The sequence below is a fragment of the Gracilinanus agilis genome, chromosome 2 (genome assembly GCF_016433145.1).
Source record: "Gracilinanus agilis isolate LMUSP501 chromosome 2, AgileGrace, whole genome shotgun sequence".
NCBI lineage: Eukaryota > Metazoa > Chordata > Mammalia > Didelphimorphia > Didelphidae > Gracilinanus > Gracilinanus agilis.
This window is the reverse complement of record NC_058131.1, coordinates 338,512,257-338,584,345: the sequence shown is the minus strand read 5'-3', so window position 1 is coordinate 338,584,345 and position 72,089 is coordinate 338,512,257. Positions and strand designations below refer to the sequence as shown.

The 72,089-nt window shown below is 37.7% G+C and overlaps 2 protein-coding genes across 5 annotated transcripts in view; one reads left to right on the top strand and one right to left on the bottom strand.

The window, feature by feature from the left end:
- The window catches only part of MROH8 (maestro heat like repeat family member 8), a 72,202-nt gene extending 64,973 nt beyond the window's left edge, over nt 1-7,229 (bottom strand). Inside the window, exon 1 of the mRNA XM_044659799.1 lies at nt 7,094-7,229. Coding sequence (XP_044515734.1) covers nt 7,094-7,229 — 136 coding nt within the window. The remainder of the gene's footprint in view (nt 1-7,093) is intronic.
- Nucleotides 7,230-12,281: 5,052 nt separating this feature from the next.
- RPN2 (ribophorin II) lies at nt 12,282-64,714 on the top strand. Of its 4 annotated transcripts, XM_044664310.1 has the most exons (19): nt 12,282-12,352; nt 17,007-17,197; nt 25,269-25,364; nt 25,958-26,133; nt 29,962-30,037; nt 31,801-31,935; nt 34,925-35,101; nt 36,486-36,604; nt 39,168-39,273; nt 43,906-43,997; nt 45,761-45,875; nt 51,915-52,109; nt 53,893-53,979; nt 55,518-55,613; nt 57,903-57,978; nt 59,017-59,146; nt 61,043-61,090; nt 62,588-62,799; nt 64,359-64,714. In XM_044664310.1, exons 1-19 carry the CDS (start codon nt 12,340-12,342, stop codon nt 64,406-64,408), a joined length of 2,190 nt encoding a protein of 729 aa, XP_044520245.1. In that variant the 5' UTR covers nt 12,282-12,339; the 3' UTR covers nt 64,409-64,714. The 4 variants fall into 4 exon arrangements, with proteins under 4 accessions (XP_044520245.1, XP_044520246.1, XP_044520247.1 ...); XM_044664311.1 differs by lacking the exon at nt 62,588-62,799; XM_044664312.1 differs by lacking the exon at nt 62,588-62,799 and having other exon boundaries at nt 61,043-61,137.
- Nucleotides 64,715-72,089: the final 7,375 nt, after the last annotated feature.

Sequence of the window (72,089 nt, the reverse complement as noted above, 5' to 3'; positions counted from 1 at the left end):
GATCCTGTGTAATCCTGATTGGTGTTCCTTGATATCTGAATTGTCTCTTTCTGGCTTCTTGCAATATTTCCTCCTCAGTTTGGAAGCTCTTGAATTTGGCAATTACATTCCTAGGGGTTGTCTTTTGAGGATTTAGTGTAGAGGGTGATCTATGGGCTCTTTCAATGTCTATTTTGCCCTCTTGTTCAAGAACATCAGGGCACTTTTCTTGGATAATTTCATGTAGTATGATGTCAAAATTTCTGTTGATTTCTGGGTTTTCAGGAAGACCAATGATTCTCAAATGGTCTCTTCTAGATTGATTTTCATGGTCAGTCATTTTTTCATTGAGATATTTAATGTTTCTTTCGACTTTGCTTTATTCATTCTTGCTGGCTTGTGAGATCATTAGCTTCTAATTGCCCAATTCTTTAAAGATTGGTTTTCTGCTATGATCTTTTGATTTTCCTTTTTGGTTTGGTCTATCCTACTTTTTATGGCTTCTAGCAGGTCATTTCTGGTCTTTAATTTGCTTATCATTTCATTTGATTTCTGGACATCTTTTTCCAAGGTTGAGAGTCTGTCTTTTAAACTGTTATTTTCTTTTTTAACTATTTCCCAGTTTTCTTGCCATGTTTCTCCTATCTTTGTAACTTGGTTCTCAAATTCTGGCCTGATTTCTTGGAGAGGTTGTGACAAATTTCTGGGGTTTTTTTGGAAAGTCTGGATGTGTTTGCTTGTTTGTCATCTTGTACTGTCTCCTCTGTAGTCTGGATTTTTTCTCCATAAAAATTATCCAGGGTCAATGTCTTTCTCTTGTTCTTTGTGGTGGTTGAAGATTGCATTTCTTGAACATTGCTGGCCATTACTATGCTGGTTTTTCCTTCCCTTCCTAGCCAGAAGTGTGAGGATGGCAGTATCTCTGTGTATGGAGCTTGGGAGTGGTTTTTGCCTGAGACTACTTTTCGAGTCTCCACAACTTCTACTGTGTGCTGCCCCTCTCCACTCTATCTAGCACCCAAGATCTGCGCAACGTACTGGTGAAAAGAGGGTTTTTGTTTTGAATATATTAAAGATTGGTCACCAGGGGAAAATTCCCCAATTAAGGAATAACCTCAAGTCAAAGTTGACTTTTATGGAAATTTATTTACAATTGAGAAGAGGTAAAAGAAATAAGGAAATAAGAATCTAATGCAGTAGGTAAATTACTACGATCCTCTAATTAATCCAGGTAGATCTAATTAACCCAAGCCAAGAGTCAGAGGGCCAGGGGGCCCAGAGGCGAATGAAGCAAAAGCTTCAGGCACAGAGTCTCTATTAAAGGGAATTTCCTTAAGAGCAGTTCAGGAAGATTCAGTCTTTAAACTTACCATGTGGAATTCCAAAGAAGATATTAAGAACAATCTCACCAAGATCTCAGGGTCCCAGCCAGCACTCCTCCATGAACCAGAAGAGCTCCTTCACCAGAAGACCTCCTTCTCCAGAAGCCTTTTTCTCCAGAAGACCCTTTTTCTCCAGAAGACCTCTTGATTCACTCAACCCTCTTTTTAAAGATATCACTTATGCGTCACTTCCTGTGCCTTCTTCCTAGTTTGTGTGTCCAATCACAACAGACGCTTCTCTTAGGACTGCCTAGGGGACACTCAGCCAATTCTGATTCGTCACCTACTCTAGCACATATGGGTTACAGACCTCCCAAAATTGGAGATGTTCTTACCTTTGGTGATTAAATCTAAAGATGGATAGTGTAGACTTAATCTAATTATCACAGCTCTTCAGCCTCCTGGGTCCCAAGTCTAGCTGTTATCAGGGGTAAGTCCCTGGTAGTCTTAGTCAGCTCCCAAGGACCTAGAGATTGCCCCTTTCTAGCTCTGATTCTGGTGTGCTGGCTCTGACTCTGACACACTTAGGTGGGTGGAGGAGGGTTGATCCACTCGCATTTTATTGGGAGCAATTTCACCCCCTTATGGCATGGAAATGCCCAAATCCCACATACCTTTAATGCTGTGCCCTACTGTGGAACCCCTTTGTTCATCTGAACTTGTTTTTTTTTTTTTTTTTGGCCTTTTGAGTCACCATGCATTTGTTGATAATGAGGAGAGGAAGGGCCCTACTTCTACACTGCAGCCATGTTAACCTGGAAGTCTGGGGACCAGGTCTTATTTATCTCAGTATTTCTTCCAGCACTTAATGCAATGTATTACACATGCTTAATAAATGTTTGTAGAATGTTGAATGACTTTAGGTAAATAATTTGACCTCTTTCCATACCTGCATTATGAAGAGGTTGAATTGGATGATATTTAAGATGCTTTCTATCCATACTAATTATTCTCAATTTCTGTAATTATAATGGCTAAATTTATGGCATATATATATATGTATATATATGCCATAAATTTAGCCATTTCTGTAATTATAATGGCTAAATTTATGGCAAATTTATATATATATATATGCCATAAATTTAGCCATATATATATATATATATATATATATATATATATATGGTCAGAAGACCAATTATAATGGCTAAATTTATGGCATGTATATATATGGTCAGAAGACCAAGGTTCAAGTCCCACCTTGGATACATCCTGAATGTGTGATTCTGGACAAATCATCATATGTTGGTGTCCACAGATGACTTTCTAAGAGTATAAGTTGCAGGGTAGATAGATGGCTCAGCTGATAGAGAGCCAGCTTAGAAGTGGGAGGTGCTAGGTTCAAATCTGGCCTCAGACACTTCCCAGCTGTGAGACTCTGGGCAAGTCACTTAACCCCCATTGCCTAGCCCTTACTGCTCTTCTGCCTTAGAACCAATACTTAGAATTGATTCTGAGTCAGGTAATAAGGAGGAGGAGGGGGGACAAGAGTATAAGTTGCATAGTAGTTATGGATGTGCATTGATGGATCTTACAGGAATTCCTTATCTCAAAGAAATCATAAGGCTGAACCACATATTCAAAAAACCACATAGTCAGAAAAAATCATAATGCTACATAGCATTTTCTTTTGGGGGTGGTTTCCTATGATTTCATACATGCAGGAAACTCCCAACATTGAAATTCCTTCTACTGATGCTGACCAGCATCTGCCCATATTTTATCTTAGAGAGTTGCCTGGAGTGCTGGGTCAGTGACTAGTCCTAAGATCACAGTGTCTGGTGATCGGAGGCATGATTTGATCATGGGTCTTTCTGATCCCAAAGTTGGGACTCTAACCATTACTCTATACTGTCTTTCCATGTTCCATGTGGTTCAGTATTACTGGACTATAATAAGGGCTATATTTCCCCTTCATTATCTTTTCCTTAGGTAAGTGATGCTGCTCATAGCCCCATTAACTGTTTCTTTTCTTATATCTATTCAACCTTGCTTTCTACATCTCCCAAGTATAAATTCTCTGCTTCATTCATGTTAGCTTCCTCATTATTTCCTCCCCAGGTCCCAAACACATTTGCAGATTTGTTCCTATTTTCATATCTTTGCAGATACTTTCCCCTGAAATTCTTCTATTTTTCACTAATAATTTTTCCATCTTGCAAAATTCTATAGTTCCTTTTAGGGTTCATTTGGAGTTCTATTTTTTTCACAAAATCTTCCTTTTCTATTTGGATCTGTCCCTTCTCTGAATTCCTACAGCACTTGAAATAGGCAGAAATTTTGATTTTTGGATGTCTCTAATTGTTCATTTAAACTAAGATACATTATTATGTGTAAGAAAAGTACTGTGCTAAGTGCAAGGATACAAAAGTAAAGAAGGTGTACAAAGAAGGGGTAAGGAAATGGTCATACTTCTTTACTCTTTTAGGCAATGGAAAGATGTACTTCAATCAAAATTGGTAGCATTTGGGGGCAGTAAGCCATTGGCTGGCTGATGAATTAGTTGCATCCCTGGCATTCTTGAAAAAAGCAATACTTTCTAAGTCAAGAGGCAAGGAGAGCTCTCTCCTTAGGGAGGGAGTCACTTCTGACACCCAAGAAGACAGCCAGCTCTGGAAGAAGTACCTAATTCTTGAGTAGAAAGTGCTCTTTGCCTTTTCCTTCATGCCTTACCTAGAGTGCTGAGGGGGAGGGAGGATGTTTCACTATCCTTTCTACCCCAATTCCAATAGTGTCTGGAAGCAGAACAATTCACCTAATAGTTGACTAGTGGACAATAGGCCTGCAGAATCTAGACTGAGTCAGGCTGAGCTATAGAGAGGAGCAGACCCAGAGAGCCTAGCAGACTGATAAACCCAGCAAAGATGGCAGACCTAATGAGGTCTAATAAGACCTCATGGGTGTGCTATGAGAAGAAAAAACACAACAGGTCCCTGCAGTGCAAAAGGGATTTGTCCTGGCCATGCCATGCATGTTCTCTACATGCTTGATTCTCTCCTGGTATTCGTTGTGTGTGTACACTCTTCCAACGAACAATGTGTCCTTAGGGGAAAGCACATCCCAGGTTTATAGGAAGTTTTGTTATTACTGTTCGTTCTGTGCCATGTCAGTAAATGACTTTGCTCTAAAGTAACTGTGCCAACTGCTTGACCACTAAAAATAAGTGTAATCAGCTAGGAGCTCATGAATTATGATTCTAGGGGGGAAGAAGAATTGGGAAGAGAATAAGCATTTATTAAGGGCCTACCATGTGCATGATCCCATGCTAAGCACTTTATCAATATTATTTCATTTGATCCTCACAATAACCCTGGGAGGAAAGTGCTTTGAATAGCCTCATTTATATATCCTCAGGTAAACGGAGGTTAAGTGACTTGCCCTGGGACCCACAGCTAGTAAGTTTCTGAGGCGGGATTTGAACTCAAGGCTTCCGGACTCCAGACCCAGGGCTCAGAGATTCACTAGGCCACCTAGCTGCCTTATTTTAGCAGTGTGAAAGCACCCAAACTTAAAACTTTGGAATCATCCTTTAATTTTCTCTCTTCCTCATACTCTACATCCAGTTAATGGCCATTGCTTATTGACTCTACCTCCACAGTATATTTTGAATCTGTTCCCTCATTACTATTTTTCTTATTATTCCTCAAGTTCAGGCCTCTATAAGTGTTAGTAGCTTCCTAACTATTTCTGCCTCTAGTCTCTTCCTTCTTCAACTCACACAACTTCATACAACTAACACTTGTAATTTTAATTCATTATTCAAATTAAATCAAGACTGGGGCAGCTGGGTAGCTCAGTGGATTGAGAGTCAGGCCTAGAAAGGAGAGGTCCTAGGTTCAAATCTGGGCTCAGACACTTCCCAGATGTGTGACCCTGGGCAAGTCACTTGATCCCCATTGCCTACCCTTACCACTCTTCTGCCTTGGAGCCAATACACAGTATTGATTCCAAGATGGAAGGTAAGGGTTTAAAAAAAAAAAAATACCAGGCTGGAGTCTAGTCGTGAATAGCTCTGGATGCCAGACACAAAAGCTTATATTTCAGTGGCCATTAAAGGTCTTGATTTAATTTGTTGTTTTTTTTTAAATTTTTTTTTAAACCCTTAACTTCTGTGTATTGGCTTCTAGGTGGAAGAGTGGTAAGGGTGGGCAATGGGGGTCAAGTGACTTGTGAGTTGAAGAAGGAAGAGACTAGAGGCAGAAATAGTTAGGAAGCTACTAACACTTATAGAGGCCTGAACTTGAGGAATAATAAGAAAAATAGTAATGAGGGAACAGATTCAAAATATACTGTGGAGGTAGAGTCAATAAGCAATGGCCATTAACTGGATGTAGAGTATGAGGAAGAGAGAAAATTAAAGGATGATTCCAAAGTTTTAAGTTTGGGTGACTCTAAGAATGTTGGGGGGGGGGGCAGAGGCAGCTAGGTGGCTCAGTGGATTGAAAGTCAGTCCTTGAAATGGGATGTCCTGGGTTCAAATTTGGCCTCGGACATTTCATTTCCTAGCTGTGTGACCCTGGGCAAGTCACTTAACCCCCATTGCCTAGCTCATACTGCTCTTCTTCCTTGGAACCAACACAGAGTACTGATTCTAAGAAGGAAGGTAAGTGTCTAAAAAAATTTGATGGTATTATCAATGGAAACAGAATTTAGTGGTAAGAAAATGAGCTCAGCTCTAAACATATTGGGTTTGAGGAGATGGTAGGACATCCAGATGGCGGATGGAAATATGAGACAGCTATAGTGCTCTTAAAAAATTCTGCTTTATATTGAACTGTACTTCCGCTACCCATTAATACTTATTCTCCAATTGCCTTCCATGTATCTCAAGTCAGTGATCATATCTCCTATGAAACTTTCTTTTTTATGTAGACTAAACATTCTTAGTTCCTTTAACAAATTCTCATATGCCAGGATTTTGAGTCCATTTACCCCTTGGACTCCCCCTCTTCCAGATTTGCTTCAGCATGACAATGTTGATCCTAAAACATAGTGCCTAGAACTCAAGATATTTCAGATAAGATTTGACTGTGAATAATCTACTACATTTTCTTTCATTTTTCCCACTGGTGACTATCCTAGGAAGTAGTAGTCATTCAAATAGTGTTTGGGGAATTTAATGAAAATCTTCAAATAAATTGCTACCAACCTATGTCCTGTATCTGGCTTTGTGTTTCTGCAAATGACTTTTTAAATCTAAGAACAGAAAACTATATCGCTAAGAACTTTCACGGGTTAGATTCAGCTCTTTTCTAGCCTAAAGAATGATCAACAAACATACTGGATATTATATTTCATTCTTACTTTCTTTTATTTATATCTAGCAACAGGACCCCAAGAACACTGAATTGAAATCCAGAAGGCCTGAGTTTTAATCCTGCTTCTGCCACTTACTATCTACGTGACATCATGGAAGACACTTAACTTTTCTGGACCTTTGTTTCCTTATCTGGAAAATGATGAGACTGGACAAGATGGTCACTAAGTTCCCTTCTGGTTCTAAATTTTATGATCCTGAATGTCATAGGCTTAAGGAACTCTAAATTTTAATTTTCTATTCCTGAATATCATTCTTGTATACCTAACTTGGTTACAAGATCCCAAAAGACAGGGACCAGATTTGCAGTCCCTAAAGCGTTTAACACAGTGTTCATGCCCAGTTAGGCAATTTTTCGATTGGCTTTGAAGAGGTTCTTTCCCCCTGGGGGGGGGGGCATCCCCCACCTTACCTGTGAAATCAATTGAACTTGCATCTTTCTTAATCCCCTCCAATCTGCTTAGCTGAAAGTCCACACTTCCGGAATCATTGTCTGGAACAAAAGGAAATACCATCTCTTCAAGAGTGTTGAATCTAGAAATTAACATAGTATTAAATACTAATAGTGAGAAGTGATCAGTTAGGCTGAGTATGGAAAATGAGGAGTATAATTCTGATGGTCAAAAAACCCTCTCTGTTTTGGGGGGTCTGTGATATCCATAAGGTTTGCTTGTAATAAACTTCTATTTTAATGAAAAGAAAGCAAGATATACATATGGCACAAAGCAGCTGAAATGCTTTGGGACAATGATGTTGTATTTTGGTTCTTTTAACAATTAATTGACATGGCAAAGTCTTAGAATGATTGACTTTATAGTGAGTAAAGGATATATTAATCATTCTCCCTTTGACAAAAAAATTTCTATATTGTTGTTTGAATTCACATGCTAAAAATTTATTTTAAGTTACCCGTTGCTTTATAAAGGCTAAACAAATTAACAGCTATCCAGCTGTGCTAAGATCACTTTTCTGAAGAGTTTGTAATATAAAATCAGAGATTTAGACCTAGAAAAGAGCTTATCTATCATGTAGTTTCCTTCATCTCAAATTTTAGAGATGAAGAAAGGTGAAGCCATCAGAGATAAAGTGGCTACCCAAGAATACACAGGTTAGCAATAGCAAATAAGGCCTCCAACATCAGTCCTATGATACCACATTCAATACCTATGACACTTTTAATTCCATTACCTGCCTCATTAAAAAAATCAACAAACACACTGATATATAACCTATATCATACTATTTACCAACTGGGGGAGAAGGATGGTAAGAGGGGAGAGAGAATCTGAATTGGAAAATGTCAGAAAGCAATTGTTAAAAATTATTTTTATATGTAATTGAAAAAAAAATTTAAACTATTCAATTTTTTAAAATTATTTAGTGTCTGTGCTCTTGCAATAATGCCCAACATAGAAACATCTATAATTCCTGACGAATTACTGACAACTGAGAGTAGGTAATATGAAAAAAGCAGAAAACCCTCAAATTATCATAATTATTTTTGTTATGGTCTTACATTTTTAGCACTAGATCTACTTTCTTAACCTTTAAAAATCATTTGGTTAATGCAGTAGTGAATTTTCTCATTTTAAGTAACATTGTGCTGGTGGAAAGATATAAGCAAACTGGATGAAGAGAGAGAAATAGTGCTCAAGGGGGGAAAAAAGGTGTTGGCTTTCTTTTTAGAATTTTTAATTCCCTTTCCTGACCTATGAGACTGCTTAAGCTGCTCCAGGGCACCCTGATTCCTTTTTTGTCTTGGATATAGAGTCAGAAAAACATATCCTGCTTTTTAATAGCAATATTAATCATTTATCTGGGATCAATAAAATATGAGTTTATCTAGAATCTCTAGATTATCTCATGTCCATTCAGCTCTAAATCTATGTCTGATTCATCCTTAAATCACATCCTGGGAATAGATAGAGTGAACAGGCAAAATCTTTGCACGATATAATGGAAAAGGCCCCTAGATGGCTTTATGACTGTGGGCAAATCTTGTTCCAGGCCAAAGGATCTTGCTTCAAATTCTAGCTCTGGTACTTTCAAGCCTCTGTGACCTTGGACAAGCCCCTTAACATCTCTTAGTCTCAGTTTCTTTATCTATAAAAATGAGGGTGTTAGATTAAATGATCTTTTGGATCCTTCTAGGTAGGCAATTGGATATGGATTCTATTATAATTCTTTTTTTTTCCCTTAGGGCCTTAGCTTAATGAGTGCTTAATAAATGTTTATTATAAGTATGGGTGACTTCTTGATCACATGAATATCAAGATGGGGGACTAGATAGTTTCTCTGATCCTCATGATCTCTCAAACCTCTTCAAAACATAATTTATGTGCCAAAGATGAAACAATTTCAGCTGTCTCCATAATCTATGTCACCTGGAACCCAAAAGAAGGTTAAAAAAACAAAACAAACTCTATGAACTGATCACTGCCTTGAACTCACTTATCACCCTTTCCCTACCATCTACTATACTACCAGCTGTGAGGCTGTAGGAACCAACCCAAAGACCTATGTATGACCATGTACAAAACCCAAACCCATTCCCCAATCCCCCTCCCTTTTTCCAGTGCAGTGGCAATTCATTTGCTGGGACCTCAGTGACCAGCACCATGGCAGCATTCTGTACAGAAAATAATTTTTGAAGGAGAGTGGAGGAACACAGGGAAAGCATCAAGACACTTATCTGGACTTTAAAAGAACTCCCAGAGCCTAAGAGACACAAATTCTGAAATAAGAGAAATCTCCCTTGCTGTAACAATAGCACCAGGGTGGCAGCACTCTGACCTGCTGGGCCAGAGAACTGAGGAAGGGAAGAAATGGGACAGCATGACATATGGCACTCCCCAAAGCCTGCAGGAAACAGCTCAGCATCCAGCTGGGGCCTCTATCTTAAAAGTCACTTGAGGCAAAGAACTAGACTGGTGAATTGAGAATTGTCCAGCATGGGAAGAGTCAGAAAAGCTTTGAGACCCCACCCTCAAGAAAATTACCCTTAGAGGGGAAAGAATCAGAAAGTGAGCAATAGGGGAAAATAAAGGTGGGGGCGAGATCTCAGGAAGAGAACTCAAGAGATTTTAAGAATAAACAGATAAAGCAATAGGGAGAACATTAAAAGTAGATGGAAATATTGCCTCTAGATCAATATTCCCTCTATTTTTTTTTACAGATATGTAGACCTGCTATTATTCTGATTAGAAAATTATTACACAACTTGATGACTATGTGCCACTTTTAAAAGTTTTGTTTTGTAATATACATCAGATGAATATTTCTACTGAAAATGGAAAATCTGTGTACTTTTGATTTTATTTATCAATTGAATGGCAGAATTTTTTTTTCTTTCTTGATGATCACATCTGATTGTTTTGATTATATCTTGCATAACTTCAGGTTTCTGCTACTAGCTCTTGATAGCAAAGTAACCGTTCAGTCAATCATCACTTTCCCATCTCTTTGAAAAAAAAGAAGTCTGCCCATTTTATTGTTAATAGTCTAGATCACACTAAACCAATCCAATGGCAGTTGATAAGCCAATTAGAAAACACAGGGTGTCACGGAAAGGAAAACAAAAAAACATGTAAACAGTGACACAAATGTTGTGAAAATAAAATTTTAGTGTGTGCAAGAGCAAATCAGTCACTGGGTGGCAGTGTACCCTTGTAAACTAATTGGGAACTTTGCTCTAGATCTAATAAAACAGTTCAGACATATATGAATAATATTGCAAAACAAGGAATTATCCAACACTTAATGAGGCAGAAGGCCCTGTGGAATTTGAGGAGAATATGCAACCACAAAATGCTGTTCTTGGGAAGTTTAAAAGAGAAATAGAATTGTGAGAGCAGAATTTATGGCCTGCATAGCAAAAATAATTGACAGAATAGAAATATTTAAATCTGGGATAGCAAAACTCATGAGAGATAACAATTCAATAGAGAATACAAATACACAGAAGTTAAGGACAATCTAGAAGGAAAAAAGACATTAAAAGAAAATATGCTCTCTATTCAAGCCAAATATGCTGATCCTGAAGACAGGATTCAGAGACAACCTAAGTATTATAGGATTCCCAAAAGAACATATGACAAGAAATAATGAAAATTGCTCAGAACTTCTGAACAGAGAAAATGAAATACCAATTCAAAGAAATTTATAGATCACGTCCAGAAGAAAAACCCCAATAATTCAAACTCCCAAGACATAGTATAGTGGTTAAATTGTACAATACAGTTCAGAAACGAGAAGTTCTACAATAGATCAGGAGAAAGAACTTCAAAAATACAGTGAAAAGGAAATTTGAATATTATATATACATTCCTAAATGTATACAAATGTTAATATGTATGAAACTGATGTTTATTGTAGCACTTATTTTTTTGCGAAGTGTTTTTTATATACATAATTTTATTTAAGCTTCAAAGTAACCCTGAGTAATCAATTATCCCCATTTTAGAAATGGGAAAACTGAGCCTCACCGAGGTTAAATGATATGCTCAGGGTCATACAGCCAATAAATGTTAGAGGAAGGGATTTGTTTGGAGATCTTTCTAAATCTAAGTTCAATGTTCAATAAACATCCAGAGATTAGCTTAAACCCTGGATAAAGAAATACAATTCCTATATTTCCTGACCTTAAGGGGCACGTTGTCTGAAAACAAAGTATTCCACAAGGAAAGCCTTTTAAAAGCACATTTTCCTTATTTTAAATTGGGACTGATTTGTAAACATCTTAAGGAATTGGAGGTAGAAAGCAGGTTAGGAGCCTTCTAAGTGACAAAGTAATGTACTCATTCTGCAATTAACATTTCCCCTCAAATATCCCACAAAGCACCAAACGTATGTCAAATAATCAAGTATTTATTTATCCCGTCTTCCAAAGAACCCTCTTTTCCGTAGGACTGCTCTCATAGAGCAGTGCGATGCAATAGGAAAAATCTTGCAGGCTGGAAGCAGCAGTTGCTAAGGCTTTAACTAGCTGCGTGGCCTGAAAGACTTAGTTTTCTCACTTATAAAATGGAAAGAATAGTTTTTGTACTGGCTACCTCCCAGTAGGTGAAGTCCTAGAGGAAGAGCTTATATAATGGTTTCCATGGCTGTACAGCTTTAAGGTTTGCAAGGATTGAGGAACAAAGGAGTTGAGGTTTAGCTCCTATCCCAAATTAATGTATGCAAATAAGTATGCCATAACCTATACTTCCTTCTTCCCTCATTTCCCCTCACCCAAAGCCTACTGTCCCTTTAAAATCATCTGGGCGGGGGTGGGGGAGGCGAATGAATGACAAGGCCATTGGCCAATCAGCAGAAGCCCCGTTTCTGGGCCGGGTCCCCTCCTCCTTTAGCCGTTTTCCAGAACCACCCGGAGCTTAACGGTTGCTACGCGGATTGTTCCATGCAGGTTCTGCTCATAGGGGTGGACGGGCCTCAACGCACAGACGGTGCAGAGATTTCAGGACTCTATTCGAAATATTCACACAACAGCTTTGCGGAGTTGGATAAGAGATTTTGATTTAGAATAAACAACCTGTTATTGGTGTCCATTCTCGGGAGAAGATACTTTTGCATATCCTGTCCGCCACCGCCGTTTAGTTGGAACCAATTTCTTGGGCGGAAGTCTGTGGCGCGCCAGGAGCTGGGCAGGAGCTAGGAGAAATGGCGGTCCCGGGTGAGGCGTTGGGCATGGGCCTGCCTTGATCTTGGGGAGGTGATCCGCAAGGTTCTTGGGTCCCAAGAGGGAGACAGTGGAAGCCGAATGCGCCCTGCTCTTGAGCTGGAGAGGCGTGTTCTCCTTCCTCTGCAGAACAGGCTCGTCTGCACGTTCGGGTTTCGCGGGGGAGGGGAGGGAGATTCGCGAGGAATTTACGGGTCCCCAAGCGGCCCATCCCCAGCGGGACGTCTACCTAGGGGCGCGCGTGGGCGTGGGGGCGGGGAGGACCCCGCTGCGAGGCTGGGCTGGTTGGGGGTGGTTGAGAGGGGGACAGGTTGGCATTGGCTTGGGGAAATTGGAGGAAGGGTAATATGGTAAACGTGTTTAGGGCCTCAGGTAGTGGAAGGTATGGGAATTCAAGTTTCTAAGGTTAACAAAAGGCCTTCCACGCATTAGCCAGGTGTGGGGTGCAGGGAGATCCTGAGTGTTACCCTGGTTTGAGGATACTAAGGCCCAGAGAGGTGAGGTGATTTGCCCAGCTGGAAGTGTAGGAGGCTCAGGTGTCCAGGAGGTGACTGTCTTAAACAGAATGAGTTCATTCATTCCATCAGGAAGCCGCCTTTCCATTCATTCATTTGTTCGACATATATAATGTGCCTGGCACTGTGCTAAGCGGTTGAGGATACAAAAAAAGATTCAAATAACATTCTGCTCTCAAGGAGGTTACAGTCTAATGGGAAGAATTCAGGGCCTGCTGTACTGCCAGGCTTCAATCTTAGGCCCCAGCAGAGAGAGGACCTAGGGATCTCACCGGTAGTAAGAAGGAGCCTTTGACACTGTCTATCACTCTTTTCTCCTTGATACTCCCTTTAGATTTTCAGACCACTTGCTTCTGGTTCTTCTACCCATCTGACTCTTGTTGGATCTTCATATAAATCATTTATGCTAGGAAAAGAAGTGTTGTGTCCCACAGGGCTTTGACTTTGGACCCCCTTTTCTGTTCCCATTCTTTTATTTCTTTTGGTAATTTCATATATTTTTTTTAATTTGGAAAATTTTAATTAATTAATTAGTTTAGAATATTTTTACATGGTTACAAGATTCATATTCTCTCCCTACCCTCCCCCTGCCCCCTCCTGTAGCCCATGTGCAATTCCATTGGGTTTTACATATGCCATTGATAAAGACCTATAGTTTCCATATTATTTCCATATTTCCATATTATTGATATTTGCACTAGGGTGCTCATTTAGAGTCAATATTCCCAATCATATCCCCATCAACCTATGTGATCAAGCAGTTGTTTTTCTTCTGTGTTTCTACTCCCAGAATTCTTTCTCTGAATGTGGATAGTGCTTTCTCATAAATCCCTCAGATTGTCCAGAATTATTATATTGCTGCTAGTAGAAAAGTCCATTACATTTGATTGTGCCACAGTGTATCCATCTCTGTGTATAATGTTCTCCTGGTTCTGCTCCTTTCACTCTGCATCAATTCCTGGAGGTCATTCCAGTTCACATCTCATATCTATTTTTGAGCCTACCCTCCCTGCCAGTCTCCAGACATATCTCCAGCTGCTTATCGCACATCTTGGAACTTGATGCCCTGAAGACAAACTGAACTCTTTATCTTTCTCTCCAAATCCAACCCCCTTTCCAAATTCTCCATTTCTGTCAAGGGTATAGGTGTCTTTACAAATCATCTAGGCTCACAACCAAACCATCATTTTCAATGCAAGTCTCTTACTTCCCATATCCAATCTATTACCTAATCCTATCATTTCTACCTTCATAACATCTCCTATACATACATGATCCCTTGTTTCCTGATACTTGTGCACCTTTATCATCTCACACTTGGAGCTTTCTGGTTAATCTGCTTGCCACATCTCCCCATTATGGTCTATCCTCCACTGAACTTCCTAATGTGCAGATCTAATTGAGGCAGACAACTCAATAAATTCTAATGACTTGCTATTACCTTCAGGACCAAATAAATAATTTGTCTTTATATAGCTCCTGTTGTGTGCCAGACATTGTGCTAAGCAAAAAGAACCCTGGAAGATAAGATGCTATTATTAATCCCCATTTTATTGTTGAGGAAACCCAAAGCAAGCAGGTTAAGTGACTTGCCCAAGTTCATACATTTAGTACCTGAGTTCACTCAGGGACTTTCTGCCTTCTGGCCCAGTACCCTTTTTTCTGAGGGCCAAATGAGGTAATGTGTATAAAGTATCCTACAAGCCTTAAAGCCCTTTGTAAAGATTGGATTCATACATTCACTCTGACCATCTCATTTCACAGAGGAGAAAATCAAAAGTCCAAGAGAAATGAGGTGACAAAATAACACTTGAAGAATAACACTTGTTAATTGATTCACAACAACCAGATGAGGTTGTCATTTGTGGTTATATCAATTTTACAGCTGAGGAAATAGAGGTACAGAGAAGTAGAATCTTTTGCCCAAGGTTACACAGTAAAGCTACTGATTCCAGTGTTCTTTCCACTCCAGTGGATCATAGGTTTGGAGCTAGAATTAATCTTAAAAGGTTACTCAAAGCACCTTCATTTTATAGGTAGGGAAACTGAAGCACAGAGATGTTATATGTTTGAAGTCATTTATGTAATAAATAGCAGATCTAGAGTTGTGAGCAGAGATGAGTAAGGCCTTGATGCTTGCTCTTTGGGAGCTTATGATCTAGTAATGGGGAGAAGACAAGTATACCAATGAGAGAGAGAGAGAAGAGGGAAAGGGGAGAGGGGAGACAGGGGAGACAGGGGAGAGAGAGGAGAGAGAGCTACTGCCCCCTGGGGGGGGGTGGTGGTGGTGGTTCTGCAGCGATCCAGGGCAGCAGTGATGGCTACAGGTACATTTATCTTTCCTATTAATTGCTATTAAAATTTTTAAAAAATTAATTTCCAGGGGGCTAAGTAATATTTTTTCTGGAAAGGGAGCGGTAGGCCAAAAAAGTTTGGGAACTACTGCTATAGGTGATAACAATTACTTGGGGAAAGAGGGAGATGGTACTTTCTGGTAGAGAAATTATGGAGGTAGGGTAACATTTAAGCTAATTCCTGAAGGATCTGTAGAATTTCAAAAGTAATAATAGTTTATAGCTATAAACACTTTACATTTCTGATTTTATTTGGCTTTTTCAACAATTCCATGTAGTAGATATTGATGTAAGTTTTATCCCTGCTTTACAGATAAGGAAACGGGCTCAGAGAGTTTGAGTAACTTCCCTAACATCACAAAGCTAGTAAATGATGGGGCCAGGACTCCAGCCTGCAAGGAGGAGGTGGGGAAGAGGCTGTGGAAAAGGGTATTCCAAACAAGAATCAGCATAAGCAAAGGAACAGAGGCATGATCAAAGAATGATTCTTAGTGCATCTTGGGTGAACTAGGAATTTTAATAACCAAGGCAAATTGTTTTGGGAGTAGTTGAAGTAGTCTAGAAATAGGTCGTGGGAGTTGAGGTTGAAGAACTGAGAGGCCAAGGTGAAGAGTAGGAGTTGGGGATTGGGAGAAAGAAGGGACCCTGAATTAAATATTCCATTCATTGGGGAGAAGAACCTCCTTCCCTTCTGTTCATGGATAACAGGAATCTGGACAGTATGAAGGGAACTTTAAAGAAGAGATATTTACTGAGTTAGAGTAACAGAAGAAGAGTTTGAATGTGGCAGTGGGGAATGAGGAGTATGCCAAGTCTCTTCTGGCTATATATGATATGTTCAAGTAAGAATGGAGCAGCCAGCCTTGGATCGGGTGCCAAGGGATGTGCTATCTTTAGAAGAAAACCAGCTTTAATTGAGATGGGAAGATAAGAAAGGAAGAGATCTAGCATGAAAAAAGTTTAACAATGGAGGAGACTTCCATGGGACACTGGAAGGGAATGGTAACTATACATGACAGATAATTAGTAGGTGCTTTAATATATTTGTTGTTTGAGAGGTATTAGGAGAAAGGAGAATTTTACCCAGACAAAAGGTATTTTCAAATCAGAGATTTGAAAGAAACAGGAGGCAAGAATTGACTAGCTGTGGTGCACAGTGAGTACCAAGTATAGATTGGTCTCAATGCTGTAATTTAAATGTTCTTATGCCACTTCAGATCTTGACTGAGACTATGCTCTCTTAGTTGATTCTAATAATTCTCTAGGTGTCTTATATGGATAAATTCTCCTGTTAAGATAGGGGCAGGTTTGCCTTTTTTCTCCCTCATTGGGAAGACAGCCTAAGAATCGGGTAAGATGGCTATGGGACCCTAGTTGTTAGCAGCCCCAGTCCAGGAGGGAGGCAAGAGACCCCTCAGATAAACTTCATGGTGCCATGCTAGATCCAACTCCAGGGTATGTGGAAAGGGAGTTTGTGAGAGATGATGCTGGAAATCTAAGATGTAAACACACTGGAGGACTTTGAGTACCAGTCTGGCATTTAAAAGCCCTAAAGATTTTTGACCAGAGACTGACGTGATCAGAGGGCATTAGGAAAATCTGTGTCATTTGGGAAAAGTTGCTTACCTACAAAAATAGATACTCTCTACAAAAATTTTCCCATTCTTGTCTTCTATAATCATAGTAGTCTTTTCTGGGTTACTAGTAACTTTAAATGGCATTGGGATGGGATAAAACTTATTTAATAGTCATTATTAAAATAAACACATTTTCCCCCAGGTTCCAACACCATCTTACTCTTGGCCCTAACAATCACAGTCATCCAGGCCCTAACACCCAGCCATTACCTCACCCAGCGTGATGTTGAACGACTAAAATCTTCTCTGAACCAGCCTTTCTCAAATTTGGAAACTGCTTTCTACTCTATCGTGGGACTCAGCAAACTTGGTGCACAAGTGCCTGATGTAAAGGTGAGGTTAAGACTTTGGTTTTCCTACTAAGTATCAGTTGCAAGGCAAAAGAGTAATAAGAACTAGGTCCATGTTGGTGACACATGTGCTGCTATAGTGTGCCAGAGGGGGCTGCTCCCTTCCTCTTCTCAACACAGGTCTGAAGACATTTCTCTCATCACCTATCCCTCTATCCAGCAGCCCAGTGGGAGCGCTTCCTCCCTCTGTCTGGGGTAAGGTGTGGGGCTCATATGCAGCATGAGAGTTGTGGTTTGGGCATTCGGTTTCTAAAAGGTTCACCATCACTGGGCTAGGCAATTGGGGTTCAGTAACTTGCTCAGGGTCAAACAACTAGGAAGTATCCGAGGCTAGATTTGAACCCAGAACCTCCTATCTGCGGACCCGGCACTCTATCTACTGAGTTACCTAGCTGCCCTATTGCCTATCAGCTTTTAAAAGTGCCTTCATTGCCATCTCCATTTCTTTCACTGGAGGTTTTTTTCCCCCTTACATAGGACAGCAAGAGCCAATTCAGTTCAAATATTTTTCTTTCAATACAATTTTGTTTTTTCTGTACAGTTAAATATTAAATGCCTATTACCTATTTGGTATTATGCATTGTGAGACATGAAAAATATTAGATGTTATACCTCCAGACCTCTAGAAGCTTATAGTCTAGTTGGAGAATCAAGACCCAAAATCTTAAGACAATTACTATAATAGAAGGCAACATGTGATAATTACCAAATGAGCAGGTAGTAAGTAAATGCTTTTGATTTAGTGTTCTGAGAGGAAGAAGAGAGATCATAGCAGAATTAGTGTGATGTAGGAAAGCTTCACAGAAGAGGTGGGATTTGAACTGGCCTTGGAAGGATACATAAGATTCAGAGGGTTTAGTGGGAGAGCATTTCAGTCAAGTGAGATGACATAAGCAAAGGAAACTTCCATAAACATGTCCGAGATACAGTATAGTAAATGAATTTGAACGGAATAAAAAGTTTGTTCCTGGAGGCCATAGAGAGTCAGTGAAGGTTTTTAGGAACTCTCGAGGAAACAGTTCACCAATATTCTGATAATTACAGGTTTAAGAAATGTTTCCCTTTTAAACTTTGTAGGAGAGAATCATCAGATGGTTTCCAGTCTTGTCTGGATAATAAACATCTCTTAATAGATAGAGTAAAACAAAACTTTTTGAAATCTTACAGCAACAGAATCAAAGGATAAGAGTCACAGAACTTAAAATTTTAGATTAAAGAGTCTAAAGAACTGCTCATAAATTTTCTTAGGTTCATTCAAAGATAAACTAGTGAGGCTTAGCAAATTCTAGAACTCTAGAGTATTACAAGAAAGGCAAAATACTAACAGGTAATAGATTATCAGAAATTACACAAGCAAGTAATATAGCCTTTTATTCTACAAAGAGGCAACAAGGTTCCCCTTAGTTTTTTCAGGTTAGTCTTCATAGTAACATCAAGCACAACAGATAAGATAGGCAAATCTTGAGGCCTGTTCCCACATTCCCCACTTTTTGTGCACAAGGGAAGCAAATCATCCTAGATATCATCTAATATGTATCATCCCAGATAGGATATCTTTGCTCATAGTTTATGAGCATGACATAGCAAACATTAGGGACAAGTGACCCTCATAGAAGTCAAGGAGAGACAGAACTTGTGTCCTAGGAAGGGATTAAAAATGGTAGTTGCTTTGTGCAAAGCAAAGGAGAGGTAGCAGAGGCCAAGGGCTGAGATACACAGGCAAAGGATATGAAATTACCTCATACTCTCCAAGCTTCCCGGAGTCTAGTTAAGTACTGAGCCATCCAAATAGATCCTAGGACCTTTTTATTTTGGGATCATCATGATTTTCCCTAAGGTTCTCAGGAGGGAGGGAGAAATGTAGCAATAGCTTTGCTGTCCCCTTTTTTTGCCAATTAGGATATCTAGTCTGTCTTGTTTGTGTATTATTCAGGGATATGGAACAGAACAGGATTTTCCCCTGAAACTGTGAAAAGGCCCATGCCTACCAGAATGGACATTTTAAGTTTTTCACAAGTGGGAGAGTGAAATTGACAAAGGAATAATCAATCCCAAGATCCCAAAGTTCATTTGTGACTAGAAAGCATCTTTATGCATTCCCTTTGTCACACAAATCTTCAGTTAGTCTTTCTATAATTGTCTTTCTACTTGTCAAAAGATCTATTTAAAGGTAATAGATAGATGGTAGAACTGGTTGGTGGCCTTGGGAATAGGGACAGAGTTGAAAGGGAAAATCCATAGCAATTTAAAGCACTGTTCCAAGGAAGTATCTAGCAAGGTTCTTTTTGTTTTTTGGGCAAGATATCTTATATTTGGGTATGGAAATCTTCTTTCTGTTCATTTCTTTAGTGTTTTAATAATTCAGGATAGGGTTAGAAGCTGTAACTCAGAATTGTCTTGCTATTAAATAAGAACAGTTTTCCTGTTAGTGGTAGATCTTATACTCATGAGAGCTATAAGTAAAATGTTTGGTAATTTAAAATAATTTCAGCACAAATTTTAACTATCTTATTTAAATTCTGTTTTGCCATTCCTGTAGATTCAGGGTAGGGAAAATGTTGCATCTGGAGTAGCTTATAGATTTCTTTTGTTGTTTGTCCTGAGAATGTGTAACTCTGTCTTAAGGGACTGAAGTTGGGAGTAAATTCTTTTTTCAAAAAGTCTGTTACTAATTTTATTGCATGTTATTTTATGCACTTATGCCTTTTATATATCCTGAATACATACAACAACTCATATACATCTTCATAGTAATAGTATTTAGATATTTAATAAATTAATTTGTACATTTATGAAAAGTTCCCAAAACAGGAATAAGCTACTCTCTTTGCTCTTACAGACTTTTCTACACCTTGGCCTTGGCAAATGGTGCTTGTCATCTATTATCGTTGGGAAATATGGGGAAATATTTAAAGCAAGCCAACTTTGAAAAAACTGTTTCAGTAAGCTTCTCCCTTTTGTTTGTGTGTACCAGATCTTGGTGAATGGGAGCAAGGTACACGATTAAGCACGGTCATAGTTTAGAGACTGCCAGTCTTCAATCATCTTTCTCAGTTTCTGAGACCTAATCTTAGAGGTAGCAACATCCTCAAGAAAAGTTTATAGGAGACTGGTTCTTAGGGAGGAGGCAGAAACAACATAGATCTGTAGCCTATGGTTTAAGAAGGGTATATTATGAGCTTATCTTATGAAAAAAAAGATACAGGATGGTTGGCTGGTGCTACTCTTAGGAAGTATACAATAAAGATATTTTACCCACCACTGAAATCTCAAAAATATATAGTGAAATGAATATATCATCCATCATAGGTCAGAGGATTTTACTGTAAAAGGGGAGAGTATAAAATAAATACTTATTCTAGCATTAAGCTTCTGGCACATCTGTTCTGAAAGTCACAGACAGACTTTTTTTAGGTATATAAAGTCCAGACTCCCTTAACTCTGATTTTTGGTAAAGATCAGAACTATTTTTGAAACAGATGGTTTTATGCATCATTACTTCATATCATTCAAAGGCTGTAATGCCATAGCTTGTGGTCTCATAGGTGGGAAACTTTCAGTTCATTTATGAAATAGGGTTATCTTTTCACCACCTTCACAGAACAGATGCTCAGACCTTCTCAGCAATCAATATCTACTTAGAACAGGTTTAGAAATGTGCCACCATTTAGCACTTCCCAAAAGGTAATCCTTTACATATTCCCCTTGTAGGGTGAATTGCTAACTTATCAATAAGCATTTATTAAGTACATTCTATGTGTTAAGTATTGTGGATAAAGTAATGAAAAGCTGAACACTCCCTGCACCCAGAGAGCTTGCATTATAATAGGGGGAGACAACATGTAAATATATAGGTGTTTACCAGATACTATAATGTAAATACCCAGATGATCTGGAAAGGAATGTCCCAGGAAAGGCTTTATGCTGAAGGTATCTTGAGTCTTAAGGAGAACCAGAAATTCTAACTGGCAGAGGTAAGGAAGATGATACCAGTGATGGGAGACAGCCAGTGAAAATGCAGTGAGATAGGAAATGGAAAGACTAGCAAGTAAACTAGTATGGCTAGACTATACTGTTTGTGAAGTGGAGTAAGGTGTAAGTCTTCAAAGTTAGGGAGTGGCCAGGTTGTGAGACACGTTAAATGTCAGAGCAAATTTTTTGAGTTTAGAGGCAGTAGGGGACTCTTTGGAGTTTATCGAGTAGGGTGAGATCTTCTGAACACCTCTTTTCAGAGGGAGTGATCTGAGAAGGTCACTTTTTAAGAAGGTCTATTCTATAAAACAATGATCAATACTATATATGGTAAATGTCGAGGTCATCCTTATAGCTTTAAAGCCAACTGAGATCTCATACCATCTGGATACCTTCTGAGATGCTGGACACATGTGCATAGCTCCCTTTGGCAAGGATATCTTGCTAGATCATTTTAGAGGATTTTCTTTGTGATTTTTACTCACAATATGATTATTGATTACTGGTTCTCATGCCATTCCTTACCATTAATTCTATTATGATTACAACTTATTTTTATATTATTATATGTAGAAATTATACATACACAAAATATAAAACAATGAATATATCAACAACTTAACTAAGTTATCTTTTATACTGTGTCACTTGATTGACCAGATTACAGGAATGGTAGAGATCTCAACTCAAATTGGAGAAATTCTCATTTTCTTTTTAAACTTAGTTTTTAACCCTTTTCACTATGAGGCTTAACCTTGTAGACTTGAAAGAAGTTTTTTAAAACTCCAACAATTTCTTGGCAGTTATTCAACCATAAAAACAATACCATCCTTTTCTGGAATCTATTCCAGCTTTGCCCTGTCAGGCTTTCAATATAAACCTATCATTAGGGTTTTTCTTTTTGTTACAGTTTAACCTCTTTCTATTTTTTTCTTCTTTGATTAAACCCAGATATAAAACTTAGACTTTTCTAGAACTGGCAGGGCTTAGGCTTCTATATTATATACAGACAAGAAGTCAGGGTGCTTCTAGGGCAGGTAGAGCAGATTTAAATTACTTTCCTCCTTTTGTACTGGATCCCATTCACCTCACATTTAACCTGAACGTATAGTGGAAATGAAGGCAGCCAGTGTCAAAAACAGCACTGTAGTTTGATCATATAGGAAAACACATACAAAATAGATACTGTTGGGTTGATGGCAGAAAGGGTTAGGGCTCTCAATTAAGAAAGACAACGATCAGGACCCTTTGTCCCCTTTCCCATAACTTCCTTACAATAACAGTCAAAATTTTGACAACCAGGACCCTGTGGAGTTAAAACAACAAAGTTGTCCCCTTAAAAAAAATCAACAGACAATAGAAACTTTTCCTGGGGTAGCCTGTGTTTTCTTCACAGGTCTAATAGAACCAGAACCACAAGAGTAGAGGACCTCAGTTATACCCAATAGAGTCTGGCAAAGCTCTGATAGTTACAATAAGAATAACAAAATCCTTTTGAGCCAGAAATACAACAGTTCAGGAACAGAGAGCAGAAACTAGTCCAGCCCAAAGCCATCTCTGAGACTGGGATGGTGTCTTCCACTAAGGTCCAGCCTTCAACCTCTCAGAATAGCACAAAAGTTCCAGAGCTGTTCATCAGAAAAACATGTCATCTAGGGCAGTGATGGGCAAACTATGGCCTGTGGGCCAGATGCGGCCCCCTGAAATGTTATATCTGGCAGGGCAACATTGTTCCTAATCTGATGAATACAGTGAGTAGGCTACAATACAATGAAACTTCGAAAGAGTTGCCTTAGATACAGACTGACAGATGAGCATTTCCTTTCCTTTGGCCTCCTCTTTAAAAAGTTTGCCCATCATTGATCTAGGGGGATTCCTTCTCAGAAATATGTTTGGTTAAGCCATGTAGTCTGAGCCATCGATGTATATACTCAGTCCCTCTAAGACAGGGGTCGGCAACCTTTTTGGCTGTGAGAGCCATAAACGCCACATTTTTTAAGATGTAATTTTGTGAGAGCTGTACAGTGCTCACAGTGCGCACTCCTGTAACAGCGCCTGAAAAAAAATTGACTTTATGGCTTCTGCAGAAAGAGCCATACGTTGCCGACCCCTGCTCTAAGAGATTAAATCTCTTACTTAGAATGAGCCTAAAGAAAAGTCATGGAGGGCCAATAGCTGCCACGGCCTTGCTCCAAAGCCAGGATACTGTATTCAGAGAACAGCTATAGCATTGAATTTTAGCCTCAGAACTAGAAGAGAAAACCCACCACTCCTCTGCTAACCAATCAAGGCATACTGTTTTCATGTATCAAATGAGAAGGACTCACAGCTAGACAGTAAGAATCTTTCATTCTTTATACTAGTATTCTTAGCACTTGATGGCAAAAACAGTAATAGAAAAGAAGAAATGGAAAAAGGAAACGTTAAAAAAAGATGAATTTTATAGGGCTTTGAGGAATTATTTGTTATTTATCTTCTCCAGGGAGAGGGAAAATAAAAATATGTATCCAAAATTTTAAGCCTAAGAGAATATTGACAGAAATAAGGAAATTTTTTTGAAAGACAAGTTTGACTTTAGACATTTTAAATTAAATTTGATGGCAAAATATTGAAATGGAGATGGGAGGTGTTGAGGGGGTCAGTCAGAATTTGAGCTGAAAATGTAGAATTGAATTGGTTGCATATATATAGGATACTTGTGTTTGGTTTTGGACAAAGAATTTCATGTGCTAGTAAACATTGCCAATATTTTACAAATGGGTTAGACCTTTCACCTTAGGCTTTCAACATTCATGTTTTATTCATTGACCTTATGGAATTTATAGGTTGGCTTAAAAAATAGCCTAAAAATAGCACTTTGAGATTTAACTTACAATAAAATGTTCCTTCCTGAATTCCATATTCTCTTTATTTTATGAAATATCTAGAAACTATGATGCTAAGCATATAAATATGATAAAAGGGAATTGTACCTAGGCCTTAAAGTTATTTAATTTATTGTTGAGCTGGTTGTTTGATGGATTCATCAAATTGAGGGTTATATCCTATTTACCTCTACCTCATTGTGCGGGGGTGATGTGCCTTGTTTTTTATCTCTTGCTCTTTCAGTTGGTGAAAGAGATCCCCAAGCAGAATATTGTTTGCTTTTTGAAATTTAATCAATGCCGCTCCAACAAAAATGCCAGGTCTACCACAAGAGTTTGAAGTAAATTTATTGAATGATATTTTTAGCAATGTTGGTAGGTAGAAGACTCAAATGCAAGAATTAAAATGGAATGACATTATGGGAGTAAAGAGCCCTATAGAATTCACTCAAAGTACAATGTAAGAAGACTAGGTTCACTGGTTGTCTATCAGTTGACTGGGACTTTTCAAAGTTGAATGTTTTTGTAAAATCTGATCTGTGCCCTCCTTCCAGGTTTCTGTTTCTTTTATGACACAATAAGCAACAGTTCAAACTATAATATCTTAAACTTTGGGAAAAGGACACAGAAATGTGTACTTCTTTGTGTTGCTTTGTACACATAAAAATTGCATTGCATTGCTCCCATGCAACCATTTTATTCTTAATAGCTAGATGTTATGCTACAGCTTTCCCACAAGATGGAGACAAAGCCTATACTTTTATAGCAAACCTTGTGCATATAAGAATTTGCATGTTGGATTAAGCAATTTGTTTCCTTCTCCTTATGCTTAATTTATAAATCTTTTGAAAATTTTTCTTTTCCCCTTCCTTTCTACAAATGGCATTCTTTCTAAATACTTTATTCAGAATTTTAATTTAGATTCTTGTTAAATGCTAAGCTAGTTTTAAGATTTGTTTTTGAATAACTGGAATGTATATTATAACTCCACAAACCAAAATATTCAGTGGTGTTATCTCTGTGTGAGAGCACACCTTAATATTTCTACTTTTATCTTAGTGTGGGTCATGGCGGGGGGGGGGGGCGGGTTAACAACCATCCTGTTGCTTTTGTATGTTAGCTTTCAAGTATAGCAAGAATGTTTTGTATGAGGTACTTGCGATTTTCCCCATCTCTCTTAAAATCATGACTTAATTTTGATTTCTTTTTTTTCTCTAGCAAGCCTGTACCTTCATCAAATCCAATCTAGATCCCAACAGTCTTGACTCCCTTTTTTATGCTGCACAGTCCAGCCAGGTCCTTTCAGGGTGTGAGGTAAGTCAGATCTCCTGAATCTAATGTTACAATCTGTGATGTAGCATGAAAACTTCTTTTGGCATCTTTCATATTACTAAGAATTGGTGGGGTAGGGGAAGGAATTATTTGGGTTTAATAAAAGTATCATTGTTTCCTGGAAGTTCTTTTTTATAGCATGAAAGAGAGTTCAGTTCTGTCTAGTTTTTGCTTTTTTCTTAATATGAAGCTTAATTTTTTTCTTAATTTTGACTTTTTTTAGAAAAGTGGCCCTTTTTGTAACAATTTTCCCCCTGCTGTTTGGGGAAATTTTGATTTCCTTTTCTATCCCACCTTTTTTCTTGAAACAAAAGGAAAGGATAATATATATGAAAACTTCTTCCTCACCAAATTGCTAGAATGTTTATATTCTTGAAAGCATGAGAGCATTGTGCAAAGAAAAATGACTCTCCAAACTAGGGATCCAGATATATTAAAACATTGGTGTGGAAATACTGGCAAGTTTGATGACTTCCCATCATCACTTTACATCAGCCATAGGGAAGAGCCACTAGATTGGCTAGTTACCAATATCTGATATGAATTCCTCTATGTTTTTACTAATTTTTTCACAGATTTCTATTTCAAATGAGACCAAAGATCTGCTCCATGCAGCTGTGAGTGAAGATTCATCAGTCTCTCAGATCTACCATGCAGTTGGAGCTCTCAATGGTTTTGGCCTTCCTTTGGCATCTCAAGAAGCACTCAGTGCTCTCACTGCCCGTCTTAGTAAGGAGGAAACCGTACTTGCGTGAGTCATTGTTAAGAAGCATTTATTCAACTCCTGATAACCTTCAATATTGTCACTGTGTTTGGAGAGTTTCGAGACAAGTTTTGCCTTTTTGGATGAAGAAAAAAACTAAACTAAGACGTGATTGGACAGTTTGTGTATGGTATAGAGTCAGGGACATAGAAAGGAAGGATAATTGAATCTTAGGAGTAAAGAATAAAAATAAAAGCAAGTATGAAATAATTGTAATTCATATTTCTAGAGCACTTTAAGGTTTTACAAAGTGTTTTCCTCACAGTAATCCCATGAGGGAGGTGTAGAACAAGTTAACAGTTATCATCTTCATATTATAGAAGAGCCTCAGAGAGTTTAATCGATTTGTCCAAAATCACACAGCCACAAAGTATTAAAGCTTGGTTTTGAACCCAGGTTTCCTACTTTAGTATTCTTTCTAATATCCTATTGCCTCTCTGATTAGCTGTAGAAATAGTTCTTTGTCTAAAATGGCTATAGTGGGGACATGTCAAAAAGAAATGAGACAAGAATATAGGAATTCTTAGAGGTGAGGGTTGGGTGAGAAAGAAAGGCTGAAGTGAGAGAAGAAGGAGTTTCCTATACCAAATAGGCTACTATCTTGAAAAAAAAGTAACTTCAGTAGTAGTGGGAAATGTCTTTTAAGGGGATTGATTATGTGGATCATGCAGTAGTTTATTTAGTATTTAAGGCAGACTTACTTCAAGCGATTGTTTTAGATGAGCCACTTGTCCCCTTTACAAAATGCTTTCTTCATTCATGAACTACACTTTCATGAATTTGATTTAAGGGAAAAAACAATTTGAAAGTTTCCAGTGTTGAATGTTATAAACAAATTACTCTAAATTGTTTTGTATTCATTTATTTAATGCTCTCAAAAGGGAAGGAAATTGGTGGCTGGGGAGTAAGTATTTAAGGCTTGTGATAAAGCTGCCACCCTGTGGCTAAGCAGATTTATTTTCATTCTTAAACATCTAATCCAAATTTTTTCCTTTTGATTCCACCAGCATGATGTATTTTAAAGAAGAGGGAAATCATATTTTAATTGGAAAATCTTTTTCTCTCCTTTTCTTGTTTTTCCCTAGTTTTGCTTCTATTCCTGGCAAACACTAGGATCTTAGTCATGTTTAAAATTCAGTTTTGTTCTCCAACTGCAACTGTAACAGTGATCTTTAAGGACCATACTTCATATGGACTCTCATGCTTTTTTTTTTTTTTTTTTTAAACTCTTACCTTCCACCTTAGCATCAATACTTTGTATTGGTTCCAAGGCAGAAGAGGGGTACGGGTTAATGGGGATAAAGTGACTTGACCCCGGATATCCTGTCTCCAGACCTGGCTCTCAAATCTACTGAACCACTTAGCTAGATCCCCTCATGGTTTCTTTTAGCGAACTACAACTTCCTTGTTTTATAATACAACATTTCAGAGAAATAAGTTTTTCAGGGAGCAGGTTGGAATTGCTATGAAGTTAATAGATATCATCGTACACAGAAAATGTCTATTTTGCATTCTCTAGCATATTGATTTTATAAATGGTGATTGAGCCCTAGACCAAACTGTACCACTGTACCATTTGTCTGGTACCCTGAAAACAGTGAGCTCACTCAACCACCAGATGACCAGTTTTCCTGTTTTCATTCAGAGAAACACTATTTACATTTTTCATGGTTCATGCCTTCTCAGAGTAGAGTAATGAACATTTAGAGGTAGAAGGTTGTCTTAGGGAACATCTAATCCAAATTTTTTATTTTTATACGAGAGAAAACTGAGGTTCATAAAGATTTAAGTAACCTAATTGCCCAAATGAATGACAGAACCAAGATTAGGACCAGGTCTCCTGACTCCTAGGTCACTGTTTCTTGTAATCCATTGGTTGCTTCAAAAGGCAATAAATATTTATTGAGTCCATACTCTGGCATAGCATCATGCTTGGATTTATGTGGCATTGAAAATAGAACTCAAAGCTGTGAATTCAGGGGAAAGAGAAATTACTGTGATTTGGGAGACATTCACAGTTATCTAAATATTGGGAGAGTTCTCTATCTCTTCCATAGAAGGTTTTCTAACTAGTAATCTGTGTGAATATTGTTACCAAGAATACAATTTTTTATATATTATATAATATGCAATGTTATATAATATATAATAAATGTATAGCTTGCTTTCTGCCTGTTCACCACTTTATTCTTTCTAGCATATTCTGAGGGAAAAGGGGAAAGCCAGTAATTTTAATTATAAACCTTCATATGTTCTTCTCATAGACAGCTCTGATAAAAATTATTAGAAGAAAAGTTTGTCTGCATTATCTGCAGAGTTTGTTAGCACATGCTCTGAGCCTTGGATACTTGGATAATTGAAGATGAATTGGAGGGTTTGAATCTAACAGTAGACGCATGATCTCACTGACTGTTTAACTTTAGTCAGTTAGCAAGCATTTATTGTTCCTGCTATGTGCTAGGCATTGGAGTCATGAGTTTAAAAGTGTAGAGCCCCTGCTTTCAAGGGACTTACATTCTGCTAGGTGGATGCATTATGAGTAATACAATTAAGATAAAGTAAATAAAAGATAAGTAAATACAAGAAATATGCAAAATAAATACAAAGTGATTTGACAGGGAGGCTGCTAACAACTAGGGAAACTGGAAAAAGGTCCCTTGCAGGAGCTGGCACTTGCTTAGACCTATGAGGACCTAGTTCCAAGGGAAAGAGGAGAGAAAGCATTCAAAGCCCAAAAGACAGCCTGATCAAAGAGGCAGTGGTGGGGTAAGTGTGATCAGCTTAGAAAGAACCTGGAACTAGGTTGTGATATACTTTAAATGGCAAATAGAAGAGTTCATACTTTATATACTAGAGGTGATTTAGAGCCTCTGATGCTTCTTGAGCAAGAGAATGATGTGGTCAGAGCTGCACTTGCCATCTGAATTCTCCCATGGGGATCCACCTAATGGCCTGGAAGGTTTGAATACACTAGTGGAAAAGGAAGTGGAAGGTAAAGTGCTGTTCAGTTTGTAGACTTTTTCCAAATACCCCCAGATAGTTTATATTCCCTTTGGCTGCATATGACTAGTAGCTCCTTTGGTGTCAGAAAATACCTCTGAGTTTGGGATCATACAAATGGCATTGTCTTTGACTGTTTAGGAGACACAGGCACTAAGAAGTGAAACCACCATTATATGAGTCCATCTGTGATGATCTCTCCTGTCTCCTGCTTCCTTTTGGGGCCATTTCTACTGCCCGTATGGTTTGTTCTACTTAATCACAGAGTGGAACAAATGGAGATAGTGACACCAAACATATCTAATAGTAGAGGACCATCGCTGACTAATCTCAGAAAAGGGAAGGAGTGAAAGGGTAGCAGGTATCAGAAAAAAAACTTGTTAGTTTGTATTTTGGATGAATGATTTTGAAAATATTTACCTAGGATAATCTAAAATATAACAGATGTTGAAACTGGACTTCTCACCTGGAGAAGCAGTGTGATTTATTGGAAACAGCACTGAACTAGGGTCAAGAAACTGGAGTTCTAGTCCTGACTCTCCTCATGAACCAGCTAACTATGTGACCATCTCCTCCCTGAACCTTAGTTTCCTTATTTGTAAAATTAGAGAATTGTACCATTTGGCCTCTGGGTCTCCTTTAGTATTTTGTGATTATGAGCTAAGTACTTACTAGCTTTTGTTTTCTAATTAGATTCACAACTAGGATTTTGTCATTTGTTTAGATAGACTTGTTCCTAGCAAGAATATAAGTATATATAAAAATAGACTTGCTCACTCCAGATTTTTCTTTTTTTTTTTCTTTTCACTTTTACAGAACTATTCAAGCTTTACAGACAGCATCATACTTATCTCAGCAAGCTGATCTAAGAGGCATTGTAGAGGAGATTGAGGTAAGAAATTAGCATTCCATCTGAGATATAGGGCTAATCCTGTTGAAAATTCTCCAGATAGCCAGCCTAGTATAAAGAATTATTTGGTTTAGACATTTATTTTATTACCCTCTGCTACTTTTTTTTTTTTAACCCTTACCTTCCTTTTTAGAAGTAATACTGTGTATTGGTTCCAAAGCAGAAGAGTAGTAAGGACTAGGGTTAAGTGACTTGCCTAGGGTCAAACAGCTAGGAAGTGTCTGAGGCCAGATTTGACCTCAGAGTCTCCCATCTCTAGGCCTGGCTCTCAATCCACTGAATCATCTAGATGCCCTCTCAATATTCAGTAACATTTATACAGTACTTCCTGTGTACAAGTCACTACTAGGTACTGGGGACACAAAGACAAAGACTAAACAATTTCTTACCACAAGCTTACATTCTACTGGGCAGAGACAGAAAACACATGTGTGAGAGAAAAATCCCCCAAGCCCATTATGTGAAGATTAGATTTTAATGTTATCAGTAGTCTTGAGATAATCATGATGGTAATTCTTAGATAGATAGCATAAGTTGTGATTTTAGCAGGTTTTTGTGAATATTCTGGTATAAGTATTAAGGTTTTGGATTAAGGAAATAACTGCTTTTGCAAGGCCTTAGTGCCAACCCCACCCTTCAGTGTTGCTGTTTCAGGCACCCCAACTTGTGATCTTTTATAGGTCAGGATGTCTGACCTTTAGTTAAGAACCTGGTACCACTCATCTCCACCCACTCTTAGCCCAGGCATCATTGCTTTCCCCCTTTCCATTAAGTGATTCTTAAGTCATGATCAAAAGATTTTTTTACCAAATAAGAGGTGCTTCCTAGTTGACCTAATCTTATGGACAAATCAGAAGTACTTTCTAGCTGACTTAACCAATCAATATTGCTTCTGGGTGTCTATTCTTTGAGGGGTATGACTATTTTGTACTATTTTTGTACTGGTATAAAAGTTGTCTAATTCTTTGGGGTATAAAAGAAGGTCCCTCACAGTGCTTGGGGTCCTCTGGTCATGACCAGGAGGTCTGGCTTTGTTGTGGGATCAACCCTCCCATAATAAACCTCTTTCTTTATGGCTTGGATATTTTGCTTATCATTTGCGTACCCATGGTTAGAAAAAAATTACACAACACATGATATAGGAGAAAAATCAGTGGCAGCTGATCTGGGTTCAAATTCTGCTTGGGCCACTGTCTGTATGACATTAGTAAATTCTCTGGGCCTCATTTTCTTCATTTGCAAAATGAAGGAGCTGGGCTAGATTACCTCTTAAGCTCCTTTCTGTATTTAATCCATAATCTCAAGAAAATATGATTTAGTTTGAGAAAGAAAGGGATATAACAAATGAGGGGATCAAAAGAACCTTTCTGTATGGAGCCATCAGTGTTGAACCTTGGGAGAATCTAGAGGAGAGGGAGGGAAAGCACTTTGGGCATGAGGATACCTGTATGGGGATGAATGCAAGAAAGATTGCCTCTCTCAGAATCCTGATGCTGCTTATAAGAGGTGCCTTGGGGTGAAGAGTGGGGACTGCCTTTATTATCAGAGAGATGTCATATGATGTTGTGATTGCTTGCTTTCTTAAGGAGCACACTGCTTACCAGAAACTTTCTCTGAGATTCCTTAGAATTCAATATGCCAATCCCATAGTTATACTAGAATGATGATAAAGCATTTCTATTTCAATTACACAGATAGTTTCTCTGTTTTTATTTGACTTATATTTTGATTGTGTCTTATGGCAGGACCTCGTTGCTCGTTTAGATGACCTGGGTGGAGTGTATCTACAGTTTGAAGAAGGCTTAGAGCCCACAGCATTATTCGTTGCTGCTACCTACCAGCTCTCAGACCATGTGGGAACAGAGCCACCCTTTAAGGAGGTATTAATTAGACAGTTAATAATGTATAGACAAAGAATCCTTTATCTACTGGTGCTAGGGTAGACTTTTTACAAATAAAGGCTAGTAGAAAAACTTGATTACTTTAAGCACATTTTGGTAATCTAATACACATATTCATTGGAGCCCTTGTCAGAATTGTGAAGTAGATGAAATTCATACTTGTTGACCTTCTTCATATCCCATATCCCTACTTAATTCATTTCACTCTGTGATCTTCCTTTTGCTCTCCTACCTATGCTTGTCCTCCAGGGAACTTTCTCGGTGCTTCAGAATTATTCCTCTTTCCTGGTAAAATTCCCTTTCCCGTGATTTGGATGACCTCAGTTAGCTGTTAGAAGACAATCTGGTTAAAATAATTCCTGATAATCATAGAATTCTTTAGTTACATGGGATTTCAGATGTCACTTAGTCTAACCATTACAAAGAGCATGAATCTCTAATGCAGTATTCTAGTGAAGTGATCTGTCAACCCCTACTTGGTCATATCCATTAAGGAAAAAAACTATATCACAAAGTTATTGTCATGCAGTTGTAATTTTTATGCATTTCTTATCCTGACCTCAAATTTGCATTAGTCCTAGTTTTGATTTCTGGAGCCACTCAGATTAAGTGCAAAAGTTTTTCCATTTGACAGCCTTTTAAGTAGTCAAAGTTAAAAACCAAACATATTATTTGTAGACATATTTCATACAAGTTTATCCATTTCCCTGTCCTCAGTCTTGCCCCTTTCCTATCATCACCTCTTAGATTCTCTTCATAGGTCTTTTCTCCTTGCTATATAAATCCAATTCTTCCCACAGATTCTTATATGATGTAAATTTTTTTTTTTTTTTTTTGCTCATGTATTCCAGCTTGCCAGTGTTCCTCTTAAAGTTTCTCAAAATGACAGATGGTCTTAATCCTCCTGGGGGTGGGGTGAGGTAGTATGTTTCCTTTTTTTTAAAGACATGATAATTTAGATGCTTCTTATCATTGGTGGACAATATATAGGAGATACTTTTGAGCTGGGCTGCCCTTGTGCTTTTTGCCTGTTTTAGTTTGTCCTCCCTCAGGGCAAGAATCTATAACTAGCCTCACTTTTGAAAGCTTGCCAACCTCTGCCTTAGAGAGCATTTGTAAAAATAAGCTTCTGTTGTTCAGTATTTTGGAGGAGGGATTTGAATTAGATATTGAAGCTTCCCTGTTGTTATGCATTATTAAACATTGGAATTTTCTCTGGAGAATTTTTAGGAAATAGTAAATAATAAGATATCCAGGATATTTGGATTGTAGCCCTGCTAGTAAAATCTCTCCACATTGCTTCCAATTTGAGGCTTCTGTCTTATCATAGTTGTTTCATTTATATGGGGCTTTCCCCCTCCCCCTGAAAAAAATTAATAAGCTAAAGTAGCCCATCCTCTTTAAAGATTTTTTTTTTTTTTTTTAGTTTTTTCCTATGAGTGTTAATAGAGGAAAATATGCTTTCTGTGATGGAGTTAATTCAGAACACTTATACTGGCTGGGTTGAGGGGAAAAAAATGAAGATAGTTTACGTATTAGATCTGAAGTAATTCTACCTTTATTTCTTGGTTTTTCCAAAACAGGTATATAACTAGAGGAATCAAGCCTGTCATAGGGCAACTTTAGTGAAGTCATAGACGTTAAGGTGTCACTGGCCAAGTGATACAAAAATATAATTGGTAAAATTCAGATCATGGTTTAATGTTGACTGAATTGTGCTGTTAGGAACAAGAGGCTTGTGTTAGTGTCATGTGCATGTGTTTAATGGTTCAATGGAAGGGAATAGATTTCTTTTTAAGCAGGACAGCTCCATAACTTTTATAAATATCTTTCTTAAGCTTCTTTTTGAAAATCATTTCCAGGTTTGTTTGTTTTTTTGTTAGGCTTACATATTATTTCTTTCTTTTAAAAATTTTTATTTGACTTTATTTTCTCCCAGTTACACATAAAAGCCTTTTCTGACATTTATAAAAAGAATTTGAGTCTCAAATTCTCCTCTCCTCACCCTTCCACCAGCTAAGATGGTAAGCAATCTGGCATTGATTTTATGTTACATATTCTTTTTAATCAATAGCATTTTGGGTTTCTTTCCAAAATAAATTTCTCATTTCCAAAGTTCTTTTAAATAAAAATTTAGCCTTAGTTCATCTTATAAGGATGGAATGGGAAGAAAGAGAGGAGAAATAGGAATTGATAGGATAAAGATTTAGTGAGCAGTAATACATTTCATTGTAAATGGTACTACTGTGTATGATAACTCAAGTCAACAAGTATTTATTAAGCATCTCCTCTGATGCTATACTGAGCACTGGGGATACCAAGAAAGGCCAAAACAGTCCCTGCTTATAGTCTAATGGAGGAGATAATATACAAAAAAGTATGTGTAAGGCTAAATTGGAGTTAATTTTAGAGGGAAGGCACTAGCATTGAGGGGGACCAAAAAGGGTTTTTGTAGAAGGCTAGGTTTTAGCTAAAACTTGAAAGGAAGCCAAGAAAGTGAAGAGGAGGAGGGAAAGAATTTCAGCATGGAGAACAGGTAGTAAAAATGCATTTTAGCACTCATATGTTTATACATAGATATGTTTAATTTTAGGGGATTTGTTTCCCTTTTATCAAAGCCCTTTTTTTTTTTTTTATCAAAGTTTTCACATCACTGGCACAAACTAGAGTAGCAGATCTTTTCTTTTAAGATCTCATGTCATCACAGTAAAAATTGACAGAAATATTTCAGCTTGCACAAATAATAGAAAGAGGACCAAAGCCATCAAAAATAAATCTAGATTTTCTACTTTTTTCCCTCCATTTATAAATTTCAGTTTATGACCAAAAGACTTTTTATGCTACTACCTAGAAATTGGAAAAGGAGTTGACTTAGTCCTCCTTTGATGCTGACAAAAACAGAGGAAGTATATTTCACATTTTCTTTCTTTCCTACTGATTACCTTGGGATGTTCTCCTTTTCCTTCAGGATCAAGTTATCCAGCTGGTGAATGCAGTTTTCAGCAAAAAGAACTTTGACTCTCTCTCTGAAGCCTTCAGTGTTGCTGCTGCTGCTGCTGCATTTTCTCAAAATCGCTATCATCTGCCTCTTGTCATTGTTGCTGAGGGTTCAGCTTCAGTGTCTCACCAGCAGCCTGTTCTCCGGGTATGATTTCCACAAATTTATTTAGAGTCCACATTGAGTTTTATTTCAGCAGCACATTTTTAGATTATTTTATTTTACAAAAACTACCTCATATGACTAGTCATTAACCTCATGAAGGCATAAATATTATTTAGGACATAACTCATTTCATTAAGGACAGACATGATGCCTTGACTTACTTTCTCAACAGAACTGCCTAACCCTTATAGTTAAGGTTGATTTTTCAAAGGATGTTAAAAAAGGATTGTATAAGATTAAGCTTATACACATTTCATTTCTGTGTCCATGATATCCCAAGAGGCTTCCATCTATAAGAATACAGAAGCAGAAGGAAATGGCAGGGAGAACACAGACTAGCAGGGCAGTGTTTTACTGCCATGTTAAATTTACTGTGTACTTTGAAAAGGTGTATGTTATCAAAGTTCATGGTTTCATATGTTGTCCTCTTTTTTATATTGGTTTATTTATTGAAATGTCATGATTGATGTTCACAGTCATAATTTTTTTAAATTCTAAAAAAAAATGTGTTCTCCTACAACTATTGCAAATTGTACTGCTTTGAAATTTTATTCCTAGGTTAATTCCGTTATGAATTCGGAATTTATTGGAGCTAAAATAGTTGGGTCCTTTTTCAAGGTTGTATGGGTATACTGATCATTTTTTCCCTCCATACCCATTGCATAACCTCAGTTTTCATTCACAAAGAGATCCTGCAGGATTCTATCATTGAATAATCCTAAAAGTTAACTTTGCCAGGTAAAAATTGTGGCAGCTAGGTGGTTCCATGGATATAGCACTAGGTCTGAAGTCAGGAAGATTTCATTTCAAATATGATCTTAGACTCTAGCCCTGTGATTCTGGAGAAGTCACTTAGCCTCTGCCTTAGTTTATCAGAGGTGAAAATTCCATATTCTTGTCTTTGTTCTGCCATCTGTTGTGTGTCTTTTGACACATCATTAGGTCTCAGTTCTCACATCTATATGATGAAGGGGTTGGACCATGTGGTCTCAAGTGTTCTTTCCAGTTCCAAAATCCTGAGATCCTGTCCATTTTTTACTATAAAATTTTATCATCCAGGCCAAATTGATTATATTTGATTTCTGATGTCTACCTATAGTCGATTTTTAAAAGTAAATTTACCTAAACAGCTCTCTCCTATAATTATTTGGAAGAGGAAAAGGGAAAACATTTATTAAATATTGGCTATGTGCCAGGCACTATGCTAGGCACTTTACAAATATTATCTCATAGATCCTCACAACAACCTTATGATCCCCATTTTATAGTTGAGGAAACCGAGACAGGTAAATTATATGACTTGCCCAGGGTTACATAGCTAGTATGAATGAGCAATAAAAAGTAATCATAAATTTTGTATTTCCAGCTGCAAGTTTCTAATGTAATGTCACAGCCATTGGCTCAGGCTTCTGTCATGCTAGAACGTGCTAAATCTTCTTCTACTAAAAATTCAGTCCTACAGCAGACTGCATTTACTCCTTCAGGGTAAGTCCCCAGACCATTCTGCTGGCTTTTTAGTACACCTTTTAAAAAGGGGTGGGGGGTGTTTAATTCTGTCATTTATTGTTGAGCATCCATTGTGTGCAGTCATTTGATAATAGCACTTGGCACACAAAAGTCTAAGACATGATCTCAGTTTTTAAGGATCCTACAGTCTACTAGACATAAGATATTTGCATAATAACTACAATAGAAAATAGTGATAGAATATAAGGGAAGTAAAAAATACTCTGGACCTTACCATACACTTTAGATTTGTTCATTATTTTTCATTATTTGTTCATTAGTTTCTTTTCTGAGAATTTAGGGAATGGGGGATGATTCAGATGGAGAAGAGGGCATTTTATATTTTATTTTATTGGTGTGCTTAACTTTAATAATAGCTGGAAGTCACAGTTAGATAAAGGCAGAGTGCTCACTGATATGCTATTTACTAAGAACAATAGCTATAAAACCTTCTCTAAACCTAGGGTACATTCTCCCACAAATACACAAAGCATCAATGGCAAGAATATACATAAAGTTCATTGATAGTGAAACACATACACAGTGAAAACATGTTGACAGCTTGTCAGGGTCTTAACATCCTTTCCCTTCTTCTACTGGCATCACACTGCCTCCTTTGCCCGCATACTGCTATGTCTACTGGGCAGGTAAGTCATCTCAGTTCCTCAGGCATGCTCTTCCTTTAGCTTCCTGGCTAGCAGGGCTAACTTGAGGATGGGGCATTTTTTAAGTAGGATTTTGAAGAATACAAAAGATTTCAGTGGCTGACATTTTCTTCCGTTACATGTGTACATTTTACATCTGTCCAATGAATATGCTGTTCCATCTTAGATTCTAAGCTACTTGGGATGTGGGACTTGTTTATATGGTATGTACTGTAGCACAAAGACTCTTTAAGTCTGGTAATGGTAAATAGGTGAGTATTGCAGTCCATAGAGAGAGTACAGTCTGAGCAAAAACTTGGAGGTGGGGAGTTATAGTAATTGCTGGTTAATGAACACAGCCATTTTCTTAATATTATGATCATAATACCAAATCCAAGCTTATTTTTGGCTATTGAAATTCTTTGAATAAGCCTTCATTCTGATTTATTTTCATCCTTGGTTTATAAGTATCAGAAATCTTGGGTTTTATTATTTTTTAAATTTTCTTACAAAATTAAAAATATTTATCATAGTATTTAGAACTGGGAGGGATCTCTAGTCCAAATCTCTCATTTTGCAGATGATATAACCAAAGCCTAACGTGTTTAAATGACTCGACCAACATCCCATAGGAAGTAAGTGGCAAAACCAGAATTTGAACCCAGGTCCTTTAACTCCAAATCCAGATTTCTGTCTGCTACACTTCACTGCCTTCCAATGTCATTTTCATTTGCATTTGGCCACATTGTTCTAATAGCTTTTTAAAACCTAACCTTAGGCAGTTGGGTGGCTCAATGGATTGAGAACCAAGCCTAGAGATGGGAGGTCCTAGGTTCAAATGTGGCCTCAGACACTTTCTAGCTGTGTGACCCTGGGCAAGTCACTTCACCCCCACTGCCTAGTCCTTACCACTCTTCTGCCTTGGAGCCAATAAACAATATTGATTCTAAGACAGAAGGTAAAGGTTTTTAAAAAAAAGTTCAGCTTGACTTCCTCCACAAGAAAAACAACTATGACTATGACAACACATGATACAATTGTCTGAACAAAAAAAACCCTAACCAGCTTTATCATTATCAGATTGTGCCTTTGTATTATGTTAAATACTATACAATTATGTCCCATATCCTGAGGAGTTTAGAATCTCAGATGTAGTTTAAGTGTATTCATTAGACAGACATTAAATGTGCACAGGTAACAGAAAATACATTAAACAAATAGACCGATTTGAAAGACAAACTAATGATTAGTATGTAGGAAAAGTATATAGCTTGTCCTCAAAAGTAAAGAGGCTCACAGAAGTTAAATGTTTTGATAGATTCAGAAATTCTTTTATTTTTATTTTTTTTTTTTTTACGTAGTCATGGAAGAAGTAAATTTTTAAGAATGTTATGAAAAAAGGAATTACTTTTCACAAGCTAAGGGCATAGTGTATTCCAGAGTGTAACCTGGAAGATCTGGAAAAAGCAAATTTGAGAAGAATAGAGGAGATGGGATAGAAATTAGTTAAAAGAAGTGAGATTAACTGGAGCAGCCATGAAATCAGAGTGAGGCCCTCATTCTGCTTATTAAAATACTTGTCTATTGTATGAAGAGGAAATATAAGGTGGTAGAAAGAACATGGGGCTCAAAATCAGAAGGTCTAGTGGTATCCCTGGCTCTGCCACTTCCTATGAAAAGTAATTTAGCTTCTCTAAACCCAAATTTCTTTTTCTGTATAATTGAGTTAAAAATCTATTCTGTTCACCTTATAGACTTTTTGAGGGAATTAAGAAATAATTATTATAAAGCACATTTTAAATATAAATAACCAAGCCAGGTTTATAAGGTATTATTAGTTATTATTAATGACCGTCTTACATAAAGCCTTAATAACAACCATGCTCCAATTTACACAGAGATCATTTTGATCTAAACTTCATGAATGCCAAGCCTGCCAGTGGTTACTATGACTTCTCTATCAACATTGAAGGTGATAGCCGTTACATTGCAAATGTTGTGGAGGTAGGTGCTTTTCTTGTCATCTCTGTTGCCATGGCAATGCTGGAAACAGTGTGTAAACAGGAATAAATCATTTTTCATATAGAGGATTTGACTTCATCCTCTGACCAAGCTAAAACTAGCCTGTTGAAGAAAGTTAAATATTTGGACTGTCATTTGGCAGTCTGTGCCATTGTTGTATTATGTAAAAGAATTGAGTAGTATGTCCTTTACAAATGTGGGTGAAAGGGCCTTTTTATATCAGATTATATGCTTGTTGTTAGCTAAACAAGGAAAGGACTGAATGATATATGATAGAGATTGAGAATTTGCATATAACATGCAACCTATAGTCATCTATGATGAAAATATGTTAGACTCTTTACTTCGAGCTGTAAAATTGCTTCATTTATCTGGTGATATGAGCTGTCCTCTATATATGTGAATGGGGGTGGGGGTTGATTTTATTTATTTGGTTGGTTGGTTGGTTAGCTTTTCATTTAATAGTCCATCCTTTTGCAAGGATAAAGGAAAAAAAATTTTAAGGTTTATTTTTGAAATTTTTAATTTGTTTCAGTTCCAAATTCTTATCTTCTCCCCCACCCTTTCCCCTTTCCCCTTTTCATTGAAAAGGAAAGAAATACCATAGCTATTATACTTATGAAGTCATGCAAAGTATATTTTACCATTAGCCATGTTGGGGGGGTAGTGATCAGGAAAAGATTAATAAAGCAAAAAAAAATGCTTTAATCTATAATCAGAATTCATCAGTTCTCTCTGGAATTGGATAGTATTTTTACCATGAGTCTTTTGTTGTTGTGGCAAATCATCGCATTTTACAGTTGGTTATTGTTAAAATATTTGTGTCACTGTGTTTAATGATCTCCTAGTTTTGCTTACTTAATTTTGCTGTCAGCTCATTTAAGCCTTCCCAGGTGCTTCTGAAATCATCCCTTGTCTTTTTCTTACAGCACATTAGTATTCCATCACTATCACATATCACATGTCACAACTAGTTCGGCCATTCCCCAATGGATGGACATCCCCTCTGTTTTCAATTCTTTGCCATCACAAGAAGAGCTACTATAAATATTTTTGTACATAGGGGTCCTTTTCTTTGATCTCTTTGCACTAATTCTGGGTCAGAGTGTATACAGTTTTATTGTCCTTTAGTCATAGTTTCAATTGTTCTCCAGAATAGTTGGACTAGTTCACAGTGACTCAATGTGCCTGTTTTCCCACATCCCATCCAACATTTGTCATTGTTCTTTTCTGTCATCTTAGCCAAGGAAGTGGTACCTAAGGATTGTTTTAATTTGCATTTCTCTAATTATTAGTTATTTTAGAGCATTTTTCCACATGATTATTGATAGCTTTGATTTCTTGCTCTGAAAACTGCTCATTCATGTCCTATGACCATTTATCAATTGGGTAAAAGCTCTTGTTTTTATAAATTTGGCTCCATTTCCTATTTATCTGAGAAATAAAATTTTGATCAAAGAAACTTATTTTAAAAATGTTTTTCTCAATTTCCTGCTTTCCTTCTAATTTTGGCTACATTGGTTTTGTTTTTGCAAAAACATTTAAATTTTATGTAATCAAAATTATCAATTTTATCTTCTATGAACCTCTGTCTATCATTTAGCCATAAACTCTCCCCTTACTTCGTAAATTAGAAATAAACAGTTTTTTCATGCTCCTCTAATTTGCTTATAATAGCACCCTCTTTCTGTAAATCATGTACCCACTTTAAGCTTATCTTGGTATGTACTGTATGAGATCCATATGTGAATTTTGATGATAACTGAAGATTATGCCTTTAAGTAAGCATCAGTACTTTATTTTATTTGTAAAAATCCTTTATTTGCTTTTTATTATCAGCACATATACTCAATACCATCATTATGATAAATAGTAAACCCTGAATAAATACTTTTTCTGGATATTTGCCAGGTACTATACCAAGTGCTGGGAATATTAATATGGCTATCAAAATATATTCCAAAGCCAAGATCTCTGACTAAAACCCCTGATATAAAGGTTAATAGGGAAATGTGAAGGAAGATTACTATATATATTTGTTGCTTGAGGACCAGTCTAGTTCAGAACAGTCAGGGTTATCATCAGAAAGTTGACATACAAATACTGAGTACTTTGCCACAGCAATTCACCAAGATCATCTATTAAGGTATACAAAGGCCATGATTTGCGTTGAAATCTTGAATTCTTGAAGTAGTGAATTAAGTAGTGGTTGTCTGAAGAGGTTGTCTTGCCTCAAATTGAAAACCAAATGATTTCTTAAGGTCCTTTCTAGCTGATGGGGATGGTGGTCAGGATAGCTGACTCATTTCCATTTTAAGAAGAATGAGTCTTAATGATGATCTCTTGGTGCTGTTCCTCGTTTTATGCATGATTAAGGCATGTCATATTTCCATTGTCCCAGTTTCTCTTCTTTAGTGAAACTTGCATTTAATGTCATTTAGAAAATGGTTTCAAGGACATTTACCTAGTCCTTAGCACTCTCAAAATTCCTCTGTAATTGCTAATGGTGAGCATTTGTCTCTACAGAGAATAGTTTATTCATCATTGAATCAAGCCTAGTATTTGTAAAATGCTTTTGTAGTATTTAAAAAAACTGAGAAATAGATGCACAGTAACAATAATTGCCAATAGCTGTTATTAATGTAAATACTAATGTCTTCCATTTAAATCATTGCCATCACTTTTTTAACCTGATGGAGTTAGTATGAGAGTCCTGCCTGCTATATTCATCAGAGTGGGTCTAATTCTTATTTATAAGGGCTGACCTCCACTGCACATGTCAAATTTGCTTTCTAATTGCAATAATAATCACACTTAGAGCATCAAAACCAGCAGGCTGGTTCTGTTTAATCTCTCCAGAGGTGCCTTGAGCTGGCTGGAGTGCATTAACACTGGCAGCTTTGCATGAAGGGCCCCTAATAGTACTCATTGTTATTGGGCAAGTTGTCAGGGGAGCCATGGGTTTTGGAAGCTGTCATTAGCATTAATTGCCCCTAATGTACCATCATTTTTGACAGTAATGAACTAAACAGGATGGTTATTACTCCCAACGGAAAGGCTACATTTCCTGGCATTAAGATATTTTTGTGATGTTTATGACATACACTATAGTCAAAAGAAAGGGCCAGCATGGACCAACCCCCTAATCACCTATTGAATGAGAAAAAAATTCCCTCTTTCCTTATTAAAACTGTGAAAGGACATATTTATAGTTTGTTTAAAAGATGCAGTTAACATTCAGGAAACCTGCTTTTATTTCTTCTTAAAATGAGTCTCCTCAACAGATGATTTTGATGGTTTTCAATTTTTGAGATTTATTTTTTGATGGTAAGGGTAGAGTTAACGTGACATTTATAATTCATTTGCAGTTAACTGTTTAGATAAGTTTTAGAGACATAGCTAGGAGTCTTCATTTGGTACTAATTTTAATATAAATCAGCATTTTCTTTTGGCAATGATAGCTACAACTAGAAATATCTTTAAATAAAGGCTAATGGTTAAATTAAAGGATAGACTGAGTTTATTGTGGTTGGGGTGACTTTTATTTAGAATTATTTCTCCTGGTACCACAAAATGAATATATGGATATTGTATTCTATTATGATGTATCCATGTTCATAAAAGGCAAAGAAGAGAAATGAAAAGACTTCTCTACCCATCCTTTGCAGAGGTTGGTAGTTCACAAGTGTGGAACATGGCATATGATGCTAGAATTTCTTTAATATGATGATTTGTTTTACTAATTTTTCTCTATTTAAAAAATCCTTGTTATAAGGGATGACTGTAGGTGGTGGTGGGGTAGTATAAGGGAAATTCTAGGTGACTTGAAATCAAAATAACAATGAAGGGGAAAGTTTTTTAAGAGAGTATGGGATCAGATCGATAAATGGAAAGCTAGAGAACTAATTTCACCCTCCCCATCCCACCTTTATGCTACATGTTTGTTGAGCAGGTCATTAAATTAGTCTGTGTTTCTTTAGTTAAAAAGGGCTATGTAGGGGGCAGCTGGGTAGCTCAGTGGATTGAGAGTCAGGCCTAGAGACAGGAGGTCCTAGGTTCAAATCCGGCCTCAGACACTTCCCAGCTGTGTGACCCTGGGCAAGTCACTTGACCACCATTGCCCACCCTTACCACTCTTCGACCTATGAGACAATGCACCGAAGTACAAGGGTTTAAAAAAAGGGGGAGGGGGACTCTGATTTTTAAGAGTATTTTTACAGTTGCCACCACTCTGCCACAACAGTAGTGAGAAAAATATTTATTTCTATCTATAGAGATTTAAGGATTATCCCTACATTGTACTTACTGCAAAGATTTTACTAAAATGTTTCCCCTGGACCCAGTGACCTATGACAGATTGTTCTTTCTGATATACCTAACAATTGTTGTTCTTCAGTTGTTTCAGACATGTTCAATTCTTCATGGCCCCTTTTGGAATTTCTTGGCAAAGATACTTGGTCATTTGCCATTTCTTTCTCCAGCTCATTTTGAGGAACTGAGGCAAACAGGATTAAGTGATTTGCCCAAGTTCACATGTCTAATAACTGTCTTGCAAGATTTGAACTTGCTAGATTTGAACTAATGGTAGCCTTTATTTATTTTGTTCCAATATAGCTCAAAGTTAAGGTCTCTACTGAAGTTGGCATTACAAATGTGGATCTTTCAACTGTGGATAAGGATCAGAGCATTGCACCCAAAACCACACGGTAAATGCAATGGGGATATATACAAGTCCCTCAGAGCTGAATTTGCATGGTAGTGGGGGGGGGGGGAGGGTTGTCATCCTACCCCTCATGATTTCATTGCTGTATTAGTCTTATAAAATATAGTTGATTGCATTCAGTTCCAGCCTGTATCCCAGAACACGTCACACCTGTGCACTGTGGGTCCTGGCCTCCTGGTAGGCTGAGGCATGTTTTTGATGGACTGAGTTGGTTTTCTGGTTCCATTCTGGTCTGGTTGCCCTTATAGTCTACACAGATAATTTGAAATCCACAAGAGGCCCTGAAACTATCCTATTGAGAATTTTCAGTCTCTGAGTTAAATTCAAGCCCAGTTTCTATTTGCTAGAGGTAGCTCCAGAGACCAGGTAGCTATTCTGGTTGTCCTCAAAGCCATTTTGGAGTCAAACTTCGTAATCTAGTAGGCCAACAAGGGTTGTAAGTAGTAAAGTTTATCTCTGTACTTGCAAATGGACTACTTTTCTGAGACATTAAAGATATAATTACATTGTTTGAGGATCAAATGAATGTCATTATAGCACTCTGAACAGTAGAATGCTATTTACTAGGGTAAGAGATTCATATTTTTGTAAGTAAAAATTAAGTAAAAACCCAGAGAGTCTGCTGGCATTTGACACTTATTGCTCAATGATATTAGCCTGAAATCCATGAACTTTATTGTGAAAAGAATAAATTTTCCTATTTAACTTCAACTTCTGAGTAAATTATTTTTAAGTCCAATATTAAATAATAAAAAATGGAAGATTTGCCCAGAAAAGGAGGAAAATCTACCAAGCACGACTTAGCTCTGCAATTAAGTCCTGCGGTCACTTTTCTAAGTAGGAAATGGCACTGTGACTACCTTATAGGTCTATAGCAGAATGCCCCTAAGACCTGCCTGGAGAAACAGATGGGCAGAAATAAGATTTCCAGATTAGAGTCAGGATTAGTTTGGAATCCATGCTTATGACAGTTCCACTGGCCGTATTCAAGAGTATGGAGACTCTAGTGAGGCACTTCATCATCACAGGAGGAAACAGGCAAGGACATCCATAAGTACTTTTAAAGTCAGCTAGGACAAGTATTATTATCTTCATCTTACAAGGCATTGAGAGATTAAGTATCTTAAGCAAAGTTACAAATTTATTAAATTTCTGAGGTGAGACTTGATTGTTGTTTCTTGGACTCTGCACTCATTTCTGTCACCTCCTGTGGTGCCTCTCTAGGTCCCAAATTCCTTGTCTGAGAAATTAGAGTTGAACTAGATCAAGGGGTTGACTTCTGGTGAAGGCACAAGCCCTTGCTCTCAGATAAATGTTTTTAAAAGCATAAACTAAAACAATAGGGGTACAAAAATATATTGGAGTCGTTTTCAAAATGTTTTTTAAAACAAGTCCATGAGAGGCAACTAGGTAGCTCAGTAGATAGAGAGCAAGGCCTGGAAATGGAAGGTCCTGGGTTCAGTTTTGGCCTTAGACATTGTTGCTGTATGACCCTGGGTCACTTAACCTCTATTGCCTCATCCTTACTGCTCTTCTGCCTTGGAACCAATACTTGGTACTGATTTTATGACAGAACAAAACAAAAAAACCCAAGTACACAAACCCCAAGTTAAGAACCTCTGGACTATAAGACCTGGTAAGGTCTATTACAGAATTTTTTGCCAGATGAATAATAGGTATAGTACTCACTTTGGATACTTGATAGAGATTCCCTGAAAACTCATTCCTTGACTTTCTCTCTTTTAGGGTGACCTACCCAGCTAAAGGAAAGGGCTCATTCACCGTTGACAGCCACCAGAACTTTGCCTTGTCCTTCCAGCTGGTTGATGTAAACACTGGTGCTGAGCTTACCCCTCATCAGGTCAGTAAAAAGCCATACTGACTCTTGAGATGTCACTTTTCAGCTTAAATTCGTGATATACTCTTACTCTTAGGTTTAAAAAATGAGCAAATCATATCCCTGACAGACCTGACAAAATATCAAAAAAATTCCTTTAGATCCAAAGAGTCAAGCTTCTTAGTTTCAAATATTCACTAAGTATCCTTGAAAATCCACCATGAATTGAACTGTTTCTTCCTCAGTATTATGTTATTACATTCCCCCACTAAAACTATCAGACCTTTTGCTTAGGGCGTACTTGTCTTGTTAAAGGGGAAACTGGTAGGTATTAAAGAGCGATTAGCACTTAATTGAGGCTGTCTCCTTTGGTGAAGTCAGAAAATTTGACAGAGAATTGAAAACAGAAAAATTAGTCAGTTATTGCATATATTTCAAGCTGTCAGGAGCAGAGGAGGTTTAATTGTGTAAGTGTTAAAATTAATGGTTTGGCTAAATATATGAAAATTATAAATCTTTTATTTATAAAAGAGGTAGACAGAGTGAAAGCACAAAAGGGTAGAAAAGACATTAACCTATCTAACTAAATATTGTTCCAGTGCTTGGCTCAGCCAGGACTTGTTAACCTTCAATCAGAATTAAACTATCTCCAGAAGACAGGAAGGGAAAACCAGCTATCTACTCACTCAAGACAATGAATAGAGCTGAGTTGGCTCATGAGGCCTACTTTCTTCTTTGAGCCGACTTCTTTCTTGGAATGACTCTCTTCTTGGAGTTCACTCTATACTACAATCCTTCACCAGACTTCTTCCCCAGACTGCCTTCATGGCTTTTATGGTGGTTTCTTGTCCCTGCCCCTTTTCACAGGGGCCAATCACAACTTCCAAATTGTCTGAGTTCTCACCTTTGGAATCACATCTTTCTGAGTGTGTGAACTCTTAAGTTTCTGGCTTGTTCTCACCTAGCATCAAGTAAGGTGTGAACTTACTAAGTGGTTTTCAGGCTTCTCCTACCTAGTTCAAGCTTGTGTTGATAGGGTTATTGCTAACAAAAGTGTTAACTAAGCAGAGAGAACAAAAGATTCCCTTTTCACAAGTGTGAACTCGAAGGGAACCAAGAATTCCCTTTTACAATTGTCAATGGAGATCTCTAAAGAGAAGAGTTTCTTCTTAGGAACAATTATAAATAAATATTTTGTATGGCAGGATAGGGGAGGAAACATGGAAAAAAATCACTTAAATACTTTTATTCAAGGTTAATTTCTTAAATGGTTTTTAAAACTTTATATGAAAATAAAATTTTAAAATGCCCTTGGGGTGGCTTTACTTAGTTGGATCTCTTGCCAAACTTTCTTTAAATTGGCTTTACTATCTTTTGCTACTCTTTACTTTATAAGATGATATTACTAATAATCACCAATCATTCTTCTTTATAAGATTAATAAATTTTAATGTGTATATTTTAGGCTCTTTCCACTTAAAGGTGAGTCAAGTGTTTGCTGACTCACATGTTTTGGGGCTCTTCTTGGTCACCTTTTTGTGATAGTTGATTTACACCAGCCAAACTTCCATACAAAATTATTAGAATTGGGGGCAGCTGGGTAGCTCAGTGGATTGAGAGTCAGGCCTAGAGATGGGAGGTCCTAGGTACAAATCCGGCCTCAGAAACTTCCCAGTTGTGTGACTCTGGGCAAGTCACTTAACCCCCATTGCCTAAAAAACAAACAAACAAACAAACAAACAAACAAACAAATAAATAAATAAATAGATTTTAGGATTACTGGTAGTGTTATTTCTCATGATCAGTTTTTCATAATCATGCTACTTGCCAAGATAAACCCAGGAATATTTTTAACACAATTACAAAACACTTTTCAAACAAAATCAGATCTAAGCAATTGGCAAAATATTAATTGCTCATGGGTGGTAGGCCGAGCTAATATAATAAAAATGACGGTCCTATCTAAATTAATTTATTTATTCAGTGCCATACCAGTCAACTACCAAATAATTATTTTTATAGAACTAGAAAAAAATTAAACTCTTTCATAATTTATGATTACCTATTTGAATAGTTAAGAAGTGAGTTGTTCCTATTGTTTACCATATCTTTTTCTCCTTATTCATCTTGCTTTTTACTTATTCTAATCTTTGCTCTAAATAGTATTGGTATGACTGTGCAGAAATGATTCAGCAATAATTGCTAACTACATCAATAAAAAATCTTTTCCTGTCAAAATATATTTCAGTTTTGTTCTTTGTGGTGATATTTGGTGTTTACCAAAGCTAGTACCTACCAATTACTTTATCAAAGTATTTTGTGATATAAATACATGAGACTTGTGTATTCTACAAGCCTTTGTCTTTTCTTATTTCTTTGTCCTGGACCATGCTTTCCCTATGTATTTCTCACTACTTCTACCCTTTTCCTGTTTTTTTTTTTTTTTTTTTTTTTTTTTTTTTTATCAAAGGTCATTGAGTATCAGAGTGTAAGTTGATTTAATTTGGAGGATTTTATCAAATAGTTTCTAGAATTTCTTTATATGCTATAACTAAGAGTGGGGCCTAAATTGCAGTTATTTTCATCGTGGTCTTTTTGAAAATACTTATGAGTATGAACAATATAAGATGACCCAAAATCCCATGAAATAAGATTTTATGCTGTTTTTGGGCATTGAAAAAAAAATTTTTTTCTTGCTTCTCCCCTTGTGAGCTGTCTTCCATTTTGCTGCTGCTTCTTTTCTTCTTTTAATAGTAACAATATGTAGATTAAGGAAATTCAGCTACACTAGTAATTTATCTTACTCCATGGTTGCTAGACAAGGATCTCAAGTTAGAGTATTAATATTTACCTGGATGAAAATGGAAGGACAACAAACAGAAGAAAATGGAAAAGATCTTTTAAAATTAAACTACTTTCACCCTTAAGAACAGTGATTCATACTTGAACCCTATCATTAGTTCTAGATGAGCTCATAGGTGAGATGGAAATGTCACTAAAAAGAACAGATAGGAAAGTTGCCAAACCAGACCCCATGTACATGGATGAGATCTGTGCTAGTAGTAGGCAACACACCCAGTTGTGTTGAGAGTGTTCAAGGGATCAGGTGTATTTAAGGTATCTGAAGTTGATGCAGGTGCCAAAGGCATAGAAAAAATATAAGCCTTATTAATACCTAGAAAGGGCAACTGAGAGAATATTAGCAACTACAGACCATTTTGCCTAATTTCTAGCATATACAGAATTTCTTTGAATCACCTCTTCATGAATCAAGTTTATCCTTAATGACAGTTTTAGTAGGGAACAAGCATGCTATACTAATTAATATTCAACAGTGAACTACAAACTTAACTTTTTTGCACTTAACTCAGAGATGTAGAGAATATGAGTTTTGATAAACATTTACCTCAGGTAAGAGAGAAAGGTCCCATATACATCAAAATATTTATAGTCCTTCTGTGGTAGCAAAGAACCAGAAGCAAAAGTAGATAGCCATTAATTGAGGTAAGAGTAAACAATTGTTGCATAAAGTGAAATGGAATATTACTGGGTCATAAAAAATGACAAGAATTCAGAGAAGCATGGGAATAATTACATAAACTGATGCAGAATAAAATAAAATAAGCAGAACTGGCAAAATAGTATACATGATGATTAAATTAATATAAATAGGAAGAACCAAAATTAAATGAAATGTTCTGTAATTATAACATCAAAGTTAAGCATTGAGAAGAGCTAAGAAAATGCACTTCTCCCCTTTCATTACAGCAATATAGTTGATGTATTGTTTAGTTTTTTTGGACTACATTTTTCTCTTTCCTTGAAAATATTTGTAACAAATGATAGCTTACTGAATAGAAGGGAAAGATACTATTTGGAAAAGGATATAATGTGAAAGGTAATAAGATTATATATTTTTGTGAAAGATTCAAATTTAAATACCTTTAATCATAGGCAATCATATTTGCTATTTCTATGAAACAACATTGGTTACAGTGACTATATGTAGGTCTCCATGATATTAGAAAACAGGATTAGCCTAGATAAATTTATTTATATTTTAAAATAAGTCACATTGATGCTTTTTAAAGTTTTATATAATTATCATTTCCTGAAATATTAACCTTTTTTAGTTTTATCTTTATTTTAATAACAAATTTTCACCTAAGTTTTCCCAAGTTATATGATTCATGTTGTCTCCCTTCCTTTTTCCCTTCCCCATACCAGAATTGACAAGCAATTCAATCTGAGTTATACATGTTTTATCATTCAAAAGATAATTCCATATTGTTCATTTTTGCAAGTGAATAATCTTATAAAACCAAAATCCCAAATCATATACCTAAATAAACAAGTGATAAATTTTATGTCTTCATCCACATTTATACTTTAACATTCTTTCTCTAGAAGTGGATAGCATTCTTTTTCATAAGTCCCTCAGAATTTTCCTGGATCGTTGTATTTCTGTTAGTATATCACATTTGATCATTCCACAATATTTCAGTTACTGAGTATAAAGTTCTCTTGGTTCTGCTTATTTCACTCTGCACTGGTTCACATAGATCTTCCCAACTCTTTCTGAAGTCATCCTGTTCATCATTCCTTATAGCACAATAGTATTCCATCACCATCATATCACAGAATTTGTTGAGTCATTCCCCAATTGAGGGACATCCCTTTAGTTTCCAAATCTTTGCCATCACAAAAAGCTATAAATACTTTTGTACCAACAGATCCTTTCCCATTTTTTCCATCTCTTTGAAATACAGAGTAGTAGTGGTATTGCTGGATCAAAAGGTATACAGTGATCCCTCACCTATCCTGGGAGTTATGTTCCAGAGACCCCTGTGATAGGTGAAAATCCGTGAAGTATCGACATTATATTTATTTTATTATTTATATTTTTTTAAGGCTTTATAAACCCTTCCCACTCTTCTATAAACCTTTTCCATGCTCTTATTAACCTACAGTCACCGAGCCAATCAGTGCCTAGGACACAGAACACAGTGCTGTGGTTGGTCGCCTTTCACTCCATCAACCAATAGTGTGCCACGATAAGTGTAACTACGTGGTACAGAATTATTTTTTTTTTTTAAACCCTTAATACAGTGAAACCATGATAAGTGAACCTTGATATATAGCAAGGAATTGATTCTTTTATAGCTCTTTGGGCATAATTCCAAATTGCCCTCCACAGTGGTTGAATCAATTCACAACTCCATCAGCAATGCATTAGTGTCCCAATTTTGCCACATCCCCAACATTTATTATTTTCCTTTACTGTCATATTGGTCAATCCGATAGGTAAAAGGTGGTGCCTCAGAAGTTGTTTTAATTTGCATTTCCCTAATCAGGAGAGATTTAGACCATTTTTTTATATGATTTTTGATAGCTTTGATTTCTTCATCTGAAAACTGCCTATTCATATCCTTTGACCATTTATCAATTGGGGAACAACTTGGATTCTTATAAATTTGACTTAATTCTTAGAGAAATGAGACCTTTATCAGAGAAATTTGTTATAAAATTTTTTCCCAGTTTGTTGCTTCCCTTCTAAACTTGGTTGCATTGATTTTGTTTGTACAAAACCTTTTTAATTTAATATAATCAAAATTATTCATTTTATGAAATATTACTTCTTGTGGAGATCTCAGAACAAAAAAAAATTTAGTAAAACAATGTGACATTGTGATTGTGTCTAACAGTAAAAACACTCATATTAAATCTAGCAAATCCAGAAAATTGGAAATAAACTTAGTGAGTCTTGCCTCATCTCCCTTCCTTTTCTTACCCTCAATGGAGAAGTTTTTTAGGCAACAAAATAACCAAAAAAATTAGAAGAAAGGAAAAACAAGAGCTTGAATAATTATATCTCAAATCTCTGTGAGACCAGCACCTAGATGGTTTGCCTACTTACTCCAGTCTGTTAGGCTTGTCTGTGACACATCATAGGGCTGTCCTGTGGTGACAGAGCCAACAACAATTCAATCTTGTTGACTAGATGTCAAGCTAAAGGGCATTTTGGAAAATCTTGATAAAAGGTGGCTTTGTTTTCTCCCCCAGACTTTTGTCCGTCTCCACAACCAGAAAACTGGTCAAGAAGTGGTGTTTGTTGCTGAGCCAGATAGCAAGAATGTTTACAAGTTTGAACTGGATACCTCTGAAAGAAAGAGTGAGTTTGACTCTGCCTCTGGTACTTACACCCTCTACTTGATCATTGGAGATGCCACCCTGGAAAACCCAATACTCTGGAATGTGGTATGTACCTCAGTATCCACAGATCCAATACTGATGACCCAGCCACAAACAAATTACAATGAGGCCATTTTAATAGAATCAGGTCTTGTCACTCTGGGCAGATCAGGTTGTCCTCTCCTGGGTTGTAGATAAAAGCAGGACTGCAGAGGGAATTTTTATCCCCAAGTGTGCTCAAAAGACAGATGACTTTTAAGTCAAATACTTTAGTTAAATTCATTCATTTGCTCAACAGATATTTATTGGATACCAATTCTTTATAAAGCACTGTGCCTAGGCACTTTGGGGGATATAAAAATGTATAAGAGAGTACTTATCCTTAAGAAACTTGATGTATGAGTTAGGGGTAGGGAGGAGGAACAAAAATAATATGAATAATTATTTAATACAAGATAATATTACATACCATGTGATGCAAATTCTTCAAGGAATTCAGAGAGAGAGAGAGAGAGAGATCATTATTTTGTTTGGAAGCTGACAGGGAAAGTTTCATGAGATAGGAAAACTTTTTTTTTTAAACCCTTGTACTTCGGTGTATTATCTTATAGGTGGAAGAGTGGTAAGGGTGGGCAATGGGGGTCAAGTGACTTGCCCAGGGTCACACAGCTGGGAAGTGGCTGAGGCCGGGTTTGAACCTAAGACCTCCTGTCTCTAGGCCTGACTCTCACTCCACTGAGCTACCCAGCTGCCCCAGTAGGAAAAAGTTTTGAAGGTTTTACAATATGCTAAGGCCTGGGCTTTAAATGCTTGGGGTACAATATAGAATCAGTCCTGTCCTTGTACTGGGGACCTCCCATTCTAATGAAACTTGATGGCACCTGTAGGAGGTGGACAAACTTTGGGCCTCAATTTTCTCTTCTATCAAATAGGGATGAATATCACCTGTTCTGTTTACATTACCGAATGAGCTATTAGGCCAATGGAAGTCAGGTGGTCTTAGGTTCCTCAGCAGGGTAAAGGGGCCAGGCCCCTCTAGAGGGCTGCCCTTGCTGGGCTCTTGGGTTGCCTTTTGTATGTGAGCAGCTAGTGGATTCAGGTAAGGAGCAGGGACTATCTTCCTGTGCAAATGTTAAGCTGGATTTTGAAGCACAGATAGGCTTTTGGAAGGCTGGAGAAGAAGAAAGAGCATGAGCAAAAGTGGAAAAGCCTGAGATCTGTTGTACACTGACAATATTAAATTCAGATTGGGGAATAAAGCAAGAAAGGTAAATTGAGGCCAGATTCTGGGAAGCCTTGGATAGCAACTTGTCCCTTAGGACAGATAGAGAGTGAGACCATTGTCTTCAATTTGTGCTTCATTTTCATGTTCCATCATAATTCTTTTAGCTATATCTTTTCCACAACGGTTACTCTTTGAATCATAAATTCCAACGCACCGTGTTAAAAAAAAACAAACTTTTTTTTTCCAATTAGCAAGCATTCATTTGCTGGTCCTTCTGTCTCTCCACCTGAAGGTGGGGGGTGGGGGAAGAGAACCCTTTTTACAAATGTATATATAGTCAAACAAAACTAATTGTCACATTGACCAAGGCCAAAAAAGCACGTCTCAACCTGCTTCATGAATCCATCACCACCCAAGTCAGGAAATTGGTGGCATCCAAAGCACTGTTTTGAAAAGGATTTTGCTTTTTTTTTAAAAATTCCTTTGATTTGTGGGCTAATCCCCTTACTATTTTGGGGTTTTGGCTACAGCACAGACGGGAACTGGATAGTTAATTCTCTGAAAAATTGGACTTCTCTTCTTCATCCCTGTGTCTGTTTATAATCTCATGCATTTCTTTTGTAGGCTGATGTAGTCATTAAATTCCCTGAGGAAGACGCTCCCTCTACTATCCTTTCCAAGAATCTTTTCACTCCTAAACAGGAAATTCAGGTATGTGTTAATAGGGAAAAGGCTTAGTTAGATTTGTTAAACAAACATTGAGGAAGTTAACCAATTCTAGTCAGTGGGATTGAGGAGCAGAAAAGGAATGAACTATGTACAAGCTAGGGACTGACCTTGCTGGTAATGCATTGGTACTATTACAGAGATCCCAGCCCTATCCCTAAGAATACCGTGCTGTTGATCAGCTTTTGAATGTTCTCCTTTTACACCCTTATATTGAAATGTTGGGATGGCTTACAAATGGAGACGAGCATGCATTATTAGTAGCACAAATACAGGGTTGGGAGTCAGGAGACCCAGGTTTGACTCTTAATGTCTAGCTGTGTAACTTTAGGCAATTCAGTTAACAACTTTGGGCCTCAGTTTTCTCATCTATCAAACAGGAGTGAATATCACCCACCCTTGTTTACTTTTCATTATCAAATGAGACATTGGATATCAAAGTGTTTTAAAAAGTTAAAAGCATTTTATAAGTATAAGATCTCACATTGATGCTGAGACATGGGGGAAAGATTAAAACCATGAACATCAATGGTGGCACAGGCAGAGGATCCTTAGTAGAAAGTAACAGAAGAAAGCTTTGGGGTACAAGTATAGTAATAGCAGTCTTAGCTGGGTTGCTTGGCAAGATAGAAATATAGCAGCAAGTTTAAGTCAGGAGCCCTGGGTTCAAATTTTATCTCAGACATTACCTAGCTATGTGGCCCTGGGCAAATCACTTAACCCCAACTGCCTAGCTCTTGTCTTTCTGTTGTCTTAAAGTTGATTCTAAGGTAAAGGTCTTAAGAAAATAAAATAAATGGAAGTGTGCTATGGGTATTTTTCTCAGATTTATATGATGGCTCACCAAAAAATTAAGATGTTTGAACTTGCAAGAAAGATAAGCCTAAAGAGAAGTAAAGAACCTAGAATTCCTATTGAGGCATAACAAAGAAATCACTTGTGATTAGAAACTTCACTAATATTAATAGTACCATTTAGGACCAGTTTAATCAGAAAAAAAAGGTAAAGGGAATAGAGGCTCCCAGTAGAAATTTGGCCATAGCAGGTTCCAGCACATTTTGAGTATCCAGGAGTACTTGGCTCACATGCTTTGCACAGTTTGTGGATGTCTATCCTATTGAGTGTTTGCTTCCTCCAGCAGGATCACTGAGAAGGGGATATATTGAATTGTGGCTTGGGACTTTTTAATTCCTTAAGGAGGAAGGTGATACATTATTAGAAATTAAGCTTGAGTGAAATCAGGGCCTTATTATTTTATAGTTTAACAGTAGCTTGACACCTAACTGTCATAGCACTGGCCTGGCACAACCATAACCATCTTCAACACCATATATAGTGGCATTGTAGGGACCATCCAGCCCTAACCCTTTATTTTCCAGAGGAATAAACTGAGGCCTAGAAGAAGGGAATTTACTTCCTCAATATTACACTTATAATAAGGAATCAAGAAGCATTGTCAGGTAGTCATGACTGTGGGAAAGGGTGTGTTCTGAAGAAGTATTTTTCCTGTCTTCTTGTCTCAGCACTTGTTTCGAGAGCCAGAGAAGAGACCGCCCACCGTGGTGTCCAATACTTTCACTGCCTTGATCCTTTCTCCTTTGCTTTTGCTCTTCATTTTGGTGAGTAGACACTGTTAACAGAGCACTTTGGGTTTAGAGGATGAGTCAAAAGTAGCCACTCTGCCAGAATGTTCTTGGTGTTCTTTTAAGGTATAGTTTAAAGGCAGCAGCAGTGACTTATAAATGAGAAACCATCCAGACTCAATAAGAAAATAGCATCCTGGATATAGTATAAGGTCTGTAATAAACATTTACTTTGTGGGGTGCAAGGCATATAGAAATGAAATATATATGGCTCAATTCCTGCCCTCAAGGAGCTTGTAATTTAATAGGATGGATGTGACATATGCAGATGATTGTGGCCAACCCAAAATAGGATGTGACAGATGTAAAGAGGTACAGGAGGTAGGGAGGGGTGTGTGGGAGAAATCACTTTCCATTGAAGGTGATTAGAGACCAAAATAATCCATGTTTACATATCACAAACTTGGGAGACGTGGCACCTGAGCTGGGCCTGAAAGAATGAAAAGGTTGACTTTATGCAGAGGCATGGAGTGGAACCCATCCTAAGTGTGTGATGTCATCAAATGTGATAGGAAGAGATAGAATGGTGTGAATTCTGTCACAGTAGATAGGAAAACACAAGAGAAGTTAAGGAGACAAGAGAAAGATAGACCATGCTATATATGGTAAGACATAAAGTTGGAATGGTAGGTTATTGTGAGATTAATGCAGGCTTTAAATTTAAGAGTAGAGAATTGAGATTTTTAAAAATATAATAGGTACTAGGATAATTCCTAAAGGTTTCTGAATAGAGGAGAGTCATGATCAGAGCTTGGCTTACTCTGATTACAGTGTGAAAGGTTAAGTAGAGGAAGCCAAGTAGATTAATTAGGAAGTTAGTATGATAGACTATACAAGAGGTAATAAGGTTATCAATGAGAATATTGGCAGTAAGAAAGTAGAGGATAGACGAAAAGAGATGTGCAGAGATAAAATAAACGGTACCAGTTAGCTTGAAGGCAAGAGAGAGGAACCAAAGATGACTTAAATTTTGAACCTGAGTGACTGGGTGGTGCCATAAATAGAAATAAGGGGTGGGGGGAGGGAGAGAGAGGCAAGCATAGGTAGAGCTTCGGGGACAAATCCAGTACTTGGAAAATGGAAGTAAGAGACATAAAAATCGCTTAAGCGAGCCAGGTAGGTGTGAGATTTTAGAAATCAAGCTAGGGTCTAATGCAAAATTGAGGAAAATGAGAAATGAAGAAAGACATTGAATTTGGTGATTAAAGGAGGTCAGGAGTGAATGAATGGTCAGAGAGAATGATAAAGGGATAAAATATAATTGGCTTTGGGGGTTAACAGAATTGAACAAAGATTTGGGTTGAGTTTTAGTTTAGGGGAGTATAGAACAAATATTCAGCTGAAGAAGATTAGCTAATCAAATTAGGAAATGCTGTGTCATTAAATATAGCAGGTGAACTATATTTATGGGTTGAATAGTTATACAAAAGATATGAAAAAAGGCAGAATTCCAAGTAATACATAGAAATTGATGACCACTACATAAAAACATCTTGACACTGATATGGATTACAAGAGAATTTGAAGAGCTGTAAATAATTAAATGTTCATTATGTTCTTTTACAAAATTATGTAGTCTAGGGGGCAGCTGGGTAGCTCAGTGGATTGAGAGTCAGGCCTAGAGATGGGAGGTCCTAGGTTCAAATCCAGGTTCAGACATTTCCCAGCTGTGTGACCCTGGGCAGGCCACTTGACCCCCATTGCCCACCCTTACCACTCTTCCAACAAAGGAGCCAATACACAGAAGTTAAGGGTATAAAAAAAAATTATGTAGTATATGTAGTTAAGGAAAATCTAAACAACATACTTCTTACATTTCCAGAAACTTGAACCTGGTATGAAAGGCTTACTAATGGTCCCCCTTGTATGTCCTGGGAAGCAAACAGAACAATTTTGGTTTTATAGCAAATAATCCCACTACTGAGTTTGCCTTTACCCAATATTTGGAAAAATAGAGGGATTATAATCAATGTCTGTTGTAAATGACTGTTCTAGCCTTCTTGGTTTTGTGATTTAGTAACTTTTTAACTCAGGTAATTTTGTCTGAAAATCAGGATGTCTTGCCAGTAAATGTAGGAAACTCGTGGCATGTCTATGATGTATTAACTATATGACCATTTTTTGCTACTGGAAGAAACTACCATTGTTTCCATATTGAGCACAGGTTTTTAAGCCCATTAGGTTGTTGAATGCATTAGTAACGACACTGACTGTGTGTTACCTATAGTTTAATGTCTTTTTAATGTGTGTTTTCTCATCTTACAGTGGATTCGGCTTGGGGCCAACATTTCCAACTTCACCTTTGCTCCCAGCACTATTATCTTTCACCTGGGACATGCTGGTAAGTGTCCCAGACAGCTAATTCTGCTTAACCTTTCTGACATTCAGACTGCACAAGCCAAAGCCCTGTTAAATGAACTCACAACCTATTAACTATAATGACTTAATAGGATAACATTTCTTTCTTTCTCCTGGCCTTTTTCAGTGGTTAATATGGTGATAAACTTATTTGGTCTATCAGCTTACAGCAGCCATCATTCTATAGTGGGCTTCTCCAGGCAGCCCATTTACTTTTATTTAATAGCCATGCTCATTTCTAGAGATTACTTTATTAAATCTTTACACTGAAACACCTTCTTGGATGAAGATCGTTGATGGAGTTCCCCAGGGCTCTCCACACTGCATTGATCTGCACATTTGCTGGAGGTAGTGTCTGCCCACTTATTCAAAAGAACTCCATTTCTGAACCAAATGAGCTGATCCTCCAGTGGGAATTTGGCAACCAAACCAAGCATAAAAATCCCATTTTATCTTATAAGGATTTTAAAGCAAATTTTATGACTTTTCTTTGTGCCCCTTGTAGGACTCTGTGCACACTTCCATCTTGGTGTCCTCTGTCATTGTGGTCCTTTAATGGATCCACCTCCACTATATTTTTTTCTTCTGGCCAAGAATGACTAGATTATCATTGTCTAGCCTACTATGTTTAAGAAATAGATACCTTTAGCCTTGCCATATCAGGCTGTGAGGAGCCTGAATATGTTAATAACCTTTCATCTTTATAAAATATTTTGGACTTTTAAAAACATTTTCACATACATTTTCTCATTTGATTCTAACAAGTCTCCTGGTGGTTAGATAATGCTATGATAATTATCTTCTTTTTGCATCAGAGGGAACTGAGGTATAGACAGGTTAAATGAGTTGTCTGAAGTCACATTGCTAAGTGGTGGATCCCAGGTGGCTGCTGCCAAGCCCTTTGTTCTTTCCAGGTCTTTTTCAGCTATAGTCCAGGTGAGGGTGCTGTACTTAAAGCCATCATTACCATAACAAGTTCTTGATTTCCTTTGGTGTCTGATATTCCTATCCCTTCTCTTAGCTATGCTTGGCCTCATGTACGTCTACTGGACTCAACTCAACATGTTCCAGACCCTGAAATACTTGGCCATCTTGGGAAGCATCACATTCCTGGCAGGCAACAGAATGCTGGCCTACAAAGCAGTGAAGAGGTAAAGTTGGGGGAGATGGGAGCATTCTGAGGAGGATGAGAGCCACAATGGGGATTGGTATCTCTTTAGAAAATAATCTTGTTTTACTCTTAGTTACTTTGACTCTTTAGTGGCCAACTGCACTCAGGGTTTCAACCAGGACCTGCACAATAACTTTTGACATCTCAGGCAGAGAGTAGTTTGCCTTCTGTTTTCTATGACCAAAAAGGAAGCTAGTCAGTCAGCTATTATCAGGGTGAGTCACTGTGTTGGTATCATTGCAGGTTGGGAGGTGGGGAGCAGGAAAAAGGTGGCAGCAAACAAAAAAGATGAAATATTCAGTTGTGAAACAAATAACTAGTGGTAATTTGCTTCTCAGATTGACATAATAAAATTAGCTTTGATCTTGTGGCTTGATGTATAAGGGCTGTGTATTCTAAAAAGAAATATGTCTATCCATACATTAGAGAGTACTTGTCACTTGGTTCTAACCTGCAAGTAGAGACTATAATTGCTTTATGTCAGAAAGGGGCCATTTACTGATCAGCACTAAGTATATTGAAGCCTCAACTCTTTTAAGCCTCTACTGATTAGAATGAGAATGGGGAATAATTACTTTATGATGATTAAGAGGGCTTAGAACATCTGGCATGAGATTTGCTTTAATTTACAACATATAAACATTCTCTTCCCTTCCTTTGCTGAAACCGAGAAGTTCCTTGTATGTCTATTGTCCTCTTGGCCCAATAGAATTGCCATCCTGCATACAACTGAATTACAACAGACCATGTCCCACACCCTCACCTCTAGAGAACCTTGTAAGAATGTCCCTTCAGAACTTGAAACAGGCAATTAGAAATTACTTTTCCTCTCCCAAATAAGGGCCATATTAGTTACTTTCCACCAAGCCCCTGTCCCAGAGGTAGCCACCTGTTCCTCTTCCCCAGGAACCTCCTATGTCTTATAAGGAGCCCCCACAGTACTGACTCTAGGTCTTCCCTCCTACCATGCGGTTGCCGTCTCTTTGCCAGAAGAAAAAAAAAAGTCATTCCAGACTCAAATTCAGCTTTTATGGTAACTTGGATTACCAAATTGAACTAGAAACAAACATAACTACATAGATTTCTTCCTGTATGTTTTGTCTGTGTTAGAACTTGGATTATTTCAGCCAACCTAATACTGTCAAATAAAGGCAAAAATCATGTTTTGTGGGTACAGTAGAGTGCCCTCTCCCTTTGCATTCTTAGGTGTATGTTTGTATACATGCAGGTCTGAGGAGGGTTGATACTTAGATTTAGTAGTGTCTTATCTAATTTGACCACCAATTTAGCAAATCAAAGGCACTCTCTGACTCTTAACAGTGGGACACAGAACAGAAAGTTGTAAGTCTTCCAACTGTCTTACTATGGAGCACTGGGCAAAGAAATATATCTTTACTTCCTATGGTAGTCCAAGCTCCACCAGGGCTTCCCTTAGCTCCCATACTCCAGCAAGATCATTTTCTTTCACCTAACCAGCTCCTTCAAATATCTTCACTTAACCTTTGCATTGCCTTTTGATGGGAACTAAGCGCTCCAAGCAATTTTTGAAACAGTCTAGCATTCTCTTGTGACTTACTGTGTAGAATCCCGGAGATAGCTGAAATGCTTTGTTATGTGAAAATACCACTCTTCTGAAGGTGCCCTGGCAAACTGAGCAAGAATGTGAAGAGAAGTGCTTGACTTGAGTTTACACATCCTGACCTTGCTGATTGATCCTGGGAGAGGGATACCATACTGACTTGGGAGAGACAATCCGACTCTGGAAAATGAGTGAAACTAATGGAAGCCCTGGTGGTGTGTGTGTCTTTTCTTTCTTCTGCTTAATTCTCCCCCTCACTATCCTTTCTTGATTCTCAAACCCTCTTTCCTTTGGCAGGATCGCTGCAGAACAGAGCAGTAGATTGGCAAAATATAGGACACTACGGTAAACCCAAAAGGGGGGGTCTTACTAATGACCAGCTCTTTCCAGAAGTAAGGGCCCTTTCTGAATTTACCTGCCTCACGCATGTTGGTTGTTCCATCTAATTCTCACCTCCCTCACTCCCTGGGCCCAAGCAGTATTATTTGAAACTTCTTTCCAATCTGCTGGTTAAGTCTGGGACTCTGGAACATAACAACCATTACTCCTGCCCCAAATATTGCCTTTTCTTTGGAGGTTGCCACATTACCTGTACCAAAATGGTCCAGATGTCTCCTGTCTTATGTGAAGAATGCTATGACTCTCCCACCTTTCATTTTTATGAGGTGTTCAGTGCCTATTAAGGGGTTCCTTGCTGATCACAGTATAGTGGGATTCAGCTTAATATAAGTAGGGTCCACTTTGACCACTTCCACGGGTGGTATTAAGTGGTCTTGTAAATCCCAAGGATTGCGTTAGAATGAGAAACCAGGGTATTTGAGATGAATCTTTTCTGTGACTGGCATTTGTGAGAAAGAGCAGTCAGTGCTAATTAGGGCCAGATACAGTTAGTGGGACCCGCTGTGGTGGTCTTCTCCAGGCAGTGCCTTTCATCTTTGTCATAGATTTTTGGGCCACAGACTTAGATCATGAGTCTCAGTGAATTATAAGATGAGGTGGACGCCAGAAGGATTGATGACCACAAAAGCAAGGTGACTGACTAGAGAGCAAAACTGGAATCAGAAAAAATGGGTTCCTAGAGTTCAGAAAGTAGCTAGGAGTAGCCTACCCTACTTTATCCTCCCATGGCTCCAAAAGAGCCAGTTAAAATCCTTTCCTCATTTTTGAGTGATTGTTAATGAGGTGTTGGGAGTGATTGACACTAAATTAGTCGGTTCCAAAGTTCTTGTAGTTAGAAGTAAAGTGATAATGATGACTGAATTTCTGAGGCCTGTCTCTGATTGTTGCTTGTATTGAAAGCTGTTCTCCCAGCCAGACTCGAGCTATATGTTTTTTGATCATTTTCTCCAAAGAGGAGAAATCAACATAGAATCTGACCTCATGCTAACTTATGAACCTAACCTGCTTTTCCTCCACCCTCCCTGCAGAAAAGACAGAATTTTTGGTTTTATCATAAAGTCTGCTTTCTCTGTCTGAGGCCTACTTGGGAAAATACTGATATTGCTGCCTGCTACCTACTGATTATATTTAATTATAAAATGAGGCATCAGTTATAAGTTCTCACCTGTTACTTAGATATAAGCCCAGATAGCTTTAGGGAAAGAGAAGTTAACTTGATCATTTGGACTTGGGATATTTTCTGAGGTTGGGATTTTAAGAAAAACCCCTCTCTTTATAAAGTCTGTCATATTGAGCCTGCATGGCAGTGCATTTCCTGTCTTTACTGACCCTCATGCACTGAAAGGGTGAGGGGCTGCTGAACCACTTTGGGAGGGTTATAGTGCTTTATACATAATAGGCATTCAATAAATGTTTGTTGGTTAATTAATTGATTGGAGTCAGGGTCGAGAACGTCAAAGCAAATCGTCAATCCAAGGGAACAATCAGGAGTCGGGGTCAGGTAACCAGCCCGGGGTCGGAGATCCGGAGAGCAGGATCTGGAGTGAAGCAGAGGCAGCAAACAGGAAGCGAGGACAGGAGCACAGGAGATCAGGATCAGGTCGCCAAGGCAACATCAGGAACACTGGAGAGCGGAGTCGGGTTGCTAAGCCAAGGTTAGGAACAGAGATCTTAGTCAGGAGGGGTAGGGGAAGCATAGGGGTAGAATTTTAACTTACAGATTGTGGGGTGGGGGGAATGCAGCTCATCAGCAAAATAGAGAGTTATCTAGAGGTCCTCAATACCTGGCTGAACCTAGTGGTGCCTTCTCTACTTCACTCTGGCTCAAAAAGCTCATCTTTGTATTCTCAGCCTACCTGCTTTCCCCAGGGCTTTAACATGCACTGAGAGGTACTATAATAGGAGGAAGAAATTGCCTAGGATTCAAGAATATTAACTTTTTGTCCCCTTGGGCTCTCCCTTTCTTCTTCCACTCCCTTCTTCCCCCTTTCCCCTTCTCTACTCCCCTCCTCCCCCTCTCAGCCACATTTCACAGTTACTCAATAGAAATCAATCCTTGATTTTTGGGCAAATATTGATTTGAATTTGAGGCATCAGCAGAGTTTCTAGGCAGAACTTCTTAGCTAAGAAATCATTTTGTTGATGCCCACACTTCTCATTGATCTCCCTCTTCATTGCCTATCCTCTCCCCGCTTTCCCATAAATTGGGTAGCAACATTGGGCTGCTTTCCCATAAATTGGGTAGCTACATTGGGCTTACAGAATGCTTGGTTGAATAAAAGTGCTTTCACTGCATGCTCATGCCGCTCTTTGTCTGCATGTCAGTTTTCACGTGAATGCATTCCGTCTCTTCTGGTACTTCTGTCTTAGGCAGGAGAGATGGATTAGAAGTCAAATCAAAACTGGAGGGTCCTCTGATCTGTTGGATTTGACTGTCCCTTGGTTGCTTGTGGTTTCCTAAGGAAAAACTGCTGTGTTTGAGCCTGCCCGTGGAGTTAGTTCCTTCATTAGATTCCAATGAATCTTCACAACATCGAATCCTCAGTGCTCTGTAGAACTACAGAGTGGAGGATAGCATTCTTCTGAGCTTTCTTTTCTCCCCTGACAGCTGGACTGATTTAATCACCTGATTATATACCCCACTGGTAATGTGGCCATAGCCAGGACTGCGATTGTTGCTTGTTGTACTTTTCCTGTTAACTTTTGCAAACTGGAAAAAGTGCCCACAGGGACAGAGGGATTGTGATTATAAATGAAATTTTGAATGTTTTTCCCATCAGCTTTTTATTCCAGTGAGCCAGCTGCCCTTCTTATAAGCCAGGCTCTCTTTGGCTTGGAAGCATAGCTGGTCCAGTAGCAACTTGTAGGGGTTTTTGAAGCCCTCGCACTTCCCAAAAGTAAGACATTGTTTGGCAAATGGAGTCAGCAAGATCCAGGCCAAATGTTCTTTAACTTTTTCATCTATTTTACTTTTCCTCTGGTTGAGATTTACCCTGTATTTGGGGTTGTTTTGGGTGTAGTGTCACTGGCAGCATCTTGTCTCTTCATATTTCCACATCCCATTCTTCATATTTGTTCATCTTCTGTGTTTATGACCTTAAGAACCAGGATCTTTCAGTGTCAGAGATGCTTGATCACCTGGTGATTGTTAGGTAGGAATTGCAACAGCAAATTAAAACCTGGGGTAATTTTTTCAATTCTCTCTTTCTTTCAGAGCAACACAGTAGTAGTACCAGAAGGAAGAAGGAAAATCTAAAAACTTAAAAGAATGTTCCCTGGAATAGAAGCCAAGGAACAATTTACATCCTGGAGAGTGGAACATGGAACTAATTTTTGTTTAAAACAAACAAAAAGTCCAGAATCTTATGGTTGTACTTTTGCTTGTCTTTTGTTTTTTCACTCTCCTGTTGAGCAACTTTCTGTGAGCCCGGATATTCAGTTCCTTTGGAATTGTGGCCATTAGCCATCAAGAGGCTGTGACGGATTTCTTAAGAATCCCAGACGTTAAGTTTTGGAATGTTTGAAATCTATAATTATTGTGATTTGTAATAAAGAATCTGATGAGAGGAATAGAGACCTCTAAGAGTTTTATTCACATATTTCTGGGGTGGTAGAGTTTACATATATATATATATAGTTATGTAAGTGTTTCCTTGGCAGAAAAACTAAGCAAGTTTTCTGGAGCATTACCTAGTATAAACCCTCACTTGTACTTGAATAGAGAATTTCCTGGAACATCTACCTTCCTTTGTTTTTACCCAATGTGATCTTCCTCCTTCAGTGAAAGTTGGCTGTATCTTGGGGCCTAGTATGTAACTTTATTTAGCATGGTTTAATTGGTGGATAAGTAGGTGTATGGGACAGGTACTTCAAGATCCTGAAAGGTTATATGAATTCTGGAATTTGGTTTACTTCTGCTCTAATGGCTAGAAGTGACATCACTGATTCATGGATTTGGAGTTTTAAAGGCTTTTAGGAGTCATCTAGTCCAACTTCTTCATTTTACAATGGAAGAAACAAAGGCCTGGAATGGATGTGACTTGTTCTTTGCCCAAGGTCACACAGATGGCAAGTAACAGAATTTGAATTTAGTCACTGATTGCAAATCTCAGGATCTTTCTACTGGACCACACTTTGCAATTGCATTCAGTTTCCCAAGAATAGGTATTTTGAAGTTATGAGCAATGTTGGCCTCATCTGTATAAACAGAGTAGGTTCCTTCCTATATGATGTGATTTCAGATGTGCTGGAAAAAGCCCTTTGCCCAAAAAACATCCCTTTCATAAGACATAAAATTCTTCACTGTTACTACCTTTACTGAGATTCCACCATTTAACAATTCATAGTTCATGCATTTTGAAAGGCAATTTGGAATTCTGATTTAAAAGTGACTTAAGATGCTAACACTCATGCAGAGATACCACTGCTGGGTGGGTCAAAGAAATAAGGAATCCAGATATATTAAAATACTGATGTGATGATTTTACTACTTTGTGATAGCAAAGAACTGGATTTAAAAGAAATGCCCATTGATTGGGGAATGAATGGCTAAACAAATTGTGGTTATTATAATAAGCAATTATTAACCCCCACTGCCTAGCCCTTAGCCCTCTTCGGCTTTAGAACCGATACATAATATTGATTTTAAGATGAAAGGTGAGGGTTTAAAAAAGAGAAAAGAAAGGAAGCTCATTTGGCTCTGTTCAGCCATCCATCTCCAAAGGACTCTGTGCATCTGAAAACAAATCATTCTCTTTTTGTATTTCTTTCATGTAAGCGTGCTTGAGGTCATTTAATAGTCTGGCAAAAAAACCTTAAAACCTAGTTTTTAACAGACTTGTAATCTGCGCTAAGTCCTACAAAAGGATGGAAAATTCAGAGAAGTAAAGGAAGACGATGTAGTGTGATGGCTTTATCATAGCTTTATGACCCTGAGTAAGTCATTTGATCTCTGTGTCTCAGAGTTCTCTGGAAAATTGTAGAATTGAATTTGATGCCCTCTGAAGACCCTTCCAATCCAAAATCTGTGACTACATGAACTGATACAAAGAATCAGATGAACAAGTTCAGGAAAACAAGCTACACCACAACAGTAGCAATAGAAACAATAAAAAACAAACTGCTTTATACAAAAATATTTATGACTGTGCTTTTTGTGGTGTCAAAAAATTGGAAAATGAGGGGATGTCCCTTGATTTGGGGAATGGCTGAACAAATTGTTGTATATGATGGTGATGGAATACTATTGTGCTATAAAGAATGGTGAATCACTTGATTTCTTATAAGAAATTTCTTATAAGAACTGGAAAGACCTCCATGAACTGATGTGGAGTGAAAGAACCAAGAGAACATTGTACACAGTAACTGAAACATTGTGGGACAAGCAAATATAATAGACTGTGCTACTAATAGCAATGAGTTGGTTCAGGACAATTCTGAGAAACTTGGGAGGAAGAATGCTATTCACAACTAGAGAGAACTGTGGGAATAGAAATGCAGAAGGAAAACATGATTTATCACTTGTTTATATGGGTATGTGATTTGGGGTTTTGGTTTTAAAAGATTATTACAAAAACAAATAATATGGAAAGGTTTTGATTGATAATACATGTAAAACCCAGTAGAATTGCTTGTTAGCCCTGGGAGGGGTGATACAAGAGAGTAGGGAGAGAACATGAATCATGTAACCATGGAAAAATATTCTAAAAATAAAATTATATTAAAAACAACTCACTACAATTAATGACCAACCTTGGTTCCTGAGAAGAGTTGAAAAAGGTATACCGCGGGTCCTCTTTCTACAAAGGTAGGGGATTATGGATATGGAAAACTGCATCTTCTGTCAGACACAGTTGTTACATTGTCTTTTTTGCTGAACTACCTCTTAAAACCTTGATTTTAAAGGATGACTTGCTGATGGGGGAGGGATATGTTTAGAAAGAAAGATGGAATAAAAATGAGATATGTTTCTCTTTTAAAACATGAATCCTTAAATGGATTTGTATGAGTTAATGAGTCATTTTTTAAAAGGCAAATAACTTTGGATTAATTGGACTATTAAGTCATTCATAACAGGGTGAATTTTTTTAGTAATTAACTGTCTTTCGTCCTAACATCTGCTGAGAGCATTTATGTTGAGATTAATGAAAGGTATTTTGAAACTTGAAATGCTAGAGAATGGCAGACCTGGGTAGGATGGTGGAGTGTGAGAATTAGGACAACATGGATATCCCATGGTAAGCTGGCAAAGAACACACTTACAGGTAAACTTAGAAATCTATTTTCTTTGATCTTGAGGTTACACTTTCCTGAAAAAGTATCGATCTTCCTTTGTTATTATTTGTTGTGCCAAATCACTATTCTTTTTCATTATAATTTCCTTTGCTTTTCCCTTTAAATTGTCTTAGGCTAATGATGAAGCATTCCTCCACTTCTTGGTAGAGAGGTGATGGTCTAGAGGTGCAGATTTGTTTTTCTTGACTATGCTTATGAAGGGAAAGCTTTTCTGGGGAGAAGGGCAGTTGGTAGATAGTGAGAGTGATGCAAAAAATAGAGAAAAGAAAGAGGGGAAGTTAGGTGGCCTAGTGGATTGAGAACCAAGCCTGCAGATTTCAAGTCCTGAGTTCAAATTAGGTCTAGACACTCCTGTATGACCCTGGGTGAGTCACAACCCCATTTGCCTAGCTTATTGCTCTTCTGCCTTGGAACTGAGCAGTCTGTAACTAAAAAGTCTCCAAGCTGTGCTGTGCCTCTTTAGCTCCAAGTTCCCAGTTGAGCCTCTGGTCCAGTCATGGGGGCCTGGCTCAGCTCCAAGTGGCCAATTCTTAGAGATTGTGCTACCAAATAGGCCAAAGCCTGAGCCAAGCCAGGAAAGATTGTTAGACCAGATAAAACAAAGTCGGCAGTTTTTACCAAGGAGAGAGAGAGGAGGTCTGGTCTCGGAAAAAAAGGAAGACAGCTCTGCTACTCTCGGTCTCCTCTCTTATAAGGCCCATGGCATTACTTCTCCTGCATCTCTAATTGGTCAGGCTTAACTTAGTGGGGTCGCTGGTTTTTGAGTCTAGACAGGTCACCCTCAGACATTTCCTTATCCTTAGCTCTCAGACTTTTACCAGCCCTACCCTCTACCAGAAGGCCATATAGACACAAGAAACATGGCCAGTCAAAGGAGGAAGCTTGTATCAAGAATCTGGTTTTCAAACTGAAAAAATGAGTACATTTTAAATTGCATTTACCTAGGAGACCTGGCAAGCTGGGCAATTTTGTTACCCCTATGTTTAATATAGACCCACCCCCTAAAAAAAACTGTATGGACAAATTCATAGTTTTGATGTGGGAGAAACACACCCAAGTTTGTAGCAAGGTCTTGCCCCCAGAATAGGAGATTCAAACTGTTCAATCCAGAAGAAAAGAATTTAATTTGAAGTAGAGGCGGGTTTTGGTAGACTAATAGTCTAATAGCTAGTGGCTAATCAGGTAGCCTTAGGGCCAATAGATAAGCCCTAGGGGCTAGTAGAGTAGCCTCTGGCACTGGTAGCATGGAGTAGCCGCTCAACTATAGCTTCCATACCCTGTGGATCAAGGTTGGCAGATTTATTGGGGTCTGGTAGTTTAGCATCTCCCTTTCCAAACTCAGGTGGAGGTATGTTTTCAGGTTTGTTACTATAGGGAATAAGAAGCATGCCCAAGGTTGGGAGATTCTTCTGGAATGCCAGAGTCCCCAGAGCACAGGTTCCATGTTCCTTGTCATTTGTCAGGGAGAGGCCTTGCTGCCCTTCCAGAGTGGGAATATAGGGAGGTGATATGGTACATTGGAGGACCACTATGGGTAATTATTTCCAAGAACAATATAAGCAATTAATAAAACAGAATGAGCAGCAAGCTGATGCCTGGTATAGAATGTAACAGATTCAGTACACAGAGTAGATAATTGAACAATCTACAATTCATGCTTGACTAATGCTGAAACTACAAGTTTTGCAGTTGATGTTTAGTGCTAACTAGTGAGAAATGCAAGATTTCAAAGTATGAGGATCCTGTTCCTATTACTACCTCTTTCTGCCCACTGTCAGCCCACATCACCTTCATATAACAGACCTCTTCCGTTTGTATTTTGAAATGTTTGTTTTTGTGGATATTTAAAGTTCATAATAGAAAAAGAATTTTTTTTAAAATCCAAGATAATGCCTAGGCCTCATCCTCTCTGTTTCTGCCTCCTTAAGGTCCTCTAGGCATTGGCCCTGACTTCCAGACACTCAACATTATCATCTGATTTACTGATGTAAACTAAGGATTCTTAGGCCTTGCCATCCACCCTGTTGATTCACCTTTCACTGAAACACTTCTGGGCCTTTCTGTCTGATTAGTAAGGACACTAGCTTTTTTCTGCTCTTCTCTCCAGTACACACAGTAAACACTTAAAAAAATTTTTTTTACATTCTTTCGATAATCTCCCTAGTACAGGAAGTGAGCTTTCAGGTAAGCATAGCTGTGCCCAGGCACTAGCACTGCCTGAGAAAATATGTAAAACTCTGGTTAACCAGTTGAAAGGAGCTATCCCAGATCAGAAACATGCCCATTTGAGGACCTGTTATTGCATGCGTCTGGAAGGACCAATTCTCACTTAAAAGTTGTGTGTTCCATGGATTTAAATATTTGTCTAGAAAGAAATAGTAAACCAAAAATAGAATAGCTCTGATATCCAACAATGGGGAAAATTCCTTCCATATGTCCATAGAGAATGGTTAAGGCTTATAAGACACCCATTAGTATAACTGTTAATTTTAATAATTATACTTGTATAATTACATATTCAGCTATAAATATTATAATCATTACTACAGCATTGTAATAATTATGACATAATAATTATAATTATTAATATGTTATAGTAACAATTATAATAATCACACTATAATCATTCCTCTGCCTTCCCTTTTTTAAAAATTGAATTCATCTCATAAACCCAAAAGTAGTGTGGGTTCCTGTGGTCATTATTTTATTTGAAAAATTTTGAGATGGAAACCTAATTTTGCTATTGTAGGTATGAGCAGAGAAAAGTTGTGAGGTCCATTGAGGAAAGCAGCCATGCTTGCCTGAGATTGCTGGCAAGGTTCCAATCTTTCACACAAAGGCATTGCTGCTCTCAGCCAAAGGTTATCATTAAACCTGAATTAAATACTCTGAAGAGCAAAGAAGTCCTTGTAACATCATGACTGAAAGTACCAAACCTGCCTTTCCCTAAGAACAGATTAGGAATCACTGTTTCTCACCTTGCTTACGTCTGTAATAGCAGCCCTGGTCACGTCCATGCGTGAAGCCATTTTCATAAACATTACCCCCCCCCCCAAGAATGTTGTAATGCTTAATATTTTACCCTCTATAAAAGTCTTTCTCTTTGTCATAATAAATGAAGATCACAGTCCCTAATCATGTTGCGGTGATTCTTCTGCTCAGTCCTTCTCAGGCATGCTGGCCCCAACCTTTCCTGTCCTCCTTATCTCAGTCTTTCTAGCTGCTAGTCTCCCTATCAGGCTAACTCACTCTCCACAGCTACAATGGCCCTCAGATCCAATCACTCATCACCATGCCTCCCACAAAAGTGTGACAAAAAGTGATTAGAGAATGTTTGGTATGTGTGGAGGATGGGAAGGAGATCATAAGATGATCCTGTGAAGTTTATATGCAGTGCTTCACTTACTCTTCTTTACCAAATTCTCTTGCTCAAATTATCAAATGAAGAAATCAAAGCTAGCAATAATCAGATGAAAAAAAATGTTCTAAATCCTTCTTGATTAGAGAACTGCAAATTAAAACAACTCTGAGGCACCACCTCACACCTATCAGATTGTCCAATGTGGCAGTAAAGGAAAGTGGTAAATGTTGGAGGAGATGTGGCAAAAATTGGGACACTGATGCATTGTTGGTGGAGTGGTAAACTGATCCAACCATTCTGGAGGACAATTTAGAACTATGTCCAAAGGGCTATAAAACTGTGCATACCCTGAGGTCCAATAATGCTACTACTGGATCTATATCCCAAAGAGATAATAAAAAAGGGGAAAGGACCTACTTGCACAAAATTATAGCAGCTCCTTTTGTGATGGCAAAGAATTCAAAATCGAAGGCATGTCCATCAATTGGAGAATGGCTGAACAAATTGTGGTACATGTTTGATAATGGAATACTATTGTGCTATAAGAAATGATAAGCAAAATGATTTCAGAAAAAGTTGGAAAGATGTGCGGGAACTGATGCAGAGCAAAATAAGCAGAACCAGGAGAACACTGTACATAGTAACAATATTGGACAATGATTATCTGTGAAAAGTTGGCTACTCTTAGCAATGCAACAATCTGGGACAATCCTGAATTCCCTTATGACAGGGAATGCTATCCACTTCCAGAGAAGGAACTGTTGAAGTCATCTTTCACACTGAGTATCTTTGGTTTTATTTGGGGGTTTTGGTTATATATGAGTTTGCTCTTATAACAATGACCAATATGGAAGTGTGTTTTGCATGACAATTTAAAAATGTAAAAAATTGTCTTGCTCAGTAACCAGAAAAGTCTTGACTACTTTCAATATATTTTGCGCAATCTCATGATTGTCCTCCTTTTTGTTTTTACTGTTGCCATGGAGAGCCTGGGCATAAATAAGATACTGCTGGGTGACCTAAAGCATTATTGCTGCTATAATTCTTAACTTTATGTCTTTCCAAAAGTGGAGCATTAAGGGGTTATTAATGTCATGTCACTGGTCTTTCCAGTTTGATCCTTTGAGTGGTTCTTAAAAAAAAAATCTTTGTCAGCCATATGAATTCAACTTCCAAATGTAATTTGACTCCTAGTCTTCAAGACCACACTCAGAGAATCTATGGCTTAATTCTGTATTTCTTAGGCAAGGTATCAGATTTGGAAAAAGATTAAGTATGGTGATGTAAGTG

Bases quoted from the DNA above. Each gene is read 5' to 3' on its own strand.
- RPN2 (XM_044664310.1), top strand. The intron at 31,936-34,924 runs GTATTAATTAGA...CTTTTCCTTCAG, and splicing joins CAGAGCCACCCTTTAAGGAG to GATCAAGTTATCCAGCTGGT. The intron at 35,102-36,485 runs GTATGATTTCCA...TTGTATTTCCAG, and splicing joins ACCAGCAGCCTGTTCTCCGG to CTGCAAGTTTCTAATGTAAT.